Source organism: Glycine soja, chromosome 9 (genome assembly GCF_004193775.1).
Source record: "Glycine soja cultivar W05 chromosome 9, ASM419377v2, whole genome shotgun sequence".
Lineage (NCBI taxonomy): Eukaryota > Viridiplantae > Streptophyta > Magnoliopsida > Fabales > Fabaceae > Glycine > Glycine soja.
In genome coordinates this window covers 44,774,505-44,833,730 of record NC_041010.1, presented here as the reverse complement: position 1 = coordinate 44,833,730, position 59,226 = coordinate 44,774,505, and the positions used below count along the sequence as shown (strand labels likewise).

The 59,226-nt window shown below is 33.0% G+C and overlaps 6 protein-coding genes across 10 annotated transcripts; 2 read left to right on the top strand and 4 right to left on the bottom strand.

Annotated features, from left to right (window-relative positions):
* Nucleotides 1-8,405: 8,405 nt before the first annotated feature.
* Nucleotides 8,406-13,061, bottom strand: LOC114366927 (AP2-like ethylene-responsive transcription factor BBM). Its single transcript, XM_028323965.1, has 9 exons — nucleotides 12,620-13,061; nucleotides 11,809-12,379; nucleotides 11,524-11,606; nucleotides 11,327-11,335; nucleotides 11,112-11,200; nucleotides 10,730-10,803; nucleotides 10,571-10,621; nucleotides 10,085-10,161; nucleotides 8,406-9,677 (listed from the first exon to the last, which is right to left on the bottom strand). The coding sequence occupies exons 1-9, from the start codon at nucleotides 12,861-12,863 to the stop codon at nucleotides 8,752-8,754; spliced, it is 2,124 nt and encodes a 707-aa protein (XP_028179766.1). The 5' UTR covers nucleotides 12,864-13,061; the 3' UTR covers nucleotides 8,406-8,751.
* Nucleotides 13,062-19,363: 6,302 nt separating this feature from the next.
* On the top strand, nucleotides 19,364-24,072 carry LOC114425142 (putative metallophosphoesterase At3g03305). The gene is made up of 4 exons (XM_028391932.1): nucleotides 19,364-19,769; nucleotides 20,760-21,001; nucleotides 21,535-23,079; nucleotides 23,573-24,072. The coding sequence occupies exons 1-4, from the start codon at nucleotides 19,379-19,381 to the stop codon at nucleotides 23,690-23,692; spliced, it is 2,298 nt and encodes a 765-aa protein (XP_028247733.1). The 5' UTR covers nucleotides 19,364-19,378; the 3' UTR covers nucleotides 23,693-24,072.
* Nucleotides 24,073-24,325: 253 nt separating this feature from the next.
* LOC114425409 (chromatin assembly factor 1 subunit FAS1-like) lies at nucleotides 24,326-30,005 on the bottom strand. Of its 2 annotated transcripts, XM_028392328.1 has the most exons (13): nucleotides 29,269-30,005; nucleotides 29,042-29,141; nucleotides 28,348-28,495; nucleotides 28,129-28,258; nucleotides 27,535-27,890; nucleotides 27,137-27,457; nucleotides 26,808-26,889; nucleotides 26,593-26,721; nucleotides 26,100-26,510; nucleotides 25,700-25,837; nucleotides 24,847-24,892; nucleotides 24,680-24,751; nucleotides 24,326-24,551 (listed from the first exon to the last, which is right to left on the bottom strand). In XM_028392328.1, exons 1-13 carry the CDS (start codon nucleotides 29,782-29,784, stop codon nucleotides 24,538-24,540), a joined length of 2,463 nt encoding a protein of 820 aa, XP_028248129.1. In that variant the 5' UTR covers nucleotides 29,785-30,005; the 3' UTR covers nucleotides 24,326-24,537. The 2 variants fall into 2 exon arrangements, with proteins under 2 accessions (XP_028248129.1, XP_028248128.1); XM_028392327.1 differs by having other exon boundaries at nucleotides 24,326-24,751; nucleotides 29,269-30,004.
* A 2,706-nt stretch (nucleotides 30,006-32,711) lies between these two features.
* Nucleotides 32,712-38,589, top strand: LOC114425140 (phosphoglycolate phosphatase 1B, chloroplastic-like). 2 transcript variants are annotated; one of them, XM_028391930.1, is made up of 10 exons: nucleotides 32,712-33,062; nucleotides 34,241-34,308; nucleotides 34,434-34,526; nucleotides 34,625-34,696; nucleotides 35,075-35,146; nucleotides 35,897-35,956; nucleotides 36,043-36,095; nucleotides 36,908-37,005; nucleotides 37,289-37,388; nucleotides 38,196-38,589. In XM_028391930.1, the coding sequence occupies exons 1-10, from the start codon at nucleotides 32,780-32,782 to the stop codon at nucleotides 38,404-38,406; spliced, it is 1,110 nt and encodes a 369-aa protein (XP_028247731.1). In that variant the 5' UTR covers nucleotides 32,712-32,779; the 3' UTR covers nucleotides 38,407-38,589. The 2 variants fall into 2 exon arrangements, with proteins under 2 accessions (XP_028247731.1, XP_028247732.1); XM_028391931.1 differs by lacking the exon at nucleotides 35,897-35,956 and having other exon boundaries at nucleotides 32,715-33,062.
* A 2,661-nt stretch (nucleotides 38,590-41,250) lies between these two features.
* LOC114425839 lies at nucleotides 41,251-42,225 on the bottom strand. Its single transcript, XM_028392803.1, has one exon. It carries the CDS (start codon nucleotides 42,123-42,125, stop codon nucleotides 41,559-41,561), a length of 567 nt encoding a protein of 188 aa, XP_028248604.1. The 5' UTR covers nucleotides 42,126-42,225; the 3' UTR covers nucleotides 41,251-41,558.
* A 1,004-nt stretch (nucleotides 42,226-43,229) lies between these two features.
* LOC114425139 (sister chromatid cohesion 1 protein 4-like) lies at nucleotides 43,230-58,644 on the bottom strand. 3 transcript variants are annotated; one of them, XM_028391928.1, is made up of 15 exons: nucleotides 58,029-58,644; nucleotides 54,736-54,997; nucleotides 54,325-54,422; nucleotides 54,156-54,205; nucleotides 53,540-53,632; nucleotides 52,830-53,324; nucleotides 52,367-52,790; nucleotides 50,019-50,459; nucleotides 49,768-49,918; nucleotides 48,779-48,915; nucleotides 46,964-48,033; nucleotides 45,813-45,840; nucleotides 44,981-45,083; nucleotides 44,309-44,438; nucleotides 43,230-43,769 (listed from the first exon to the last, which is right to left on the bottom strand). In XM_028391928.1, exons 1-15 carry the CDS (start codon nucleotides 58,150-58,152, stop codon nucleotides 43,671-43,673), a joined length of 3,705 nt encoding a protein of 1,234 aa, XP_028247729.1. In that variant the 5' UTR covers nucleotides 58,153-58,644; the 3' UTR covers nucleotides 43,230-43,670. The 3 variants fall into 3 exon arrangements, with proteins under 3 accessions (XP_028247729.1, XP_028247728.1, XP_028247730.1); XM_028391927.1 differs by having other exon boundaries at nucleotides 52,367-53,324; XM_028391929.1 differs by lacking the exon at nucleotides 44,981-45,083 and having other exon boundaries at nucleotides 43,631-43,769; nucleotides 52,367-53,324.
* Nucleotides 58,645-59,226: the final 582 nt, after the last annotated feature.

Sequence of the window (59,226 nt, the reverse complement as noted above, 5' to 3'; positions counted from 1 at the left end):
AAATAACAAGTAAAAAAATAAGATTTTAACTCCATAACAAATAAGATGTGTTCGATTTAACTAAGCAAATAAGCATTCGCCTTCATGATTTATTGATGATTCATCAAATGAAATTACATTCTCGTGATACAAAGTATTCTCAAGTTCATCTATATCAAGTTCATCTATATCAGGATTAGAAAGTGATTCTTCCTCAATTACTTAAAAATCAATATGGTCACTGAATTCATAGTCAATAGGATCATAACATGTCTTCTTGTATCAGGACCTAAAATATAAAATCAAACATCACAAATATAACAAGAAATCAATTATGTTTAAAAGAAAGTAAAAAAATAAATGTTTTGAATTTTGTTTTGTCATAAAAAATTTAAAATACTTATCCTTCAAACACAAGATATAAGTAACATAGACTAGATCATTTAGTCTTTGATGTTCTAGTCTATTTCTTTTCTTGGTATCGATGTGTTCAAAGACACTCCATTTTTTCTCACATCCAAAAGAAGAAGTAGTTTGACTAAGAATATGAATTGTCATCTTTTGCAAAATTGGAGCACTAGTCCCAAACATCCACCATTGATCTAAAAAAATGTATTTAATTATATGACAATAAAACACAAAATATACAAAACCATTTAAGTATAAAAATATAAATTACTAAATTAGTGCTTCTAAAACATTCAAAAATCTAAAATTGTAAATTTTAGTTTCAAGACAATATCTATGACTGATACGAAAGAGATTGAAAATTGCACTGCTTTTTTATTTTGCCATTTTTACTCTATTTTTTTCTTTCTGGGACATAATTCTCTTTTTTCTTGCTAATGGTACTTTGTTGTGTGTGTATACATGCATGTATTAAGAAATTTTATCATCTCTGTTTTCAGCCACTATATTCTTATGTTGATGGAGATGGAACAGTTCCTTCTGAATCTGCCAAGGTACTCGCTGATTTTTCTCTACTCTGTATAACACTTAGCTGTAGCCGTTTTGAAATTTTCACAAACTTCTTTGGGCAGAACTATAATGCCTTCAAGTTAATTATATGCTGGCTTTTGAAGATTGATGCATATGGAAGTAGTTCAAATAGAAAGCCATTTGTTTTAACTATGTGATGCTTTATTAATTATTAATATATAGTTCTAATTTTATCTTCTGATAGCAATTACTTGTTCTGCGATTGTATCATGTAGTCAAAATTGATTATGATAGTTCATTATTAATTTGTGGAGTTCTTTTGTCTCTTCATATTACAGGGTGATGGACTTGAAACTAGTTCTCATCAATGATATTTTTATTATAAAATTTTAAGAAAATGACTGGTGTGAAGAGTAAAAATGGTGGTGCAAGTAGCTGACCCAAGCCTAGGCCACTTTCCCAAACTCAACAGTATAATGTGAGACTAAAAGACAGCAACACCATATCCACTGGACTTAAAGTTCAAGTTCAACTTTCTAGAGCAAATGACCAAAACAATATGAAAATTATAGAGCAAACCAAGTACTAAAGCACTAAAATGATGTAGCATGGTTGGTAGATAACCTACCTTATTTCTTGAGATCGATCCCTTAAATGAATATGAATACCTCGAAAAATTAGTCATTGACTCTCAACCAAAATACTAGGAGTATAAAAAAAAGTACTAAAGGCATTTCAGCCACCTTATACCACCAAATCATTCATAGACTACAAAATTCATTCTATATATCTACCATTACCACTATATCTTTTGGGATGCTCTATTTGTTGTTGCTAATAGGGATCCACGTTGTCCAAATTCTAAGGAAGATTGCCTGAGAAAAAGCTAGCCAGGTAGAAAAATTAGTCATTGACTCTCAACCAAAATACTTAGGAGTATAAAAAAAAAAAAAAAGGAGTACTAAAGGCATTTCAGCCACCTTACACCACTAAATCATTCATAGACCGCAAATTTCATTCTATATATCTACCATTACCACTATATCTTTCGGGATGTTCTACTTGTTGTTACTAATAGGGATCCACGTTGTCCAAATTCTATGAAAGATTGCTTGAGAAAGGTAGCCATGTAGAAAAATTAGTCATTGACTCTCAATCAAAATACTACTATGAGTATAAAAAAAGAGAATATTAAAGGTATTTCAGCCACCTTATACTACCAAATCATTTATAGACTGCAAAATTCATTCTATATATCTACCATTACCACTATATCTTTCCTGATGCTCTATTTGTTTTTGCTAATAGAGATCCACATTGCCCAAATTCCAAGGAAGATTGCTTGAGAAAAACTAGCTAGGTAAATTGCTTGCTATACATATATTCACTTTTGAATAATGTGATCAATAAAAAAAATTGGTATAAAATTAATTAGGAGATTTTAGTGAGTTATAATTAAAATAAATAATAATTAGTTAATCGTTATAAAACGAGTAAATTGTCAAATTAGACTCAAAGAAACAGGTTCGGCATATTTAAATAGTAGTACAAATTACGTTTTGTGTTTTTTATCTGTCAAATTATTCGTCTTAAGTAATGAATTAATTTGACTATATATGTCCGAAGATTTTTTTTTTCTTAAAGAAAATCACTATTTAATAGTTAAAATACACACATATGCTACAACAAAATTATTTAATTTCGGTGAAAATTTTGTAAAGCCTGCTTTAACTTATGTGTAGCATATAATAGATCGGATTGAAGTGATATACCATTAACTTCATTTGAACATGAATAAATATAAGTACTTTAGAAGGCAGAGAGAGGAACAACGCTTTATAGATTCTTTTGTGACAGAAGTAATGTATGCATGCTTGAAGTGGAGTAAAAAGGGCATTGTTGCGTGTTGGTGTTGGTCAATGTGCCTTGATGGATCTTGGGCTAGCTTGTGTATGTACATCTTATTTGGTGCCGAAGGCATACTAGAGTGCAAAAAAAGTGAAACAAAATTGCTCAACCTATTTATTTAGCTGAATTACTTATCTCAAACTTTTTGGGAACTGCAACATTATTTTTTTCCAGCGAGGTTGATTGTGGTATTCTTCAGAGGACAAGGATTAGACAATCTAGAGCTTAATTGGTGATTGGGACATATTGTTGGAAGTGGGAATAGAAAATTGATCAAGCTCAACAAACTATGCATTTATTTAAGCATTCGGTTCATGTGATAGTGATCGAGGTACTCCCATCAATAAGTTTTGGGGTCTTTTTTTTTTTTTTGAGTTTTTTCTTGTCTTAATAAATCATCAATCATATACAACTTGTAGATATTGGCCTGTTATTGGATCGGACGAAAGAGAGGTATATAGAGCTAATACAGCGTTTGGCATCTCTTCTATTTGTTCAAGTGGGTGTATTCTCAAGTACAAAAACAAGTATTTTTTTAAAATAAAATATAAGTTGGAGGAGGTACTTCTAGCAAGAATTTATATTTGAGTCTTGAGACACATGCACCAATTCATATAACAGTTTTCACAATATTATTTTATATGTCTATGTCTTTTATTATGATGTGTAATAAATAATATATATAAGAGAAATAAACATAATAAAATATATTTCTCTTTATATTTGAGTCCTTCAACCGCTCCCCCTTTTGTGTATAATGACAACAACAAGTATTTTGAACATAAGACCCTGCATACTACCAAAACTTCCACCACTAGCTAGCGGGTTCTAATTTCTTGGAAACCGTTGTTAATTAATTTTAATTTTCTTCTTAAAAACTCGATTTGCTTTCACTAAGTATAGCAGTAGAAGACATAAAATTACGAATACTAAAAAGCAAAGTCCTTCAACCGCTCCCCCTTTTCTTCCTTGTGGTTGCTGAATTTTTCCCTTCATATTTGAACAACAATAAACTAGACAATTCAGTAACAAATATATATACTATACTGTAACTTTACAAACACACTCGTGGTTGCTGAATATTGTCTAAGTCTAGTTTATTGTTGTTCAAATAACATTATTAATTTTATAAAGTGCTATCATTTGTCGCACTTCATAAATTTAAACTGATTGTTACAAATGTTAAAAATAAGATTTTGCTCTCTGGCACGTTATTTAACTAAAATTTTGAATATTTTAATTAGTTATATATACAAATATCTACAATTTCTTGCCACATGGTAATTGAATTTATTTATCAATTCAATCATTTTTGCATTATTACTTCAAAAATATGTAGGTTGAGTTTACCATTAGTCTGGTGATCTAGTAAGGTTTATCATAATTTATCCGAAAATAATTATAAGCAGAAGTCAATTATTACTAACCGTAATAAAAAATTAATAAAAATATACTAAATGATTTAATTTGATCATAGAAAATGATTAATTAACTAAGAATAAAATATTTCTTGGTGCATATAAGCAGTAAATTTGAATCTAGCGATAGAAAGATTTTTATCATTCGTAATATTAAGAGTTTTATTAAAAAAAATACTTATTAGGGATGCCTCTATACATTAATACATGCTTAATAATTTATTATTATATAAAGAATGTTAATAGTGCATGGAAGCCTAGCTAGTCAAAGTCAAAAAAGTTTAAATCCCAAACAGTTTCCACAACCACAAAGCTAGGGCATTGGATTTAATAAATTAACATAAACCCCAAGAAAAAGACATGAGTGAGCATTCCTAGAGCTTGTTAGCTTACGATAGTATTCTATTTGAGAAGTTAGACACAGACGCACATGCATGAAGCATGCAATTTTATAATATTGGACTATTCGAACCCAAATCCCATAATCTCTTCTCCACTTCCAACATGAAAAGGGTATTTAATTAAATAAACAACTTAATCAAAGACTTAATAAACTCTTATTAAAAAAAGAATTTGTTTAATTGTTTGCTTGATTGTAAAATTTAATAGAATGAGTTAAAAAAAATTGTAAACTATTCCATAAAGTCTTTCAAACACTCTTATATTACTAAATAGATAAATATAATTCATTCAATAATATATTAAAATGTGTCAAACAGTGTATTACAGAATTAATCAATTAATTAGATATAATTTGAATGAAGATTAACGTTATAGTAACACAATGTTTTTAATTTACTCTTAATAATAATATCAAAATTTTTTTTACGGAAGTCTCATTCAATAACCCAAATTTACATTTTATTTAATGAGACTCATCTATGTTACTTGTTAAATTAATAATAAAAGTGTATTAATAAAAATATTTAAAAAAAGGAGTTAATAAGATTATTTTAGTTACTTTTTAGTAGCAGACAAAAGTTCAAGCTAAAGTTCTAACTATATTGTTTCAATTAATTCAAGTCCAACAAATTATCCCATACCCAAAAAGTAAGAAATATAGCATAAAAAATAGTGGCTTTCAAGTCCTCCAGAGGTCAAATAGGAACCTCCGGGCCCGTAATTTCGTGGCTCCATCATTCACCCACTAAAGCCATGCAGTGGGGTCAAAACCTAAGGATTTAGTCAGCAGGTAATAAAACTTGTAAGGATGATTTAATGACTATTAATAATGAGGAATACTATTTAAATATTTTATTAATATTTTTTTTCTATCGCATCATATCATTTATATACATATATTTTTTAACATATATGGTGTCTATATATATATATATATATACAAAACTTTAGATAACATAGGAATATTTTTGGTATGAACATAATGTCTATAATATAATTATTAAAAAATTAAAATTTATTTAAATATATACCAATATATATAAAGTAGATATAATTTTGTGTAATTATTTTTTGTTTCCATATTTTTTAGATCATTTTATGCTTAATAATATTTAGTAACAATAATTAATCCTCTTTAATCTATATTTTTTTGGAATCCTTCTACGATTTTGTTTTGTCCCTCACTTCTGTTCCAACAAGTTAGTTTCCATCACAACAACACAATATCATGTAGATTAAAATTGACCCACTAATCAAAATTAAGTAACCATTCAATAATCATTCTCCACTATTTCATTGATATCTTCTCTTTCATTTTTATTTATCCAACTATTTGTATGGTATTAATTGTATATGACAAAAATATGGTACAAAGTCCCAAGAAATTAACTTTTATCCTCATTTTATTTATTCCAACTCATTTTAACACATTTTTTTATATTTTATTTTCTTCACTTGTTACTAATTATTGTTTTAATTGATTTAACAGGTAATTTATGGGATAATGCAGTTGGAAATTACTATTGTCAACGGGGAGGCAATTTATTAAAAAAGGGGAAGGAAGAATATTTTTTCAAAATCAAGATTATTGTGATTTTTCTATGACAATTAAATATTCGTCGAGCAGAATTTAAAAATTGTAATTAGAGATTATTATAGTATATTAAATAACATAATAGAAATAATTGTGATTTTTCTATGACAATTAAATATTCGTCAAGCAGAATTTAAAAATTGTAATTAGAGATTATTATAGTATATTAAATAACATAATAGAAATATGGACACAATGACGCGACATCGTCTATATTTCTGATAGTAATAATAAAATTCATATTAATTAATATATCACACATATATTTTATGATAGACAATTTTGTTGAACATAATAACTATCACGGAAAATTATTAAGAGTATAACTTTCTTTCAAGTATTTAATATATTTTCATATGATTCAAAACTCAAATTTAATATTAGTAATATTAAATTCATATTAAACTATTTTAATCAAAGAATTTAACTTAATTGGTTAAATATGATATATAAATTATTATAAACTTTTTAATAATATATTTGATTTTTACTTATAAAAAAATAGCAAACTATTTTCAACTTGAGCATATGTTTAGAAATAGTACTATTTACTATATGCATGAAAAGTTAGTGTAATAAATGGAGAGATAATAAAGCATGGGAACAAAAAGTAAGGGAAAGGATTGCGACCCACTACATGCTACAACACTTTAACAAAGTTCACTTTTCTTGGAAATCTCTTTGATGAAGAGGCAGTGTTTGTGCATGGATAAGGGTGAAAACAATCCTGCAACCAAATAGATGCTCAGAGAGATGATAAAATAAATATTAGGTTTTCTTTCCGAGGAGGCACGGGTACTCCGCTGATTTCTCCGATAAATATCGGTTTACACTCCCATTTGCCCTTCCTTCAATAACCTTCATTGGTTTTCATGCCATTTAGACATATTTCTTTACCCTTTTATTATTTTACTATAACTCTTGTTATTATATTCGTAATAACCATGAGTACGCGAATGAGAAACAAACAAAAGAGTGAAAAGGGGGGAATATATATATATATATATATATATATATATATATATATATATATATATATATATATATATATATTCACTTTGTTTTTTACTCATTGAATGAATCAGTAGACAAAAGATATTGACGACCAGCAAAAGAGTCTGGCTAGCTAGCTAAAACGTAGAATAAACTAAGGTTAAGGAACATTGTTTTTGGAGCATGTCATTTAATTTCTATCTATGGTTTCAATGAGCCATATCACCCTAGCATCCATTTTCGTTCCTAAATCAATTGTTTGTTTTACTAATTTTCAACACTTATTATTAACTTCTAAGAATATATATATATATATATATGTAATTCGTTTAAATAATTTTAAGTTAATAAAATTCTTCCACATCATAATTTGATCGTTGACCACCAACTGAACTGAGCTTTGAGCCTAATTAATTTTCGCCTACGGTTTATGTAACATTTTTGCTTTATGATTTTGTCATGAATTGTTACATCTATCATAATTTTAGAAGTTATCGATCGCATCATTATTTTAAAAAAAATTGTATGGAATATGATTCACAAAATCAGATAAAAACAAAAGAGTAAATTTATTACTTACATATGTAGTTTGAAGAATTTTAGTTTTTAAGTAACCTTGACCTTTATGCTCAGTTGTTAATGTTATTTGCCACTAAATTATATTAGAAAAAAATATTCCTGAGATGATATTGACATTCTATATATTATCAAAATATTTTACTGTATACACTTGGTAACAAAATAACTTTCAAATGAATTTCCAAAGATCGACAAAGTGTAGTAGGTATATATAAAAAATCATCAATGTTACTTTCACTTTATTCTCGTTTCATGATTTTGACATTCCTCTCTTTTCGAATTATAAAACAAAAACATATACATCTCAACAACCATTCGTTATATAAATTTTATCAAATAACATACGTATAGAAGCAATGGATATATATGATATAAGACTTACAAAATTCAAAAATAGTTAAAAGCTAAAATTTAAGAAAAAATTTCGTTCCTGATCCATTTATGTATATCTAGTAAAGGTGCAAAATACTGTGTCTGTAAACGTAAACAAAACTATGTGATCGCAGACCAATCAGGAAATCACTAACACCCATTACCATGCATAATGTATAGAAAGAATTTGGTTAAGAAACTAAAAACAAGTGCCATGCATATACATTGAGGAAAACTCCACCCTTGGTATGATCGTTGTTATTCCAGAATTAAAAAGTCCGCTGATAATAAAAACATCCCAATGATCTGTCCACACATTCTCCAAAGTTAATTCCCAAAATTCACAGCAAATGCTTCTGCCATGACTAAACTTGAGGCTAGATTACTTAGACCCTAGTGAAATAAGGATCCTGCAAGTTAGAGATAGTGAAAGAAATCCTATATATCCTCATCTTCAAAAGTGCACACTATCAAATTAGCAACTTCACAAGAGGAAGAAACAAGTCAGCAATATATGCATCTTCTTCATCACCTTTTTGACTCTTCCTTCTCTCCCTAGTTTTCCACCTATTCATGCAATAAAGAGAAGGGTGTAGTAGCCCCATGGCAGAGAGCCATACTAGTAGTTGATCTGGGTGCATGAGTTGGAATAGCAGTTGGAACCCAAGTATTGCATGCAGACCCTTGATCATATGCACTAGCCTTCACTGTATCAACAGAAGATGATTGCTGTTGAGTAAGATAATACAAGTTCCTTGCATGTGCATGATAAGAATCAGTTGCAGAGCCATACACACTTTCATAACCAAGTGCTTTTATCTCATTATCACCAAAACCATGATTGCTTCTTGGATTTTGATCACCATCACTTGCAACAACAGCAGTAGTAGTTCCCATAGGCATCACATTGTAGCCCCCACCACCTCCATAACCATCATAAACAACCGAGTTAGAAGAAGAGCTATTGTCAATGGAAGCAGAATCCATGCTCAACATAGGGTGCAACCCTGAATTTGTGTGAAAGAAGTTATGTGTTCCATTGTTCCCTAGCTGAAGTTGATGAATATCTGAATAAGACAAAGAGTGAGGGGCATCAGAGTTGTCTTGTTGTTCTTGCTTGCACCAATTAATTCTTTGTCCATAAGGGTAGTGCATGGTGGTGCAAGGTTGAGGTTGGTGGAATGCATGAGCATTGTGCCAGTTATGATGAGTTGCTGTTCCCCCTCCTGCATAGTTGTTATTGATTCCTTGAGTTAGGTGAGAACTCATGATGATACTATGATCTACTTGATCTGCTCTATGACCATTATCCACACTCAGTTCAACCTGCTCCATATCCTTCAAACGCTTTGCAGCACCACCTATTGGCAAAGTGGTGCTCTCAAGTATGCTTTTCACGTCATATCTGCTCATGTCAAAGTTTGTAACAGCACTTAGTCCTCGGAATTTGATTGCTGCTACATCATATGCTTCCGCTGCCTCTTCTTGGGTGCCTGAAAATTAAATGTTAATAAAATAAGTATCCAAAATTAGTTATAATTAAACAAATGCATGCAGTGCATATATGAATTGGTTTCACTAGTGATCAATATAATTGAAATTAATTACTTCTGAGTTATATGTCATTAAGTTTAAATTATAGAAGAAACACATTTAATTTAGGGACCAACTTAACATTCAAAATTCATTTGATGTATTTAAGTTCTTGTTTGCTTTAAAGTATATAACTATGATGATTGTTATACACAATTTAGTGCACGTACAATAACTCAATGAATTGTATAAACTCATGTTTTCATTGAATAGAAAATATTTATCCATGCTAAAATTTGAGGTAAACTGTCATATCTGCTTTAGATATTTTCGGTGCATAGGATTAAATAACTGAATATTAGCTTACTAAAAGTTCCCAAGTAAAGATCCTTGTTGCCAGCAACTCTTCCAATCCTCGCTTGCCACCTTCCATGTTGGTGGTGTCTGCAATCAAATAATTAAAATAACAAATAACTATTTAATATATATGATCAATGTTTTTTTTTTACATCACATCAAACCTTGCCTTTCCCGTCCAATAAATATATTTAACAACAATAAACAATGCTTTATAGTTTAGAGTAAAAATGAGGAATTTTTTATTTTTATATTTTCTTATAAACTTAAATTTTTGGTTATCTATATTTTCGTCTACTAATATTCAAATGATATAGCTAGCTACCACAAAAATAATTTCACTAATAAGTTTTTCTTTTGAAAGAAGCTTCAACGTCAAATTATTTTAAGAACCAATTACTCATTCAAGAATCATTAATTTATATCTAACATGGTATATTCACAAACGATAAACTTTTGTATAGAGACATATTAGCTAAAGTCTAGTCAACTGTACCTCGTCACTCCTCGATAAATGGATGCACCGCGAGAAAACCCACTACTCTTCCTGTGGCATAGTAATTTTATATTATCAATAAGTAATCCATTTTCTAAAAAAAATTAGCAACAAAAAAAACTATTAAATATATAAATTAGTAGTGGCACTTGCAAATACCTTCTCAATGACGCAACGTACTCTTGCCTAGTCATGTGCTTCATTTCTTCCAACTCTTTCTCATAGTGGCTAATCTAAAATGCATTGATTGTTGACGGAGACATAAAGTATTCCATGTCAAAAGACTACATCAAGTGATTACGGATACATATACATACATAGTTTGCATTATAAGACAAATAACAGTTTCTTCTATAAAGAGACACATCCCATCAAATGAGGAAACTTTTTCGTTGTGCAGGGACACAACCATAAGTTGAAGCTTCCCTATTCACCATTGTTGTTTGTTAATAGTGCCAACGCCAACTTTGGCTAGAGGAATTCGTGCAACACGACCCTTAATTTATTTAACATAAACAGGAAAAAAAAAGTGGCAACTTACTGGAAAATTTGTTGTTGTGGTTGTTCCCCAGTATTTTAGTGCTGCCAAATCGTAGGCTCTAGCTGCCTTTTCTTCTTTATCATAACCACCTGCAAGTAGTGACAACAAATGATAACCAAATGTAAACAAATTTTAACGTTCTCTTCTTACTTTTGGCCCAAAAAAAATAATAATACAATTATAATTTAAAAGAATATATATCTTTTTGTACTCACCCAAGTAAACTGCAAGACAATGTACGTTGAAGAAAGACATTACGCCATATAATGAATGTGGAGATGAAGAACGCACAAGTTAATATTATACTACAAATGGATGTTAGTCATAAAAAACGCACACTAAGGGGACAAATGAAGAAAAACATTGGCAAAAAATTAGCCCTAAAATAGAGGAACGTTGTAGATCATCATACCTTGCCTTCCTTTGCGAGTCTGTCCCTCTCTTCTACAACTATTATCCCACAGGTGAGCCTCGTACCTCCCCGTCCACCTATGCCTTCAATTAAGTCAAAAACCCTAATTTCATAATCATTTCACAATTTTTTTTTTAAAAAAAAAAACAACGAGAACTGACTAGAGGAACTTTTTAATTGAGATATGAAGCAGTGGTGAAAGATTTGTGACGGCTCAAATTTATATGCATAAACTAAATAAAAAATATTCATACACATCCTTGTTTAGGGTATAAAATAAAAAACCTTGTTACACCACGGTAGATAGAAGTTCTCTGTCCAAAAGTGTCAATTGACTTTCTGGGTGCAGTTTCAATGGCTCCGGTTTGGGTGGAATCAAGTGCAGCCGAGGTGTTTGGTTGTTTGTTATCAGAAGAACTCTCTCCATTATCCACACTAGCAGTGAGAAGGGGCAGTGATGTGCTTGATTGTGAACCAGTACTCATGGAAAGTGATAGAGTTTGCTGCACACTGCTTCTAATATTGCCACCACTTTCATTGTTGTTGTTGATGTTTTCTGAGTTCGGTGGTTGGTTCCTCAACCATGTCTTTATCATGGATAACCCTATGGAGTTACTGTTGTTGTTATTGTTACTGCCACCACCACTACCACCACCACCAGCCGATACTGGCTGAGCAGGAAACATGTAATCTGTAGAGGCTGAGTTACCACCGTAGGTTTGCTCATGTTCGCCAAATGAGTGTCCACCGAGGAAGTTTTCAAGCTTTGGCTGTTGCTGTTGGTTTTGGTTCATGTTTTGTTTATTGCACGAAGTTCCCAATAGCAAATTTTGGCTGTTGTAGTTCTCCTTCCAATCTGAGAAATAAAAAAAAAAATAAAGAGAAAAAAAGGTTAAAATTAATGAGAAACGAATATCTATGAAATATTTCTCCATAGGACTAACAAAAAATAAATCCAGGTAAAAAAATGAAGAAGCCTGAAACATAGTTTCCTTTGTTTTCTCTTCATTTAGTTTGTGATTAGTGATGAGGGTGCACTCGAGGAAACTCTAAGAAAAAAAAAATGTTACAAACTTGTGGGGAAAGAAGTGAAAACCTTGAGTGGTGTTAATACTATTGTTTCTGTGAAATGCTTCGTATATGCCATAAGAAGGAAGGTTAAGTAAATGAGGAGTTGAGTCAGAAGTGAGATCAAAGCAGCCTCCTGCTACATCAGTGCTTGAGATTGATCCATCAGGGTTGAAGCTAAAACGAGAAGGTGTCGTTTGAGAGTGATCTTGACTAGAAGGGTGTTCTTCGTGAGGAGAGAGAGAAAAACCTAACAAATTCATAGACCCCATGATATTGAAGAATATTACACAGAGAGCACAAAGCCCTCAAGGTAATCTAATCTTCAGGAGTAGATAGATATATAAAGGGTGAAAATAGCAGTTTGTGCATGAAGGAGAAGAAGAAGAAGAAGCATATAGTACTAGTTTATATGAGGAGGTTTGAAAGAAAAGAAGAAGGAGGAGGAGGAGAAGGGTCAAATTCTTGAAGAGCTCAAAAAATTGAAAAAAAAACATTTATAGCATAGAGATGAGAGAACATTTATAGTATACTTTAAGTTACTATATTTTGAGTTATTTTCTCTTTCTTCTGGCTGATATGCACGTACACACCACACACGCGCACACAATAGAAATGGGACGCGTCTTATACATTCTAGGGCACTTGAAATCTTTGAATCAGAAAAAAAAAATTACTTCAAGGGCTAATGAAAAGATCCACACACGGGGACCATTTCGTAATTAATGTGGTAGTCCAAACACACTAGTACTACTAGTTGCTCGCGGTATTGAAAAATATAATGCGCCCTTGTGATACGGTGTTACGATTCACTCTAAGAGCTTTTTCTGAACAGTTGTGACTTGTGACACAAAATCACTAATGTGCTGATTGATGCATCACTGCCTTCATGTTTCATGGAAAATAAATTCTGATGTGATATGTGATACATTACTTTTTTTTCATAAAGTATAAAGTTAGATATTATGAACTATGATTTTCTTTTTTGTTAAAACTTTATTTTTTTATAAAAGTGGTTGAATGAGAGGAATCTCAATTAATAGTACTATGGAATAAGATGTTAATGACACATTGTAATCGCTAATAGAGATTCATTAATTAAGAAGATTAAGAAGATGCTAATGACACATTGTAAACGAAAAGATGCTTAGTTTTTGTGTCCATTGTAAGAAGAGATTTTATGAATCTGTATACTTCAAGAATAAGTAATTAAGAAATCAATAATTAATTTTATTTCATTAACCAATATATTAAGAGTATATTAATAATATTAAATATTATATTTTGTATAAAAAAGCTGCATTCTTAATTTCTTAATTATTATTTCAAGGATAATGATTAGAAAGTTCATATAGTTAAAATAAAATTACTGATTAAGTTATATTTGACATTTTCACAGTAGGTGCACTATTTTTTATGATTAGATTTCGCAGTATTCTAAATATATATTTATTTTTATCGAAGATTTAGCTACCAGATATTCATATTATGCATAAACACGTGTGGACATGAATGACAATCTTGTGCATAATTTGATATGTAGTTTTAAAATTACATTTTTGTACGGATACTGATCTAATTATTATCTATGAAATCTACCGTATGAATGAGTTATGTTTAGAATCTAATGTGTATATTAAAAAAAAAAACAACTATGTATAATAATGTTCTTTATATTTTCACCAAAGAAAATAATGTTCGTTATGTATAACGTGTAAGAAAATAAAATGAAAGTCACGTGAACAGCAATAAATTAATCCAGTGTAAGATTTTCAAGGGTTTTTCGGCCAAACTACTAAAAACATGTTAGCTAGGTTTGAAATGTTATTTTGTGAGAGAGTAGAATAAGATTAGTTAAAGAAGTTGGGTCAAAATATTGGTGAAGCACACATGAAATCATTAGCCATAGCCCATAAACCAAATCTTGAATCATCCCCTAAAATATTTGTGTTCGCCAATCTTTAATTTGGACTTGAAATGATCTTGATTTATAGTAGTATTTTGCTATGGTTAATTTGCACACATTGATCACAATGATTCAACAAAGTCCAGAATACTTCCAAGCTCCATCCATTTTTTTTTTTCTCTTTCTTGGCTGTAAACACCTGTAGGGGGAAGTTGAAATAATAATAATTTCTGACAAATTAGCGTGACAAAAAACAACACCCAGCCCCTCGCCACACCCATTTATTCATGCCCACTTGGACATTAGTCACCTCATGTCAGACCCTATTATCACCATCAGAAGTCAGAACCTTAACTTGCTTTTCAAATTAGGTAAAATAGCACTAGTACATGTACAGTGTAAATAATTTTATCTTTATCATTCAACTATATAATAAATTTATTATTTTTACAATAAGTATTTTAAAAACCATCTTAACAACATTAATTTCTAATTAATAATTATTTTTTTTAATTTTTACCATACATAAAAATGAATTCTTTGAAATTTCTTTGTAATGAGTTTTTGGTCTCTTTCTCTTTGTATATATATATGCACGAACAAACACCCATATATCCCATAACTTTCTCACATTCGGTCCATAATATATGACACATTATTTAAATATTATCTATTGGTCCTAATCATCAATCTGCTCCCCCGCTACAAACGGAACTGTCTCTCTCTTTTGGTACTTTTCTCTGAGTGAGTAGTAAGATACTCTCTCTTCTCTGAACAAAGCCACAAACAATAATTCATGCATGACAGACAACCTTTTTTTTACTATTTTTTTATTAAATACTAGCTTATATGGTTCTTGTTCAAGTCGAGCTACTTACTAGTAATAGGATACTACTATGTTTAATCACTAACAATTTATATAATATATATATATACCATTAGCATAAATTAATAGGGCAAAAGGAAATTAGCTAGCTAGCAAAATTATTGTTGCACCTTGTGCCCCTATGCGAGGACAACAACCCTTGTCTTGCGGGTTATATATTTCATTCACAAAAGTTTGTGAAGAGACAAATTGGAGGAAAATCTAACTCCCAAGCTTCCAATGTGGAATTTCACAGATACAGTGTACTAAATTATTAGTATTATGCACACACGGTGCATTGATGTTAATTTAAATATTTTTTTGTTTAGCGAATTTGATTTTAAGTATGAAAATGTTGAACTAATATAGTAAGTCATAATTATCCGCGCCAGAATTGGCAAATTAATGCAAGTAGGAGTAGTATTTTTTTTCATTCATATACATACATTAATTAATTTTGCTTGTTTTCAAGTTGAAATTAATTGGGTCATACATTTACATGGTGAAGTAGAAGTGTGTTGTTGACAAAGTTAAAATGTGGAGATGAAGAAAAAAGAGTAGAGAGAAGTAGACATGAGTCATGAGTGATAACAAAAGAATAATTTAGTATGGGAGGGTTGGGGGGTGATGACAGATAAAGATTGATCTCGAAGGGTGCAATTCCATACTGTAAGTTTGACCGCCAAGAAAGGAATCAAAGACGGTAAAACACATGGCTTAACCACCTTTACTTCAATTTTTTTAAAAAAATAAAGTGTTGGTTATTATTATTAAATTAAAACTTGTTGCCGGTGCCATCCCCTCTTGCCACCTTAAAAACATGACTAATAAATGTTACTACATTGGTATTATAAATGGGTAAATACAAGTAATTTGTGTTAATATTGATTAAGAAATTCAAACAGTGGGTTAACAAATGTTACATTAAAAGTCACAAAATACATTAATAGTTTTTTATTATTTATTTTTTACTTTTTAATCAGTATTTTAAAGATGTTTAACATTTTGTATATTTATTTAATAGTAACAATATAGGAGTATTTAAAAAAAATGAAAAAGTTTTAGCATGATTTCTTAATATAGGACTACATTCCTATACATATTTTATGATGATGATTGTTATTATTAGATTAAGTGCATAAAGAACTCGAGTCGTGTCTTGGGATTTAGCAGAGAAAACTAGCTTGAAAAGGTAGAAACTCGAGTTATTCTTTAGCATGTCCAAATTGTGAAGTAAATTGAATATGGTATTTCACATCTACTACTCGACAACAAGCCCTCGAAATTTGACAGAGAAAGCTACTTTTGACCTACATGTAGTGTCAAGACCTATATATAGTGGGCCGTAAAATAAATTTGATGAGATGACTTCCGTTTACTAGCTAGTTAAAATGTATTTATTTATTTATTTTATTGAAGTTTTGAAGCTTATAAAAAAATAATACCGTTTGAAACCTTAAGATATGTATCAAACTTTATTTTATTAAATATTTATTATTGTTCATTTATAAGTAATATTATTCTAAGAATATTCTCATAAATCACAATATTTTGCTTGACATGCTAATATACGTAGTGCACAACCTTGAAGTGAGTTGTAACTTATGTATCAACCTAACTCAAATATAAAATATAAAATGATTAGGTGGGGGTAAAATTAAAAGATGTATCAAAAGACAACTCAACCTAACTGAACTATTTTTCTATTTTAATATGCATGAGTTGATGTGAGTGAATACGGTGGGTTTTTTTTTTTATTAGTAACAATGTGATTGTATTTATATATGATAATTGAAAATATAATTTGGTATTTATTGATTAATTTTTTTTATCATATTTTCACCTTATTTATAAAATTATCAATCCAACGATTAAATTCATTCGTGTAAAACTTTATATATCGTAAACTAATTCATTGGTCATGTCTACTCATTTTAACAACTATGTAATTAAGTTCAACATTCCTAAATAATCCTTTTTTTTCCCGGAGTTTATTAGGATATATGTGTACTTATTTCCTCTTCCGGTTTACGTTCGTATTCATTTTATTAATGCAGCCAAACCAACACTTTCTTTTAAGAATAAAAGGTTATATATCGACATAATAATTTTTTTTTACATAATCATCAAATCACAATACATAGTAATAAGTTTGTTGATTGTTAAAATAATTATTTAAATTAATTCAAATGGTACTTTGTAATTAAATAACGGTGTAAAACTATTTTATATTATTAATCTATACATATTAAACTTTTCTTTTAAACCGTCAAAACAATATTCTTTTTTTCTAAAATTCCGTCAAAACAACATGTTTTAAAAAAAAGAATATGTTTAAATAATTAAAAAAAATTATTTGATTTTCTTCGAAGAGAGAATTTGAACTCAAATAAGGCAGAAAGGCTCTGTTGGAGGACCCGGAAGTTAAGACTCAACCAGTCCAAATAAAACCATATTTGATGGGTTAGACCCAATTTTCTGATTAGGTATATTTAACTGGGCCTAAGATCAAGTCCTATATAATATAATAGTGCAATATGTGGTAAAATTATCTTGTTTTATTTATATATTTCAAATGAATTTCATGTAGAATTGACATTTACTTAATTTACATATTTCAAGAGAATTTTAAAAGAAACTATTATTTTTCTTGTAGGTTTCAATAAGTGTTGAAAGAAAACTTTTTTATTATGTACCCAAAAAAAGAAAGAAAACATTTTTATTCATTTACTTAAAACTTAGTTTAATTACTTAAATTTGATGAAAGTTATACATACATAAATTTGAAATGAAATTAGAGTCCAAATGAGTTGGTTTGGTGATGAAGGATTTATATATGAATACGACGGTATGGTGGTAACGGTTGATGATAATATGATAATAAGAAGGTCATGATAACAAATGTGGCGGGATTGACGACACTGATTTTGGTCGTTGATGATAATGATGATGACAACGATGATTATGTTAGTGATAACATCAATGTTAATTATGATGGTAAGAACAATCATAATAACAATGAGTTAATTAAAATATTTTAGAGAGTGATAATTGAGATTTTTATATATTTATTTATTGTTTGGTTAATACTTTATATATTTGATGATATATTAAATTTTAATTTGAAACTTTAAATATTTTAATCTCAATCATTTATTATTTTTAATCTTGATCTGATTGTGATTAATTGTTCTCATATTTTTATACAATATAGTATTTTCATAAAAGTCTTGTTCATTCATATATATAAAAGATTATAGGTTTTAATTTTATTGTGATCATTATACAAATAAAAATAAATCTCTTAGTCAATCTTATTTTTTCATTGATAAAATTTTTATTTTAGAAAAAATGGCTAGCATTCCTCTTAATGTAAAATCACTTAAAAAGACAGCTGGGGCCGCAACTGTTTATTGGGTATGAACATTACCATTATTAAAAGGCTTGCTATTATCTAATTAGATCATTTTATCTCGTGTTATTTAACTGATAATTGAATTAAATTCTTGCCACTTATATGGGGTAAAAAGATCTTATATGGTTGTTTAGCCAAAATTTATTGAATAGTCTTTACTAAGCACAGGTGGTGCCCGAGTAAAGACTGTAAAGATCATATATGTATCTTTGTTGGAATATGTTTATAAAAATCCTCTAAAAAAAATGATTTTACCAAAAAAAGTATTTATAAAAATGGGACAGGATAATTTAATACTAGGTGTTAAAATTTTGTATTTATATCACTAATTAACTTAAAAACTTTTTTTTTATTAAAATTTGAAATTAATCAATTCAATCGTTGAATTGAAAAATTGTATTAAATAAATTAAATTTATAAAGGTTCATGTAAATAAAAAAATCCCATCGCAATATGTTATTTTAGTAGATAATATACTATTTAAATCGTGGTGCATGCCTCAAATGAACAAATCAACATAATACACACTAAAACAAAATGAAAAGTACACATGTATTTTTAATAATTAAATGAGTAATTAAATCTAATTTAACTTTAAGGAATGAGATTATTAATTAATAGAAATAATCTGAGTGGAAGGAAGGAACGAGATGATTTCAGTGTCCATGACGCAGAAAAAGCAGCACTCCAATCCTGTGCGCTGAATTTGACCAATTCAAAGATGAATCTGCGAACCCAAAATCACCGTGGAAGGAGCACCAGGCTTCTTCTTCTTCTTCTTCTGATTCTGTATGGCATTTGCGTAGCCGAAAGCAATGAAGGAGTCGAACACGTCAGAGGAGGCCCCGATTCTGTGGTTTGGGTGGTTCAGCTTTCCGATCTTCATTTCAGCGTTCACCATCCAAACAGAGCCCTCGATTTCGCTAAACTCGTGGGCCCCGCTCTTTCCGTCATCAACCCCTCCCTCGTCCTCATCACTGGCGACCTCACAGGTTCCCCCTATCTTCCATCACTCTCACTACCCATCTTTCAGGTTTCAATTTTTAAGCTGATTATGTTTCTGGGATCTCAAATAATAATGTTGAGGATTTGTTACAAGAATTTAATTAGACTGCATTTTCGTGGTCCTCTAATCATATTGTATTGCCCTACTAAGATTATTGACTTTTTGCAATCACTATTTTAAAGAGGAGTGCTAATAATACTAGTACCCTTGTACTAGTACTAGTTAAAAAATTATTGGAAACTACAAAATTATAGGTGAGAATTGAGATTGATTAAATAAGAAGTGGGACACACAAAAATTTGTGATTTCTATTGAATTACAGCCAGTACTAGAGAGTGTGGTCAAAAGAATATGTTAGAGATTGCTATGTTACTAACATTTTGCTTTCTTTAAAAGTTAGAATGAATTGTCAGTGAGTTATATATTGTAATTCCCTCGACACTATCTTCAATTCTCTCGGTAAAAAAGAGAGTAAAAGTTACTTTTTAAGGTTTTTTACATTATCATTCATCAGATTATAGTTTAACGTGAATGATAAGATTGTTTACTTTTATAATAATTATTTTAAAAGTCATACCTGTTATATAGCCTGTCAGGATTTCTGGTTAGTTGACACGGGAAAAATCTTTACATTGATATTACATCAAAATTAAACTCTAAAAATTATACTACATCGGGTCCTTTATATAAGAAACAAAAGGTATACTCATTGGTTAGAAAAATTATCTTTTGAGAAGAAAAAAAACACCACTTAAATCATTTAAGGTTATGGGTAGTTTTGGAATAAAATTAAAATATATGGCATTATTAATTTAAATTGACCAATTTAACCACTTTTGTTGGTCTTATGACTTGTGTATTTGTTTCTTATATATAGGACTGGAATTAGTATTTAGAGGTGATTTCTAATAGTTGACAATTGACCGTGTATAAAAATTAAACTCTTTGTTCTAATGTTGTGGATGTTATGTACTAGATGGTAAAAGCAAGGATTTGCTGACAATGAAGCAGAATGAGGATGAATGGGTGGAATACCGGACTGTACTGGACACTGTTATTAAGAGAAGTAGACTCCATAAGAGCTTGTTTTTTGACCTCAGAGGCAACCATGACAGTTTTGGTGTACCGGTTGTTGGTGGTTCCTTTGATTTCTTTTCTAAATACAGCATCAATGGGCAGTTAGGAAGAAATGGGAGTATCAATAGTGTCACCCTTGAGGTCAGTGTCACCCATTCATTTACTGTTATTTAAATGGATCATTTAACAGACTCCATTTGCGTCATGGAAGTGAGGCTTGTAACCATTGATAAGAAATTAACTGTTGAAACCATGATGAAAATACACACACATGTGATGAATTATAAAGTTGTTAAAATCTAGTTCCTTGATTTTTCTCAAGATGTTATAACTGTTTACTTTACCTTTAAATTGAAGCTTTACTTTAGGGGAGATAAACTCTAAGAGACTAAATATCAAAATTAATTGAACTTGCCAAAGCGTTATTTTTGTCCTCTGTCATTTTGTGGATTAACTATTGAACCATTTTTGTTGGTCAAGATATTCTTCAGTTCTGAATAATAATGCTGGAAAATCAGAGTTTGGAAAAATATGCATTTATATGTTTGGACTAGACTAAAGAATTGAGAATTTGAGAGCTCTCTAACAGTAGGCTTGATTTTTAATTACTATATTGCTTGATGCTATGATGCTCTTCCTTACTCATTTTTACATACTTGCATTCTATCACACAGACTCAAGACCGGAAACATCTCTTTGTTGGGTTTGATAGCACAATGTTAACTGGCTTACGAGGTCCAACTAATCTTTTTGGGCATCCCACTGATCAATTACTAAAAGATCTAGACTTGGAACTCTCAAAGTGGGATTCTCAGTCAGAAAAACCAGTTACCAAAATTTCCTTTGGGCATTTTCCACTTTCATTTTCTGCACCCTCAAGTTCTGGAAGGACCTTGGAAGATGTTTTCCTAAAGCATTCCATATCAGCTTACCTGTGTGGGCATCTCCATACTAAATTTGGTATGAACTTAAAGCGGCACCATCAGTGGCAGAAACTTTGTCAGTTTAATATACACCAGAGTGCTTTTGAAAGTACTGTAAATTGTTCGTTGGGAGCCCCACCAATTCAAGAGTTTTGGGAGTGGGAGATGGGCGATTGGAGAAAGAGTAGAGCCTTTCGTATTTTAGCCATTGATAGAGGTCATGTTTCATATGTTGATGTTGATTTCAAATCTGGGACCAAACGTGCAATTATATTGCCCACTTTTCCATTAGACTCTCGCTTCATGTTAACATCTTCATGCCGTCACAACTATGAATGTCAATCTGTGTCCCCTTCATCTTATGAAACAATTCGAGCTCTGGTATTTTCTGTTTCTCCAATTGTATCAGTTGTAGCTAGGGTCTATGATTCACGATCTGGAAACCTTGATTTAGTTGTAGAAACACATATGATCAAGCATGCTGGTGATAACTCCAGGGGGGACCTCTATGTTGCTCCATGGAATTACAGAGCATTTGAGGATGCTTCTCCTGATAGATTTTGGCTTCAAATTGAAGCAAATGACATCGCAGGCAGATCAACTTTGACTGAATTGATGCCATTTTCTATCAATGGTCATAACCTCAAGCTTTCTTGGAGCTGGAAAGAGTTTTTGGTCATGGGATGTCAATGGGCTTCCCTTTATTACCCATTATTTTGGTCTGCTCTTTACTTTTTGTTCATATTCCTTCTTCTTCCAAAAGCTCTCCTTGTTTTTCCAAAGAAGATATACACTTACAAGAATTTCATTGCCAATAAAGGCTTAGTAAATGGTGTATTATGGTTTCTCCAGGAGCTCTGCAGGATCCCCAAATTATGGTTTGGTTGGCTAGGATACCTATTTTATCTTACATTGTTTCCCTGGTTTATGGGGCAAGTTTTTACTGAAGGGAAAAATATGGTATACATGACCTATATGGGTTGGGCCATAGAGACTTCTAATGGAAAGGGGGAGGTTGAGTATGTTGGGTCTCCAGATATTATGGTGGTGGTTCTTCCCCATCTATTATTTGTGGTTTTGCCTGCAATTTTGGTCACTGGAGCTCTGACGGCTGAAAGAGCAATTTGCCGGGAACATATGTTAGCAATTTTGGTAAAGAAAAAAGATGATCTTCGTATAGACTCTAGAAAATCTGTATGGAATGGCAGCATGGTATCTAATGTTCATCTTAGCAAGCGATGGATTCGGAAGCTTCTTTTTGTGGTGTGCTTGGCAATATGTTGGAAACATTTTATGGTAAGGCATTAAACTAATACTGTACTTTGCAGTGCGGTCCATGCAAGCAAAAGTGTAGAAAAATAGTATACATCGATTATAGTAGAGGGAGGAGCCCAAACGATAGTTAATAAAGGATGTAGTGCGTTAACCAAATCAAAGAAGGTTGGTTTAATAACAATTTTATGTTTCTCTCTTTTTGGTGGTGGTGGGAGGGGGGATGAGAAAAAATATAGATACATTACCTTAGTGGTTTTAGAGTTTTAGTACTATTCTCTGATAAAAAAAAAAAATTAAAAGTTAAACCTTAATAACCTACACAATAAAGGTCAATACTCAATATTAAAGATTGGTACTAGTTACTAAGATAAAACTCTGATTTTAACTAGAAAGTACTACACCTAACTTTTGTCCTCTTACTAATTCCAGGCATTTTTTGGTTGTCCTTACTTTTTCCTTTTTTTTTCCTTCTTGTTTTGTTCATTTTGTCATTTACTTTACTATTCCGTTACAGAATTGCAGAACTCTTCTAAAAGCTTACGAGATGAACCCAGTACTCCATCTCCTAGGCTATGGTATTTCAATTCCCTTGTTGCTGGCATATGCAATCAGCAAAACCAGAAGTGCTGAATGAAATTTGTTCCAAAGGTTCACATGTACCTAGTCTCCCTGTTTTGAATGCAACCAAAGGATACACTTGTGGTTGTGTGATCGGTGTTAAAATTCGTTTAAGCTAGCCGGATTCAACAAATATTGAAGACCCATCAAGTGGCAAGAGAATGCTGCTTGTTTTCAATTCTCATCAATCCCGAAGATATTTGTGTTGTCTGTATTCTTTAAGCTTGCAGGGGCAAGAAAAGAGTATATTAGTTTTTTCACTTATGTCCTAATCTAAGTGTTATATTAGTTTTTTTTAATGTAATATTAATAATAGTGTCAGCTTTGTAAAATTACTTGTCATTTCTCTAATTATTTCTTTGATCTATAAAAATATTCATAAGTCATCTTGTATCACTAAACTTGGTCAAACACAAAGTTACTTTTAATGAATTTGAATTATAATATCTTATAATAATTTGAAATGTCTCAACTCTAAAACATTTTTTAAGAAAAAAGTATAATTGCTTTAACAATAATAATAATAATAAGTCTTTTTAATTTAATAAATATTTATAATGATAATTCTACAGATTTACTCCATATATTTAAAGTTTTAATAAATCCAAATAAATGATCCTCACAATTTTAAAGTGAGTAAGGACAAAAGTAATCACGCAAAGAGGCTTAATTAAAGACTAAAAGAAAATGGGGTGCAAATAGTATTCTCTTTTTACAATCAGTTAACATAAACTTTTATCAAGCCCAAACTAGCAAAACAAAAGTTAAGGGAGCATTGACAATAACAATGGCAATCAGGAACTTGCCTACAGTGGTCAACGAGCATCAAGTGCAACCCACTATCTCCAACTTTAACAGAGTCTATACTAAGAAATCTGAAAATAGCAAAATGCCACTGGGCAATAAGATGTCAGACATTATATATCATATGAACTTTGCGGTCGTTCATCAATGGCAAAAGATGATTTGAGGGGCAGTGGTGAAGTTTCACCAGGTTTCGCACCTTCTCCAGTTGGCGGCAAGCACCTTTTTGAAAAAAATGCAGCAATGCTCTTTGGTCCCACGCTACTTTTTTCTGTCAGTTCAATCAGATATATAGTTTAGAAATTGAAACAAACATTAAGACTTTGGGTGAAGTGCTTGGGACAGTCAAGACTCAAGATAGCATACCAGGTTTAACTGCCAAGCCAAGCTTATCCAGAACTTCTTTCTTCACCTGGATAAAATGAGATAAAAAAATTCAGCATAGTAGATACACACTTAGACTCGATCAGAGAGCAGTATATATAATTCCCAGACAGTCAATACAGCATTGGTTTTTAGCACGTGATGAACAAATTCAACATTTACAGGTCAGCATCTAAATGATCAAGAAAATTTTATAAAAAAGACCATGACTAAAGGTTTGAAACATTCATCCAAGTCCAAGCTGACATCAGCACTTGAAGGCACATCGGTGAAAAACCAGTTCATTCATAACATGTTCTTAAAGTCCAGGATAAAAATAATGGTAAAGGATCCCCATTGACTTTATGAATAATTTCTGGACCAGAGAGGAGAACCAGCTTGAAAGATTTGGTAGGAATTAATCAACCCTTTATCAAATTATGATAGTCACCACATGGCTTTGGTTCATCTCAACTCTATGAATCCAATGTAAAAGCAATTGATAAGTTGAAACATGGCATTTCCACTCCACATATTGAACCACCCAAGTTCATTGTGGGTCAAATGTATGTAGGTGATTACTCGTGACTGCTATCCACCTTGGGGACCCAACAGGGTTAAGTGCATGGAAATTCCTAACAGCATCAAGGGTTTCTGGGGGAAGAAATGATATTTATACAACACACCTAGGATCACAACTGTAAAAAGTTTAAATGATATCAGTTGTGCTTGATTCATACACCTACACAGTTGTGAGGTGGTTAATATATATGCACTTGCAAATTGTACTTAAATCGTTAATTTAATGGCTTTCACTATAAAACCTAGCAGCAATTTCTAGATCACCCATACTAACCTGCAAACGGTTATCAACATAGTCAGATACTTCACGCACTTTATTCTTCAGTAAGGACTTAGATACAGAAGGGAACTTCTGTTGCAAAGACACCAAAACTTTATTCATACCCTGAGAACAACTTTGAATAGTAGTCACCTGAAAAGTTAATAAAATCTTTGTAAGGTGATAAAACTTGCATGATACACCAAAAAAAATAAGCCACATATTAAAAAGAGAGAAAATCAAAAGGGCAGCTTTCCCAAATCAACCTGCACCTGGTAGGGTCAGCTCAAATGACATTTTGATTAATTGATCCTCAACCAACTTGACTTTAAACTTTTGACTACTTTATGTCTAACAAACTACACACACATCTGGATAGATACTTGATAATTAGCAACTCAAATGCATAACTTACAATTATGGGTAGGTCTGAGTCAGGTATGACAGCTACACCAGATATTAGACTAGCAACACCTTTACCAGTAGAGAGGCAGACTTCTTGGTCCTCGTCTTGCATTTTGTCCTCAGATATTTCTATACATGAGATGCCAGGAATTACGTACATACTCAAGACTTGCAAACACATCTGCTCCAGCTTAGGAGTACCACTAATATTGTGGTCAGACGAAAGGTCCTTGTCATTAATCAAATTTGATATAATCAAGGGTTGATTTTTCCGAAGAGCATGCTCTGTCAAATTATTTAGATATTTCTGCTGCCGAAGTAAAGCACAAAACTCCTCGATCTCAATGTCATTCTTACAGCTAGGGGAGCTATCAGCCCCCTCAATGTCATCATCTATTTGCATTCTGTCCACTTGTGCACCCTACATATAAATAAAAGACATTCTCAAACAGATGCCAATTACTGTTTTAGGTGATGCCAGAAAAAAAACATCAAGCCTTTACCTCATCCTCGGAGAGATATCCATCAGGTACAAAGAACCCATCTTCACTTTCTTCATCAGACTTTGTACATTCCTCTTGACATTCCTCTTCATCTTTATCACAATCAGAAAGACTTTCACCAGGTTCCTCCTAAAAAGGACAGAATGTTGTTAATAGAGATGGATGGCCTTCATTGTATTTGTATATTAATTCAATTAAACACAAATTCAATGCACCTCTTCCCATTCCTCATCACTGCTGACTTCATAATCCAGACTTGGATCCTTCCTTAAAGGATGGCGTGCTCCAACAACATGACTAGAAATACATATTTTAATAACATAAGCAATTCAACTATTGATATTTTCAAAATACTGATATGCATAACATACAAAAGCAAAATTACTATTGAGACTATCTCTAACATAATAATTAATAGGCATTTAATTATATCAACAAATGAGCCTGACAGTAGTGATTGTCTGCAAAATTAGAATTTAGAAGAAACTCAGTATCAAACAGTTGAATTAAAAGTCAAAATAAAAAAACCATACAATAATCTAACCTTTTTGTGGGCCAAACACCATAAAAGGCAGGTCTGTGAGATTTATCAAACTGCAATAATTGTCTACCCCGACTGTACTTCTTGGTATCAGGAGGAGAACTATCTTCATTCATTGGGCATGAACTGATATCAGAACTACATTCTCCCAATCTGTTGACATGTTTCTCCATGTCCAACTCAACATCATGAACTGCAGTTTTAATAGCACTCAGCTTAAGTTCCTTAAAAACTTTAGTCCGAGGTTTCTGACGTAAGCCCCATCTCTGTTTTCTGTTCAAGCGAATTAATTGTCCTAAAGAGCGCCATGAAGAAAAGTGTGTCCTGAAAAGTGATACATTTTTAGTAAGATTTGAAAATAGAGCTACTAGTATAAAAAAGAACAGTAAAAAGATGCTTACTTGCGAATATCTTCTAGCATAACATCACTACTTGATGCAAGAGTACAATCCATTGAAAGTGTAGCTGACTCAAACAAACTTTTATTCTTGCATCTTAACAAATCAGATGCAGTTGATTTAGTTGAAACTTTGTCCTTCTCAGATGGAGAGGGACTGTTTTTACTTCTTTTCAGAAAGCGCTCCATAATTGAAGCTTGCTTTTGTAAACTACGCTTCTTTTTTAATTCAGCTTCTGCTTTCTCTTTACGCCGTTGATCCTTTTCTGCCTCATCTACCTGTTTCTTTTGCTGTTTCTTCTTTTCAGAAGCTTTCTCATCATTTCTTGCCTCATCTTGTGACAATTTTAAATTTGATTCCTAAAACAATCAGGCAGTTAAGGGAAAAAATCTAATAATCAAAAGATAAATCTATCTTCAATTTTTCATCAGATGAATTAAGTTGGAAAATTAAATTAAACTATATATATACAAACTACTGTAATATTCAATTTGAACATATGTAAAACATGATTGCACTGCCAGTGAGGACAACAACAAGGAAGAAGCAACTTCAGCTATAAAGAACACATAACTGGATCAAAACAGCAGCCCTTACATTGAGCAGTGTTTCTCTTTGCAGTTCATTGTGCATGCTTTCTTTCTCTTTCTCTTTCTCAGCCTCTTTTCTATTTCTCTCCAACTGCTTAATTAGCAATTTATTTTCTTGGCTTGCTCTTTTCTTGTCCCTACAATTATATTTTAGGAAAACAAATCAACACACAAATTTATATATTTGTGACAACAATCAAAACATGTCAGGACTGTGTTTAAGTACATGTCTTCACTGTTTTTCTGCAACAAGCCATCCACTAACAAGCGGATATCTGCCTCAGGAAAAGCTTTATTGACCTTTGCTGATGCCTTAATTAAGCCATCATTGTAATCTGGTTGACTCTCTTGCTTTTTCAGAGCTGCTATCATTTCTGAAAAGCAAACCAATTTTATCAAAAAACTCATTAAACAAGCAAACAACCCCATCCCCTAAACATGATCAATTTTTAAGGGCCAAATACAATGAAACACTACAATAAATGTCAATTATGGCAAACATTGGTATAGTATCAGCCATGTAACCTTTGTTGGCATCATATTAAAACAAGAACTTCGATTCAATTATAAACCTTTTTTGCAAATAAAATAATTACATAAATATATAATTATAACATTTAATTGGTTGCCAAGTGAATAACAAAGTAAATAACTCAATTCTTGAGATGATTAGCGTGAGCCAAACTATATACATTTACAATTTACATGACACCCAGGCTTCATATAAGAACTACCTTGCCCTCTTTATTTCAAGAAGAGTATAATGTACTAACTTGGATGTTCGGGAAGGCAATGTATATGGATAAGCAATAACAAACCAACACATACTACAATGATGCAGAAATTAGAAACACATATTGATACACAATCTCGGTTGAATTACAAACAAAACTAGCTACATGAGTGACAGAACACAATACCAGAGACAGCCATAATCCTCTCATGGATCCTTCTCCGGCAAGTGCGTCGAACACCAAGCTCTCCTCGAACAGATTTTGGCATCAATTTCAAATCCCTAGTCTGCATCACCAACATAGCAGGTCCATCAATAATAAACAAAAGCTCCCAATCTATATTAGAATAACAATTCCTAACGCGAAAATTAATGTACCAACATAATTCAACAAAAACAACAATCCACAATCACCTCCCAGCACCAGAGACACGACTCGGCATGGTCCTCCAATACATCAGCATCAGCATTGGACACGCCGTAGGTCACTCTCTGTCCCACAAACAACACGCTACTCTTCACCGTCGCGTAGGTCACAGGCTCCGCCAGCACGATTGCGCCGTTACTTACTTCTCCGTTCAACTTGTCGTTAATTTCGTCCACGAGCTTCGACAGCGGAAGGTCGCTCTCCTCCATCAGCGCCGCGACGACGACGTTTCGTGAACCACCGCACAGGCTCAGCTCGACGCGCACTTTCTGAGCCATGGCTTCTTTGTAGTAGCGGAACAGCGCGTCGAGTTCCTTCTCGAGGGTTTCGATGTGCGCTTGCTTCTCCTCGGCGCTCTTTAGGCTTTGCAGCACCGACGGAACCTTCTTGCGCTTTCGCGTGGTGGTTTTGGCGCGATTCGATTTCGAATCTTGAGGAGAAATAGTAGTAGGAGTAGGAGAGTTTTCGGCGTCGACGTCGATTATCTCCGTAGGCGCTGCCATTTCCACCTCTCGCGCGTTTGGAAAACGGAGAAAGGAACTGCGAATGTGAGATCTGAGAAGAAGATGACGGAATCTACGAACCCTAATTACTCCGGTGTGGTGGGTGGGTGGAAGACGAAATGGCAGTGTTTGGAATATAAACAACGATAAAAGGGGAGGAAATTTTTCGAGTTTGGCGCCAACGTCGCGTTTTTGGCTCCAGTTTTGCAGATGTAGTTTTCGGCATCCCAAAGTACCAAAAAGCTGCATCAAATTGTAATTTTGGTGCATGTTAATTCCTAATTTGTAATTTTAATTTTTTTTTATTTTTAATTTTATTTCCTACATTTTATAAAAATTATAATTTTAGTTTAATTTTTAATTTTACATATATTTTTTATATATTTTAGTCTAATTTTTAATTTTATATATATTTATTTCATTTCTATATTTCATTAATTAAAATAAATATGTTAGATTTATAATTCAATTTAATCAAAACAAAAGAGAAAACGTATGCAGATTTAAGAATTTTTTCAAAATTGTAATTTTTCTAAATGTGAGAATTAAAATCACAAAAAAATATTAAAGTTGTGAATAAAAAATTTAAAAAAACCCAAAATTGTAATTTAACCTATTATAAACAAAGATATTGTGGTGTAGTTTTCAGTTTTGCCCTTTGTGCCCTAAAAAAAAGTTCCGTCCTTTGTTTCACTCAAATAATTAAAAAAAAAAACATAACCAATTACATTAATACTATTGTGGGAAAAAAATTGGATACTCAAAAGATTTATATATATATATATATATATGTATGCATGCGTGTGCAAAAAAATGAAGTTGAATGTTAAAAATGAAATATGAAGGAGAGGAATAAAAAAGTTTAATAGGTCCGATCTAAAAAAAAATTATAATAAAAATTGGGTGTAAATAACATGAAATTCTAGCTAGTGAAAAAAGAGAGGAGCTATATTCTTATTTTTACACACAATGTGTTATTAATAATATAAGTTGATGATAAGTTAGGATGAGAGACATTGATAAGTTTTCCATATAATTTTAAAAATCAACTCGAGCTATCTAGTTGAATAAAAAACTAGTGATTCGGTCAATTCAAACCTCTTGTTAGATTGGACATGTAATTGATCCAATTGGTTTAGTGGTTAAATTGGTAAATTAGTCTGGTTGAACTAATGAAGCAATTTGGTTGAACCTATATTAAGTATTTTTAAAATTTATTTTTTTAAATATAAAAAATGACACACTCAATTATTAAATTAAGGACCTGAATAATGTTTAATTGATCAACTTACTACTGGTACATCATGATTAATTATTAAATTTATGACATAATTAAGACTGTTATCAAGTTCATTGACGATGATTAATGATTGCTTACCTTCTCACGAATGTGCCCACCTCGTTAATTTGATTCCATAGACATTCATCTTGGAGGCATATCTTTAGGGAGGCCAACCAAGTGGATGATGTTTTTGCGAAACATGGGCTTGGGTTGGAAAGAGTATCTTTGTCAGTTCTTGCTTTTGCTTCCTTGCATGTGCTTGCTTGCAAATGTTTCTTTGATTTGTTTTTTTTTTTTTCAATGCCAGAGATCATGAGTGTCCCATGATCCATTGGGTTAGAAATTAATTTCACTCGCGATGCGTTATTATTGCTGGTCCAAGAGAATTCTATACACTATGAGAATGGAACACAAATTCTCACATTTCTTCTATTTGTTTCCTTTATAGATTCTAATTTAGTTTGTCAAACAAATAATATATCTATACTTTGTCACTTACTGGTTCACGCATCACAACTACTAACTTACTAGTTTCACAAATAATCCATCAACTTAATACCTCAACTAGATCCACGATCAGTTCATTTTTCTAAACATTGATCTCCCACTGTATGAATTTTTTTAACCGTTAGATCAATTAGTATTAAAATTAATGATTTATTTTTTTCCTTTTTTTTTTCTCTCACTTTCCCTCTACTAAGAAGAGACACAAAAACTAAAACGAGGGTTAAAGATGGAGTGGTGGTTTGTTGCAATGAGAGTGCGTAGGGTAATGGATGAGGGGTATGTAAAGGCGAGGATCGGGGCCAATGAGGCGAAAGGAATGATATTGGTTGACGAGGCCTTCAACATTGATGATAGTCTCACATATTATGGATCCAAGAAGTGGGGAAGAAAGGGAAATAAATGGGTGAAGTATGAAATAGAGGAAAAAAAATAAAAAATATCAATATCTGATGTAAAAAAAATAATCTAATATAATGGTTTGGAATAGGTGTCTCCGAATGGAGACTTACCTGCATCTTCACCCTAACCTCTTCATTATGTTGATTTGGTTGTGTAAGCATGAATGTGATAATCGATTTACTTTGATATGAAAGAAATGTGATAACCATTTTGATACTGGAAGTATACTTTTGAATATGATAGACCCTTTTTATTGTTGATTACATTAGAAATCGAAAGTAATAATAAATTTTTTTAGTCATATATTATATAATTGATGTGTAATTTTATAATTGGTTTTTGCATCTTAATGTATGGGAAATCAATTTCAAACAGTGATAACCAAATTTTTTATTATGTGAGCTTGTGTCATTTATTAGTCTTAAGAATACAAATCCTCAAAAGTAAAATGGTACATACGCGCATACAAATTGGCTGATCATGCTTGCAATTTGGATGGGGAAGATCTAATTATAGAGCAACAATGGTCATTTTTAAACTAATATTTTTTTTTTCTCAAAAATTTATTCAAAATTACGAGGATGGGTTATTTTTTATTTTCTCCCGAATAAATATATGTTAAATAATGACATCCATACAAAATTCAGGTTGGGCATGAGATTATGATCCAAAAGTGTCCACTCAAACCTATGGCTCCTATTCAACCAAATAACCACTCCCCCCTTCGTAGTAGTGGGTGCACCCATCCACGCACCACAAAATTAATAACCCAAAAAATACAAAAACAACTTTGCAATTTCGTAGGAGATGCTCAGGAGCAGCACGCTAACACAGAGTGTTACAGTCACCTGTGTTCGTCACAGTCACAGACAATGGTTCCAATCAATTCCCGTAAATTATAGATTCTTTGACGCTGCTCGGAACTCTCTATCATCACCCAACTCCGCGATCTTCAAATGGAAAAGAAAGGCCAATTATAACCGTCATAGTTCTGGAATGGGGACCTTCACCACTCGCGCGTTGGCGCAGCCGCTTCAGAACGCCGACGAACTCATCGACTCCGTCGAGACATTTATCTTCGATTGTGACGGTATGTAACTCCAATCTCCCAACTAAAACTGTAAAACATTTCTTCATTTCGTTTTTTTTTTTTTTGGAAGAGGTTCTTTTTTATAACTAAAGAGTTTTACATTATCGCTTAATTAGAAATTAGTTTAGAATTTAGATATTACTTTTAAAGTATTTTCTACAAAAAAATGTTTACTCTGTCAACCGATCAGACTTGAAAAAGTTGTCATGTCACAGAATTATTTCAGCTTAACTTAAATAGTGAATTCAAATTGAAGTGATTTGATTGAAACAAGATTATCTTTAATAAAAAATACATACTGAAAAAAAAAACTTACTTTATGATTCTTAATATATGATAAATGAAAGTATATGAAAGAATTATATGTTAAATGAAACCTGCACCATCCATTTCGCCAGCGAAACCTGCACCCGTGCAGTCTGCCACCTGTTTCGCCAGTGGTAATGGCGAAACCTGCACCACTTGTCTCGCGTCCCAAGGCTGTTTCGCCGGTCTGCATGGCGAGTCATGTGTTTCACCAGTTTGCATGGCGGAATACTTGTAAGAAAAGATCCCTTAAGAATAAGCTTCGAAACATACCCATTTAAGAAATAAGTTTGTAAAAGTAACCTCTGTGGTCAATTTGCCCAATGCTGCGCTTTCCATAAGCGTTGTTTAGAATACTAAAACGTGTGTTACATGACGAGTAAATTGCATTCTTATTTAGAATTAAGAGACAAAATTAAACTTTTTATTAATAAAATAACCAAATTGAACGATTTAAATAAATAAAAAAAGACTAAAAGAATAAATTAGCCTTTAATAATTCAGCTTGTCTGGGTGTCACGTTAATAGATATTGTACTGAGCATTTGTTTACTGAGATTGTATATATATTACCAATTGATTTTTTGTAAATAGAGTCTGAGTACTTTATTTTATTGGTTTAATCAAACCAATCATAAATTATTCATAATTTCGAGTAATAACTCGCAATAGTGACCAGAGCAATTGATGGAAAAAAATTGGTGATAGTTGAATTTTTGTGAGGTCCATCAGGGGAAAATTACAATATCAATGACTCTTGCTTCTTTTTCTGTTTTTCTTTATTTACTCCCTTGGTTTCTTTTCAATTGATATTGACATAATAGTACCTTCTTACTAGAGTTTCCTTTTCCATTAAAACTTACTAATTTGCAGGAGTTATATGGAAAGGTGATAAATTAATAGACGGAGTGCCTGAAACGCTTGACATGCTTCGGTCAAAGGTTCGTGTACTAATGTAGGCACTAGGCCATTACTTGCAAGTGTCAATATTAACTAGACTTCAATTTGTTATTGTTCTTTTTAAGCAAAAAGTCTGAGATTCGGGTCTCTTGATAAATTTCTTCAGGGCAAAAGATTAGTTTTTGTCACCAATAACTCAACAAAGTCTAGGAAGCAATATGGAAAGAAGTTTGAAACACTTGGCCTGAATGTCAGCGAGGTTAGTCCAGATTTGTTGTTCCATCACTGTATGTTTGCACTGAATTCGTTTAGTGAATAATAATGAATTCCTATTCTTTAACTCCTGTGTTATTTCAGGAGGAGATTTTCGCATCATCCTTTGCAGCTGCTGCATATCTGAAGTCCATTGATTTCCCAAAAGATAAAAAGGTAACATATATCATCTTTTGCTTTGTAGTATAATCCAGACTAATATTAAGTATTTAATCAATCAAGTTAGGAGCTCTTGTAACAGATGGGTAATTGCAATACTTAACTCAATGCTTGCAATACTGAACTTAATATCATCTTACTATAACCTAAGATGGGTAACATATATAACATAAAGTTTGTCTTATAGTAATTGCAATACTGAACTTAACGCTTGCATGATTTATGTAATTGTGTGTATATTTCTTGAGCAGTAATTTATAACATTATCATTTGAATTATGTTACGCTTGAATGCTATATCTTTCACAATGTTGACTATTTCTCGGACCAGTGTATAAAGTCGAAAGTAAAAGATTGATCTATGAGCATGATTTAGGTTTATGTCATCGGAGAAGATGGCATCTTGAAGGAGCTTGAGCTTGCTGGATACCAGTACCTTGGTGGGCCGGTATGTATTGTGTTGTGTATGCAAAATCTTTACTGCCTGCTCTTTTATATACTTTTTTTAAAAAATTTGATCACATGGCACCGTGTAATATCATTCGATTCTTTCTTGTTTTTCAACTCAGTTTAACTGATAATGCATATACATCAGATTTGAATGATAACACATGGCGTATAATAGTCTCATCATCAGATGAATGAGTGAATGAGTTTTGGAGTAAGAGTAGCAGAAGCAGGACGCTTTAAGTCTAACCAAACTAGTAGATGATGAACATACTTCTTTTACGTGCTTCCAAGGGAAAAGGAGAAGATAATAATATAGTAATTTATCACAGAAAAAAGATTATCCAGACAGATTAACTTTTTTTCATATTATAATATGCAACAATAAAATGTTAGATATAAAATTATTCATGAGTGTTAAAGGAGTTGGTCATTGATAAGCGGTAAAGGAGTCAAAGGACATTTACCCATGCATGCCTGAGAGGACATTTCCTAAGAATGAGAGACAGTACTTTAAAGCTGAATTTAGTACATGTTGCTTGTATTATGGCTTAGGTAAAAGATTCTTGTGGCTCAAACATTTCTTATTCTAATGAAGAAGGATGATCTAATTGCATTGAGGTTTTGACTTTTGATGCATCGGTTTGTGATTTGAACATTTTCCTTATGTCAAGTTTAAGTCTTTATTACTATGGAATTATTCTTATGTATGATTATCTATTCCTTTTCTATATGTATGTTCTTTCATTAGGAAGATGGTGGGAAAAAAATAGAACTGAAGCCAGGATTTTTGATGGAGCATGATGAAGATGTATGCATTTCCTGCTTTTCTTGATAATTGACAATTTTTTTGTATAATATTATTGCCAGTTCCTAAAAAAATGTGTGTATTATTAGGTTGGAGCAGTTGTTGTTGGGTTTGATCGCTACTTCAACTACTATAAAATCCAGTAAGATTTCGAACACTGACACTGAAACATTCTACGGACATGTGTATGCACCCAAGTTAGAGACATATCAGCCTTTTGATTGAAAAATAAGAGGTCTTGTTTTGGATTGATATTTTTTTTATATTTTTATTCTTCGTATCCCATTGCCCAGAGGCTCTTCGCTATGCGAAGGTATGGGGGAGGGATAATGTACGCAGCCTTACCCTTGCATATGCAAAGAGGCTGTTTCCGGATTCGAACCCATGACCAACAAGTCACCAAGGCACAATTTTACCGCTGCACCAGGGCTCGCCCTCGATATTTTTTTTATAATGTTTCTATTTTTTTTCTGTTTTCTTTATGAAGTGTTTCTGTGATTCAGATTCAAAGCAAAAGCCAGTTTGTTTTTATTCTTTCAAATTTGTACTTGTACATGCAGAAGATATATATTTTTTTGTTGTTGTCTATATCTGGCTTTTATGAGCATGTAATATTTTACTAAATTACCTGATGTTATATGCATTTTAATTTTTAAAATACAATAATGTTTGTCTCGCACCCCTTTATTGAGTCTAAGATGAGTAGAAGGAAGAAAAAGATAGAATGAAAAGAAAAAAGGAAGAGAGAATAAGTGACAGATGATGTTCTCACTTGGAAAAAGAATAAAGATAGGAATGAAGAGACGATACAAAAGGAATATAAGAGAAAGGGGTGTGAAACATCAAAGCCCTTTAGCATATGACAAAGATGGCAATTCTATTTCGAAGTTATGCTGAGGTGAATAGAAACTCTTCATGGGTTGTTAAATATTATTTTTTCCTTCGTGATGAAAGGTATGGGACACTCTGTATACGTGAAAACCCTGGATGTCTTTTCATTGCTACAAACCGAGATGCTGTTACTCATCTCACAGATGCTCAAGAATGGGCAGGTTTGTCCTTCTTCCCTCTCGTACTATTGATTTTATTTACTACTTTGTACATAATAATCTATAATCTACTTGTTCAAACTTTCTTTATCATGCTACAATTATAGAGTTAGAGTAGATTGCATTTCAACCAAAGGAGCAGTTCCTACTTCCTAGCAGTCTCACAAACTAGAAAACAGTTCAACACAATCAATACGCAGTTACTTGTTATTATCCCAATAATTAATTATTCTTAAAAATTGTATCCAAATAGTTAAAGCTGCTATAATTTGTACTTGAATTTCAGGTGGGGGCTCAATGGTTGGCGCTCTCAGTGGATCTACTCAACGTGAGCCATTAGTTGTTGGAAAACCCTCAACGTTTATGATGGATTACTTGGCAAACAAGTAAAGCTTTCTTTGACCTCATTCCTTATTCTTAGTTCATGATAGATAAATTATCTATGGCATAAATAATCTGGCCTGAGTGAATGACTTTGTGTTGCATAATGTTTATGCATTGTCTTGCTATGATAAGACATGTTAAGTCTAGACCCAAGTCTTGATCTAGTTAATACTTTATTGCACCAAATCATCATTTCTCCATTTTCTATCCCTAAATCATCTTTGTTGCTGTAATGGCACATTTTTCCTGCTTTTAAAGTAGTGACAATAAAGAAAGAAATGTTCATGCCTGAGGAGGTTGAAGTGGAGATTTCTATTGGGCAAGGTTCCATCACAGATTATTATATCACAGATTCTTAGGCACAGATGAAATGTTAGTTTCATAGTTTTCAATGTGCGAGGACCCCCATTGAGGTGGGTACTGGGAGAAGTCCACAGGTGCCCCATGGGTAGGGGTAGGGGAAACACAGATAGAAAAGGGGCAAAGCACATTTGCATGTATTTTTCAATGTAATTTGGCATGCAAACATTATATGTGCATGTTTGTTCATATACACATGTGCACACCTTATAAGATTCATTAATTAATTTACAGTATAAATAAATCGGTTTGTTAAGGACAATGATTAAGAAATTAAAAGTAGAAAGTTTTTATTAAAAAGTGTTACATTTAATGTCACAGATGCACCTCTTGATTTTTAATATAACCTTTTTATTTAAAACAGTGAATAGTAAAATTGTAAACGAAATTAGCAAAATATTTTGATCTAAAATTTCCCTTAACTCTGTTGTAATTTCATTGAACCACAGATTTGGCATTTCGAAGTCACAGATATGTATGGTTGGGGACAGATTAGACACTGATATCTTGTTTGGACAAAATGGTGGTTGCAAAACTCTTCTTGTGCTCTCAGGGGTCACCACACTGGCCATGCTTCAGAGCCCTAACAACTCCATACAGCCAGACTTTTATACCAATAAAATTTCAGATTTTCTTTCCCTGAAAGCTGCAGCTGTATGACTATAATATTTATACATTATCCCCACACGATGGTGGGAAAAGCCATGTATTTAAGAAGTAAGTTGAATTTTATCCATTCCTTGTTTATATATATTAATCAATATTAGTCCCTGAGAGGACTAAAAATAGGCAACAAAATGACAAATTCAATTTTTGGATAATTGAACTTCTATTTTACTTTAATAGATTTTTTGAAGAGTACAAAAGTCAAAAAGTTTAAACCTTAGGGTTTTTAAAGTTAAACAGGTTCAAAAAACAATACTACCAGATTTGATAAATAGTTATTCCATTTTCTTGTTTATGATGGACTCGTACGTCTCACAATTTTTTATGATGGGAGGGATAAGACTTTGTTGATTTGTGCCTTCTGGTCCGCAGTGGGATGAATTGGGAATATGATGTTAAACTTTATCCTCAACATTCCATTCTTTGTTGGATCTTCCCAGAAAGGCATTCCAAGTGTTGGAAAGACCTGCTCGTAATCAGGACGAATAACTTCGTTGATATACAATGCAATGATCCACGATCCAGTGACGTGAGATACAATAACATAACGGCCATCAAGAGAAATTTCTTGGACGACAATTAGATCATTTCCATCACGAATGAAGACACTGTGCGGTTCTTCACAATGATGAGAACAAGTGGCTGTTTGTAGTTGTTCCCACCTTTCTCTTGGAAGACGAACTTCATACCTTTCTTCCATCCAGGCTTCACATTAATTCTCAGCGTCTCCTCCACCTGCATACTTTTGTTGAAACCATCCAATCCAAGTGGTTTTGTTTTGAGGTGAGGTTTGCATACATAGGTCACAAGTTCAAGTTACAACAACAAATTTCTGATGTATAAAGCATATAATGTATAAAAAATATCCATGTAACTAGGATAGATGGTTCTTAAAGAATAAGAAATGATATAAACAACACATGCAATACAAGTTCAGTGTACTAACTAATGGAGCATTCTACAAGAGGCAGTAGTCCATAATTAATTAGACATCTTGCATAGATGTTAAATATTTATCAGCCTCATATAGCTCAAGAGCTGTTAAATTTTCCTGATCAGTGAAATCTTTTTTTCGAATTTGATCCCGGTAGAATGTATTTGGAGTTTACTGGCGGCAGTATAGACATTCATTCCTATAACAAGATCTCTGACTTTGGTCGAGATGATACACAATCAGGAAAAAACTTGATGCCTATTGGAGCATGAGTTACTAGGTTAGTTCTGAAGATTTTCCAGTCAAAAACGTTTAAAAGATTAGTCATAATAAAATAATTACATTAGACTCAGCCCCTGGGTGGGTTACTACGCTGTTCACCATTGCAGTGTAAAACAAGACAACTTCAGAAGGGCATTTCTACAATGCCATAGTTCTCAACAAGCATGCTGATTTTTCATGCAAAGCACTCTCCATGTAAGCAAAACAATTTCATGATTAATTGAATCAAAATTATTAAACAGTACGTAATCCATATCCACACAAGTTAATTTTTACTCTTTACTTTTTCATTCGAACCCAACAATCTCAGTACCAAACCGAAATCAAAACCATTTTTAATAGCACTTCCTACCACTAAGCACAACATATATTAGCATTAGCATTAGAAACAAACAGGAATAATGATGCAGCTGGTAATTGCAGCAACAAACAAACAACTCACCCTTTGGCATCAGCAATTTCTCTAGTGATCTTAATGTTCTTGGTTTTCCCTGTATATAACTCCTCCAGAGTGCAGGAAAACTTGTACTCAGTTCCTCTTCCCATGTCATCGTCAGCACTAAATGTCACCTCATGAGTACCCTTCTTCGGATCCTCTTCTCCAAAATGATCGTAGTCATAGATAGCTCTCTCCCGAGGATCACTCAAAACCTAGTAGGGTTGGGTTTGAATAAAAATTGAGAAAAAAAAATGATTTTTTTAATCCAGTGTTAAAAAGGTGGAGTTTTAGTGATACCCTTTTACGAGAAAATAACAATAACCTCGCAAGCTTGCCGTCAATTTGTTATTCGTTTCGTTCAGAGGTTGCTTGTATTGCACTCAAGCTTATCAGACTCAAGTATCTATTTATAAATAATAATAAAATATTTATAAATAATGCATGAATTAAATATTTCAATAATAATATTATTAAGGATTTGATGTTATTAAAAGTAAAAATTCTTTTATTTAAGAATAACACATCAATTAAAAATACCTAAAGCAACAAAAAAAAACACACAGTTATAAATTGAGAGTTTATTGAGTTTGCATAAACTCTACCTAATCCCTAATCTATCTAAAATCTACTTAAAAAAAGAAAATTTACACACTAAAAATACTTAACTTTTTTAAATTGTAAACAAACCTTAATAGTGCGGGCTCGATTACAACGATTATATAATAATAATTAAAGTAATTATAACAATAATATATTTTTATTCAATCAATAATTAAATTTTATGGAATGTATAACTTATCCAAACATGTCCTTGATAAGCTTTGATGCATGCAGTTTTTAGGCTTGCTAAGGACAAATGTTTGCACTGCAGCTTGGATGGTTTAGGTAAAAAAAAGTCAATTTAATTAAAATCAATTTTGATTGATTTGGAAAAAAACACTAGGGATACTTTTTATTTTAGGGGAGCCGATTCTTCCTTTAAAGTAAAAGGTGTCCACCTCCTCCTAAAAGGAAACTGGATCTCCCTGGATTTTGTAAAAGGTGTTTCTGTGACACAAAATTAAAGAAGAAAGATAAAACTTCAAAACGTTTATGATCACTCAATCAAATTAGGATTCAAACTTTTACGTCCCAACAATAAAACTCAAAATATTAAAATCCTCGTTCTCAATCAAGCCAGATATAAAGTTACTCAAAACTGATACCATTATATAGAACTGAACTTCTTGCTTAACAAGAAGGAGATGATATGTGAAGTAATAATAATCCAACAACAAATAAGATGAATCTAAAGAATAACTACACACACACAACTAATTACATAATGATGATAGCCAACACAAACACACACATATATCTCTATCAGGAGAAAAAAGCATCCAATTCTCCAACGAATCAACATATTTGAAAGATTATCATCAAAACAGCTGCAACAACTTCAAAAGGAATATGTCATTGTTATTCTTGTGTTTCTTCTTGTCATCACAAGAATCAAACTTGAAAAGGCCAAGGCCAATCCTTCAAGTCCTCATCCTGCTGCACCTTCCCACTCCTCACAGGCACAACAGCCCCACTATTCCCCTCAACACAAGCATAATACTTCAAGAAAAATGCAAGTGTCAAAACCACCCACTCCAAGCAAAAGATCAAAATGGTGAGTCCACCAGCCAATTTGAGAATCACAGCACCATCCTCCTCCCTAACATAAGACTTCAATTGACCCAGAAAATCGCCGGTCCTCGTAAACACCAACACCGAAACAGAACCCTGAAAGATAGCCGTTAGAACAGTGGCCACCATGTGTGCAGAGTACCACCTGTTAGTCCCCACGGCGGCGCACCCGGAGACCGCGCCCGCAATCGTAAAGACCTGAAGAAGGATGAAGAAGAAGCCGCAGAGAGAGGGAATGAGGCGCAGAGAGAGGGTGAGGAAGATGCAGCTAGAAGCTGCACCCAAGAGAATGTAGTTGCAGAAAAGGAACACCTTGTGGGTGTTGTAGTGGCGTGGAGTGATGGAGGAATTGTGGTTTCCTCCCATTGTGATTGTGGCCATGCCCATTTGAGTTTTTGGATAAAAGATTGAAACTTTGGAGCAGAGAAATGAAGTTGAGGTGTTTGAGATTGTGATCGTAAATTGGGTTTATGATGTGAGAGCGGTGCTTGCTATTATAGGTGTTTTGGGGGTTCCTATGTAACATAACGGTCATATTTTTTTTTTTTTGACATCATTTGTTTGGGTCGGTGGAATATGACCGTTGGGGGAAAGTGGATCCAGCCAGCTGTGTTAACGTTACTTTTTTCCAACGCCTATTTGTTCTTTCAATTTTTTGTGCCTTCTTGGTTGGCATTTTCGGTTTCCTTTTAAATAAAATTGTGTCAAAGTTTCTTGTTTTTATTTTGGATTATTAGTAGCTTTTTTTTATAAAAAAAAGAACAAAAATGTTTTATGTCTGTATTAATACAAACTATTCTTGTTTGAAGTCTCTAACATCTCATCTGGAAACACATAATTAAGTGGTGGCAAATATTGCATGAATGAAAAATAAAATAAAAAACATAAACTGTTATATTTTGCAGAAATATAAAACTGAAACCTCCATTTTCGTAAGAACATAAAACATTATTGTTAATGACGAATTTAAGGTGGAGACTAAAATAAGTGACGAAGAGCATTAAACAAAAAAAAATTGTCAAGTTTATAGTAATTTGGACTTCAACAAAGGCATTTTGAAAAAGTAATAAAATAGTTTTTTAGTTCTATTTCATGTAAAACACTCAAATAATCATTTTACCTTTTCATAATTTTAATAAAAAAATCATTTAGTAACAAAACACAAAGGTACTAAGCTTCTTTTGGAGGCATGTTAATTTTGATGTATGCTTCTACACCTTGAATTATTTCTTCCCTTTTCTGTACAGGGAAATTTCCAATAGAAAAAAATAATTAAAGTTATCAATCCTGAAAATATTATAACTCAATTTATTCCTTATAATTTTTTTGGGACTAAAACCATGCGATATTTGTTAAAAAATTTTAAGCTAAAACTAAACAATCTTTTAGAGATTAAAACAAAAAGCCATAATATTTTCAAGAACCAATAATTTAACCAAAAAGATAAAAGAATTTTACGATTAGAAGTGGACTTTGGTATGGAAAACTACATACTCTTGAAAGGATAAATGCAGTTAGATACTATACAAATAAAAGTACAGAAATGATGTACCTTGTCCACTGACAGTTAAATTACAAGGTGCTTTCTGTTACATAAATATGATGCCTAGAGAAAGCAGAATGTCATTCTTACTAGGAGGGATGCGTTTAAACGACATACAAATTAGCCTCTGCAACTTACAGATTGTGACATTTTACAAAAATATATACATTAAGACCCAGAATAATCAATAGGATGATTATTATACAAGTGCCACTTCAAAAACTAAAACTGAACAGCTAAACCCTATCTCCAAAAAATTATAAATGAAAAGCCATATATGGCTAGAATCGGGGAGAAATGTTGAAAATATTATCCCAACCCTGCAGATACCAGCCAAACTACCACCGAATGGATCTTTACAACTATATCTGTCATTCCTACATGAGGTTTCAGAAATCTGACTGCATAAGCTTCATTCGAGGTTTTATGCTGACATTTGCAAAGGGTTTTGTCTGTTCTACATGGACATAATCCCTGGTCTTGAGAACCTGCAATCATGGTTGAAATTAAATATGAACCAATGCAAAAGTTGCCAAGTAAGCCTTTGAAGAATTCAAACAAAGCATATTAAGAAACACATCCAAGCAATGAGAGCACTAGAAAAATCTCACACAATAAAAGTGACCTGTGACCCTCCAAGCAAATACTTATTCAACTAAGAACTAGCATTAAAGCTAAATCAATAGAACATGTTTAATGACCAAGATTTAGAATTTTTGACACTGATCTCAGCACATTTGGTGTTCAGCTCAACGTTATTTTAAGGGTATTGACTCCTACTTGCAGAGAGATTGGGTGACTCCTAGATTATTAGTTTTTATCTTTGATTCACTTTTCCCACTATCGGTTTTGGGTGCTTTCAAAAGATGCTGTCCTTGGCCCATTGTTAATAGTTTCTTTCTCTTCTCTAATAAAAATATTTCAATTATTATAATCCTAAACATGAAAATGTTAAATTAATGCCACAAGATCATTAGACTATAAATATAGAATAAATGTATATGTAAAATGATTCTCAACAGCATACCAGAGTTTCAAAAAACATCCGAGATGCTTCCTTCCGTGTTTTACCAACTAATAAATTGTCAAGATGCAGCTCCTTCCTTCCATGTAGATCTTCCTTATCAAACACAGTCTGCAGATACTTGGCAACAGCCCTGTGGATAAATGCCATTGGTTAGCTATTGAAATATAATATGCATGAAACCATGAATCACTGCATAAAAATCTTACCAAACTCAAATGAATTTAAACAAAATTGATATACACAGGATCATCTGCACACAACCACAAATTCTGGGCTTCTTTCAAGTGAAAGAGACCTTTTAATTGCAGATGCAGTGATTTGTCCATATCTTCTAGGGATTCCGTCCCATCTAAGGAAATGGCTGGGGGGGATTTTAAAAGAAAGGAAAGTATTTGAACTGTAATAAGTGTACGAGAGAACTCATGTACCACCCACCCATAGGCACAGCAAAATTAATGATTACAAAACAACAATGAGGAAAAAATAGTTCAATTACTTTCTATGCAAAGAAAGGAAAGTATTTGAACTGTACTAAGTGTACGAGAGAACTCATGTACCACCCACCCATCGGCACAGCAAAATTAATGATTACAAAACAACAATAAGGAAAAAATAGTTCAATTACTTTCTATGCAGAGAAAGGTTAGTTACTAGAGTTTTGCACAAACAAACCTGGTCCTGGAAGACCATCCACTATTTTCAAGGTTAGTTCCTTCAGCACATGATTGATAATCATCATCATCAATTATCTCATCATCACCAACATTCAAAAACACTGGGAGTATACATAGAGAATAAATTAATGCAAATCAAAGAAACATAAGAAATAGCAGTAAGAAAAGCTTCAATCTCCTGTTTCACCAAGGCCTAAACTTGTCAGACATTAATATTTATTTGCATATTCCCAACTAATTGAAAAGGCTGGAACCAGTGTCCACTAACAATAAACTACACAGAATAACTTCTGTTATAAGATTCATGAAGGAAGTGTTGAGGAAAGGAAGTCGACATCTAAAATGGAGACTTTTTTTTTTTTGATCGGCAAAGATCGATATATATATATATATATATATATATATATATATATTAAAAGAAGTACCAGAGGTACTATTACGAAGTTGGGCTCCATATAAATGGTTCCTGAAAGCAGACAGCAAAAGTCTGATTTGGAACCAAATTATGGAAAAAATACATGTGTTTTAATATAAACTGTAAACCCTACTACTGCAAAAAACCTTGTCGTAAGTTACTCGACCACTGATTAAAATGCAATGAAAAGTCCTTCTCCAATTAATTAGATGGAAGAAGGCTACTTGATAGACAACTATATATACTCTCCTCCTACAATAAATACAGCTTTTCTACGATTCCAAGAAAAGGAAATGGAGAGCCTTTTAACTGTGGTAATGCTCAAGTGGTTAGTCTTTGATAGATCAATTCCATATGGCTATAAATATTAAGGCACTTTCATAAAATAAACAATGAAGAGCATTTAGAAGCAAACCTGTGTCATTAGCAATCATGTCATTTTCCTGCACCATGTAGCCATAGAACTCAATTAGGCAAGAGAATAAAATAGTAAAGAAATATCACATAAACATCATCTTAATTAAAACTACCTAGCCAAAGGCAAGTAACGCATCACATTTTGCTTCAAAATCAAATTTCATAAATACTTAGCATACAGTCATTGCAATGCAGAACCACAATAACAGATATTTAAACCACTTCAGTAGAAAGAGAACATGAACAAGCACAATAAAAAAAAAGTTTATATGTATAAATCAAGAATAACGTCAAAGGTGCAGTTTAAGGCAATGTCAATGAGAAGTGGCAAAGTGCTAGAAGTTAGGGAACTTGCTGGTAGAATGGAGGGCTTTTCGAGCAAGATGAGACACTCACCACTACTGCCTTAATGATAAAAGTGGTGGGCAGAATTGTTGCAATGTTAAAAAATACAAAAATACAGGCTATAACTAGCATCACTATTTTTCTGAACCTTAGGAGCCCATGGGTTACCTTACTGCACCATATCTCTTTGGTACCAATTTTATTTTTAGGGCTGATACAAATGTAAGACTTGAGTAGTTAATTTATATGGAATTAATGAAAAAAAATCCTACATGCTTCTAATTGCGTTTATAGTAAACAATACTTCAATAACATACTGTATGTTAGGGTACAACATATGTTGAACATGATCAGCTACAAGAAACAACACTAAAAATATTGCATGATAAGCATGACCTGCTTCAGGAAATAACACTTAAAATATGGTATGATACAAAACAACAAATTAGTGACAAGACAGAAAAGGATTGACAACCACAACACACTAGTCCAAGCAAATTAGCTTTAATTGTTGTGAGAACTAAGAAAGTGCAAAGAATGATGTATGAAGAACACCACTTTCAAAATTCAATTTCGACTCCTTCTTAAAATCCAAAATTCATTACCAAATTATTTTCAACCATGTCCAGAATTACAGTTTCAATTAAAAAAAATCTTGAAATAAAAACAGATTTCTGCCTATAATATTTTTTTGTCAGGTATATCAGATATGCTAAATGAGGCTAGTAAAAGAAAAAGAGACAAATCCAACAGATAAAATATATGAAAAGAGACATCTAACTTGAGGCAAACTGGAGAACTTACATCATTCTGATCCACAAAAGGACTCCTAATTTCAGGGCACAATGTAATTTGTAGTCCAGCTTCCTGACAGACTGGGATTTCTGCATCTTTCAATGAACTCTCTTTTTCATCTAAACCAAGTGCTTCAGATTGTAAACAATCTACTTTAGCATTTTCAATAAATATGCAGTCAGACCTTGCATCCTTGCCATCACACTCCATGCCAGAAGCAACAATTTGATCCTCATTTAACTGCCCTAGCAAGTTGTTTCTATTTTCCTCTAATGGTAGGTCACCATTAAAGGAAGCTTGAATATCAGTAAATTCATCAGTTTCTTTAGAACCAATAGCCAAGGATGCATATAAATCATTGGCTTCCAAGCCATCTGTTTGAACTTGTGTTCCAGTTTCCATGCTACATTCAATAGCACCTACTCCATTTTTATCACTTTGATCCTCCACAAAGTCATCCTCTAGAATAGGGATTGTATTCAAATTCTCAGCATTTGGAATGCTCAATATATTTGTGTGGATAGAATCAACAAGATCATTGGTTTTATCCACGCGAGACAGTGATGCGGCAAAATCATTTTTGAAGACTTCAGTTAAGGATGAAGATTCATGCCCAGGGCCAACAGAGCAATTCCCTGCTTCAGAAACTTCAATATTTGCTCTGACATTGTTCAATTCAACATTTTGAGAACTGTCAAGCTCCTCCACATGAGAAATAATATCCATGTGCCCATGAGCATCAATATCACGAGATCCCAAGTTAACCTCAGACTGATGACTCTCAGACAAAACAGGTACCTCAGTAGGTTGCACTTCTGCATCTTCTTGGGGTTGGACTGCCATAGGTTCATTATTACCCTCCACTACTTCTGTAGGTTGTACTTCTGCATTTTCTTGGAGTTGGACTGCCATAGGTTCATTATTACCCTCCACTCCATCAATTTCAGTATCTGTTCTAGAATAGGACTCTTGATCATTTGTTTTTTCTACGGAAGAACTATCTAAACCATAATCAAAAACCTTGATTCCAGTCAGATCAAATGTCTCATTTCGCAGAATAGTCAAATCAGTAGACAAATCTGGAAGAAATGTCAGAATTGACATAAGATAATGTTACATGGAAATTTCAGAAAAGATTATGATGAGGCTCTATGTGAAATTAATGTAAATGAAAATAGTTTAATCTGAATAATGATGGCCACATGCTCTCATGAAAATAGATTTTTGAAAAGCAATTGACAACAATTGAAAATGAACTGATATGACCATCCCATAGATGCAGAAACAACATTTAGTAGATCACTTTAGTCTGCCCAAAACATAAAAGGTGAACTTGTCAAATACATCAACAATAGTTCTTAATTAATATCCAACGCTTAAAATATTAGAGGTGAAACAAAATACATTAGAAGCCTCACTAATGGAGGAAAGTGTCCTCATTAGAAGAACAGTTGATTTGATCCAATGTATGATCATACAAGTATTCCTTATCCTCATTTTAAAATTAATGTACCACGAAAAAAGTTGCATTGCAAAACATAAAATGTACATAGAATGTGTTTGGTCTGTTTTATGTTATCATTTTCAGTTGATATGTTTTCACCAGAAGTAACAAAAATACAACCGCACCCTATTTTCATTTGTTTTCTGTTTTCAGGATTTTGTGAAGGAAATAGTAAAAACATAAATGAAAATTATTAGTGATGGACATAATCACATTGTTCCAGAGATTTTAACTTGCTTAAGAAGGAGGTGAGAGAGATTAGAGCAAATACTCCAAATAATCCACAGCACAACATAAACATAGCCAAACACACAACTCACCCGTAAATATTGGTTCATGGAAAATTTCATCCTCCAAAAATTGTCTTTGAATCATTAAAATCTCATGACGAGTGCAAGGAGCTTTTTTGCGTATGCGACGAATGTCTTCCGTATTTGTCAACTGTTGGCGTATTGTACTTCAGAAGAAAAAAGGAGATAGCATTAGTATTCTGGTAACCAAAAGGAGAGTGGTATGCTAAATAAGGCAAAAAAAAACAGAAGTGGCTTGATAAATTTGAAATAAAATGAAATGTGATTAAAGAATGGAAGTAGAAAATTTGGGTATATTACAAGTTACAACTATTGCCAGTCAATTTATGCAGCATATCAGTTCTCAAGTTATCCTTTAGTAAATAAAAGTTAGTATATGCCTAGCACAGGGGACAAACAAGGAGTGATTAATTAGGGACCATGACAAAGGGTACAATAAGTGGAAAAAGTAGAGTTCTAAACAAATGGGTCTGATATGCCAGGTAACTGGATAACCATCCAATATTGATCTCCGCTATTTTTAACATACTATACATCATATATTAAAAGATACAAAAAAAAAACTTCAGCAGATCTGAAAGTTTCTCTCATCTTCCAACTGTGCTGAGTGGTTTTAACTTTTTAGTTACCTTTAATAAAACAAAATCAATTGTTCAGTCAGGCTCACCTTGGCAATTAATAGAGAAAAAAGAATACTCTTATAAATTGGGTTAGGACCTAACTCAACCCCACAAAACAAGCTTGTAAGGTGAAGGTTGCCCCCCACTTATATACTTTATTTTGATCATATCACTAGTTGATGTGGGATCTCCAACAGGTAAGAAGATCAATTATCAGAAATAGTAAAAAGAAGGGAAAAGGATAGATCTCTCATATCTGAAAGATTAGAAAAAACAGTGACAAGCAATATTATGTTTTTACACTCTATTTAAATCAATATATAAAATAAAGTGGATAGATATGTACAAATGAAAGGATGGAACATTGTAAAAACATACTCGCCATGCAAGACCATCATATCATCCATATGCACCTTCCTCTTTAAGGCACTAGTACGTGGTGCAGAAGCAGAACGAACACACTTCATTGATGCTATTTCAGGGGCTGCAGGACTGGGTTTCATTTTCAAGACTGAAGATTTTCTACCAACTGGACCAACAACAAATTTTTTCAGCCTTAACCTCATTCTCAAGGAAAGTAAACTGTAACCAAATATATAGCAAAAAGCATTAATAGTCCACTGTTATACCTAATATGGATGACAATAGATCATCATCATCAGGAACAGACTCAGCAGTTCTCTTGGATTGAGCTCCCCCGTAAGATTCAATTAAATCCATACTCTGCACTGTAAGAGTACTTTCTGTGTAGCTACGTTTTTTACCAGAGATGCATTTTACTCCTGCCGCACCTGTATGGCCTTCAGTTGCACCCTGATTGTCAGGAGTAGATGCCATCAGCAAATGATTTGCTTCACCATCATGCTGGTAAGCTGAGAGCAACTTTTCAGGCTCTGGCATGTCAGCAGCAGCAGATTTGTTTATACTTTCTACTTTGTCACTAAATATCTGACTCTCAAGTTGCATATCTGTTTTCCCCGAATCAGGCGTTTCTTTAAATACAGATGGCTCTATAGTCCCTTGGTAACTTAAAGCAGGATTTGAAACATCAGTTACATGACATTTTTCACCTGTAAAAGTATAAGCAACAGATTACTAAAAAAATGGACCTAGCATGTTTAATAATGTCCATCAACAAGATTATACAATTAAATGGAGTAACTTGACAACAAAACAGAATCAACTGAAATTACAAAAAGAGGGTACTATCACTATAACGTTAATTACCCATGCAGAAAAGAAAAAGAATTTTCAAATGAGAAACATAGGTCAAAATGTAAAAGTCAACGCAACATCATGGTGACAATGAGTTCTGAATCTTGTTCACATTTTATTTTGCATTGCCCACCAGCATCTTTGGAATAACTTGTTCAATGTTTTTGGTGAACACTGGTTTGTCCCACGGACCTTTAGAAGACCCGGCATGTTCAGAGGATTTGGTAATAGGAAAGATGCCAAAAGGCTTTGGGGGTGTTCTCAGGCTGCAGTTCCTTGGTGTATTTAGTCGGAAAGAAATGCTAAAATCTGTATTTAGAAAACCCTGCTATTCCTTTTCTGTTTTAATAAATTCTTTTCTTATCCAAAGGAAAAAAAACACAAAACTGTATTATAAATTTATAGTAACAAACAATGTTGTCAAGATCGAGATCCAGCTTAGGATTTGGAGGGGGTCGCAAGATCTTAAAACATAGGATCGTAATGTAAAATTATATATTTATACATACATACATACATACATATATACACACACAAATAGAAGATATGGAAAAAGAAATCAATGAATGACAACAATAAAGCAAACTTAAATTTGAAATTTAATAACCAAGTCAATAACAAGAGAGTAAAACAGAGCACACAGTCACGGTCACAGCAGACAGAGAGGGTCAAGAATGAGAGATACTGAACGCACCACAGGCACAGCAGCAAACAATCACAACAAAGAGGGTCACGTCGAACTAAGAGACAAGAGGGATAGAGAGACAGAGAAGGTAGGCAGTGTTCGTCAAGGTCTGAAATGGGGGAGAAGCAGAAAGTATCAATTTAGGGCACAAAAAATGGGTTAAAAAACATTTGGACCAAACCAGATTTTGCAAGCCGACCCAAAAAAACCAAGATTAGAAGAAAAAAAGTTTGATTTCACACCAACCCTACTATAATCTTACTCCGATCCCACAGCTCCACGATTTTACTCACAATCCAGCTCAAAAGCAGGCAGCAAGATCATGAAACTGTGCGAGTTCACAATTTCATTGTCATCTTGACAACACTGATAACAGAAATACTTGTAATGTACTCATTCCACTTCAACGGTTACAGCAGAGTAAATGAAGAAAGAGAAAAGTGAATAATTAAATTCAGTGTTTTGAATAACGGATAGTGACGCATGGCAGCTGGCCCCAAAAATGCTATAGTGGGATAGCCGCTATTCTGAAATTTTTAATATAGTTTATATAATGTATACTATATACTATATACATATAATTAATAAAAATTAAAAAAAAAATGAGGCAGGGAATGAAATTATACAGAGAAAACAGAGGTAGAGAAAGTGAGAAACCAGTCGCCGGAGAAGAGAAACAAGTTGTCAAAGTGCTGAATTGAGAGAAATGAGGTCGAGAGATGTCATACATGGAAGTAAGGGTTGGGTTGAGGGAGAAAGTGAGAAGCAGCAGCTTTTTGAATGATTTTATAAGCAAAATTTTGTTTTGGAAAGTGAAATTCCAAAAATAGCCTCCACCAAACACGCTTAACATTAGTGTTTAGAGGGCTTTTTATGGAATCAAGAGATAGTGCTGCCATCCAGTCCATTACACCCACTATTTTGCCCCCGACAGACACTACACTGAACTAATCCGCTAAAGTGGCCCTGTAGCAGTTAGGGACCACTCTGTTACGCTAAACTGCTATAACAGGTCTATAGTCCACTATTTAAGACCAGGACTAAATATAAATCATGAGATTAATTTTTCTATAATACCTTCAATAAATGACCGAGAAGGCTGGCCAAGATGGGAGGTGCATGGCTGAAGGATTGATTCAGCGGGCTGCACAGCTTCAAGAGATACATGGTTTAAAGTCTCTGCTTCCTTCAGTTCTTGAGAGGCCTGAGCTTCCTCATCAACAACTTCAGGTCTACCAGGTGATCGTAGAGGACTAATAACATTGGATACTCGAGCATCGTCAAATGGACAGAATTGCCCCTCACTCTTGGAAATTTCAATGCCATTCAGAACTTCATGCTTTGATAATGTGTTACCATCCTCCAAACGACCATCAAATCCTGGACCCCAAGATCCATCCATGTTAGACAACGGTTTACATGAGAGGTCCTCTTGATCAGAAGTAACATGAGAACAACCAGAAGAAGCAACATTTTCATTGTTCATCAAAGGAGCAGAAACAACACAATTTGTAATAGTTTGATCCAAAGCAGCAGAAACTGGGTCATTGTTCATCAAAACTCCATCTTGTAAGTCCTCCTTCTCAGCTACATCAGAAGCATTGATCATCCCACCTTCACATTCTGTGTAGTCTTTATTGGAAGAGTCCACCAAGGGTAACAAAGTTAAGCAATGATCATTAGGTATCAAATTTTCTTGATCCTTCATCACAACCTGACATGCTAAATGCTCCTGCTCCTCTTTTTTGCTATTCATTTCAACCAGATCGCAGGCATTATCTTCATGATGCAAATCAAAAGAAATATGATTCCCATTATTTTGCAAGGAGCAATTAATTACATCATTCTCCCTTTGGTGATCCGACGATTCTTTCGGTGCGGCCTCCAATGATATTAAATCTGCTGAATTATGATAATCAACTTCATTATTGCCCTGATCCATCTGAGTTCCAAATAAATTTGGCTCTTCCAGTCCAGGGGTTGATGGACCTTCAGCATATTCACTGAGTTCAGCAGCAGTGGGTAAATCATCAATCTGTTCAAAATAAATCAGAAAACTGTTTAAAACCAGCAGAAACTACAATCCGTAGTTAACAGAACTGTTTTCATTTCATCCACTTTCCAACAAAGAAAAGAGAGGAAAATGAAGCATACAACAAGGAATAAAATCAAAGATTGATAGACGTGCAAATATTTTAAAATATCAAGTCAATCTTGCCTCCACTGTCTTTCATCTTAAGTTTTGCTTACCTCCTGTTTCTTTTCATCATTTTGATGAGACATTTGAATATTAGCACCAAAGCCATCATGCTCCGAAGTAGCAGCTTTGTCATTTAACAAAACCTGATTTTATCAAATCAAATTAAAATCTCCAGAAGTAAAATAAGAAAAATGTATCTACAATTCTACAAGTCAATTTAAAATCAATTATTTTCCACAGTAATACACAGCAATATACTTTGCTTACAGACGTACGTGTCAAGTCAAATCAAGCATAACAGTGCTCCAATAACCACCAAAGGTTCATACCTATACTCATCAAAAGATGGTAGACAACAGCAAAACATTCCTATTCCTGACAGAGATAAATGAACAACACAGATCTACAAATGTAATGATGCAAATGACAAGCATCAAATTAATATCAGGCATACCAAGCCTGTAAATCTCAGATGAATATATCACTCTAGTATATTACGACCAATGTGGCACATCTTACATCTATGCTTCCTAGTTATAACCAGCACAACAAACCATAATATCCAAATCAGTATGCCAGAGCATTAAAACCACATAGATCACATTTCATCAATCAGCTCTATGCATAGAATGCTGTGGAAAATCAAAAAATAAAAAGACAAATTACCTCATCAAGGTCTAACCCAATTTGAGAAGCATCACCATCACCAAAGCGCTCTGCAAGACATGTTTTCCATTAAAATTACTTAGCACAGATCTCTCCATAGCATATTTAAAATTCACTATCAAGAAATCAGTACAAAGAGAAACAGAAAGAGACAAAAAGGTATACTAACCATCCAAGCCAAACTGTGAAGTAGTGTAAATCACACCCTCCATAGAATCTTGCAGTGTAATCTGCTCCCTAGTACTGACATGGTGATCAACATAGTTACTGCAAGTTCACAACATATAAATTCTTCCGTTAATAAACCAATATACCTATCTTCACCATCTTACATAAAATCACCATTTAGAATATAGAGCAATTCTGAAAAAGCACAGCCAAATAAAATATCAGCCACTTAAAAATTCTGTCATTATTATAAAATTTGTATCAGTCATCTAAAAGAACATTAGATAAAATCAGACAGATGGTGTTAAATGAAATGAAGCAAATTGAATTATATAAAAACCAACTTAAGTAAAAATGTCACTGCAGTAAGCAATAGCTAAAGCTACAAATAATCATATAATTAGGAACTAACCCTTGAAGAATGTCATTATCTGGTAGCTCAAAATCATCAAGATCAAAAGTCTCAGGTAAGGTGATGGAATGGTAAGGTGCAGTGGACTCTTCAGGTGGCAAATCAACTGCTGTGGAACGAAAAGCTTGCTTAATCTTAAGCAAGGCTTCACTGCAGTCATCAAAAAGGTAATTCACCTTCCTAGAATATATCCTCACCACACCAAGTAGAAGATGGCTGGACAAACGGAGTGCGATTGGTATTTCAGGAAAAAGAATGGAATCTGCACATTCATACAATTGACTAAATAAGTATGAGATGACAAAATATGATCAAAATTAGATACAACAAATGCAGCACGTTCACATACAACCTACGAAGGAATATTACTTTCCCTTTTCATGTGTCATAACAAAATTTAATCAATCACAACTATTTCATGCAAGTATAGGATAATCCTCACTCACTCCCCATATATAGCTATAACTAATCCTCCTCTCGAATTATCCAAAGTTCCCAACCATGGTTAACTCCTTCTCTTAAGACTGATATATTATTACTATTATTTTGCCTAAAAGAATAATTTCATTGAGATGTTGAAGAGAAGAAAAGCACAACGAACATAGAAGATCAATAGACTAACAATATGACAAAAAATTAGGGGACCACAAAAGGCTCTTGTTCAGAAACAGTTGCTCACACTTGTTTTACACTGCCCTACAGATAGATTCATCCGGAATATAATATTTTAAGGATTAGCTGACAGCTGGGTCCCTTTTACTCTAGATCAATTTCTTACAATCAACATCAGGAATTTCATTTGGACTGAGGAGGGGAAGAAACTATGGTAGTGAGCAATCTGCACGGTTCTTTGGAATATTTTCTTTGAAAAAAATGTCTGTATATTACGAAATCCATTTGGCCAACAAACAAATTTGTTGTGGGACTAGATGGTCTTTTCTGCCTCTCTTTTGAGCACAGCTTATGGTCTCTTTCAGTGGGTGTCTGTAGCAGATAAGCAAATGCATTGGAAAGCCCAATGATAGTACATGTTTGTTTATCTGTATTTTGTTTCTCTTTTGAGCCCTCACATAACAAGGTTTTCCAATCTTCTTGTTACGTTATACCTTTAGCTATCTATCTATCAAATGCCAAATGAGAACAGTTTTTATTTTAAGAATGTCAGAACTGTAAATCTTAAACATACAAATATATATGGATGGTCAAGATTAAAAGATAGTAATTACATGACCATTTAAAGAAGTTGTGTACATTTATATTTAAATCTTGACTATTCAAATAAGATCCAATGATCTATTTTCATATTCTCACTTGAGTAACTTCCTATATTTATGAAAATATTATTATCCTCTAGGTTTAGTTTCCCTATTTCTTCAGTATATCTAAGGATTGATTACCTTATTTCCGAATTAAATTTATTTTACTGATTAGTTAGGATTGTGATTAGTATAATTAAGGGTTAGTGCTTTAGTTTTTATGAGCACATCAATACATTAAAATACATCTGAGTTAGTGTGTTTCATTATATTTTATTTCATTCCTCCCTTTATATCTAAAACTAATTTCAACACAATAAATGTGTTTTTAGACCCTATATTTTGTAAATAATGGTAAAGGTCCCTGTACTTCGATATTGACAAATTTGACCCTCAAACTTTAAAAACATGTGGATTTGGCCACTAATTGATTATTTATGGAAATGAAAAAGCCCAAAATAAGGACTCCGTAGTGACTAAATGGAAGGTGCAGCATCCATGATTTTAGGAGAATAATAACCAAGAGGCATACATCAAACCACTCTAGCTGGGTCTTCTTCCAAAATTCCCCTAATTGGTTTCCCAATTCCATAGAGAATGGTATATCTCAGAGTATTTATAGCATGGAAATAAGGATTTAAAGAGAAACAATCCATAAGAACAATTCAAACACTTAAAGCAATAACTAAATCAAATGCAGACAACTATCATGGTCACAAAATGGCATTAATAATGGTAGACAGTCCTCATGCTAGCCTAATAGGATCAGTAAGTCCTCAGCACAGCCCCACAAGGTATGCTCCTTTGTCAGTAAGTCAAGTCACCCTCTTCTAAGAGTGTTCTTTCTAGCCAGTCACCTTATACTATGCCTTTTGTAGTGTTTTCTAATTTCAAGTACATAAAAGGGCCCTTTGGAAGAGCTTATAGGGAGCTCATTTGAGCTTATGAAAATAACTTATGACTCTCATAAGTTCTTTTCAGCTTATTTCTATAAGCTTCATGGTGTAGCTTATCAAAATAGGCTCCTTTTAGCTTATTCCAAAAAGTTTCACAGGCAAATTTACAGCATAAGACCTTATGTGATAAGGGCCTATTGAACAAACACTTGTTTATCCAAATGCACCCATAGTCCCTTAGGCATAATTTATTAAGCTTCCATTAGAAATTTGCATATTGCCAGGTTTCTAATTCTAACCCATCCTTAGTTTTGTTCTATATTCTGCCATCCCATTCATCATCTAATTTGGTCTCAGAACTATGTTTTTTATTCCTCTACATCACATAGAATATAATATTTAGAATCCCTAGGAAAAACATGCTAAATAATCCTTACATATTTTTCCCCTCAAAAGAACATAAGGCACTCTCTTAAGCTTGAACAAACTCAACAGAGAAAACAAAAGAACCTTCTAGTTTTTCTGCAAATAAACAGCAGAACCCAACAAAAGTTTCTATGAGCAAAGCACCACAAGGATGACAAGAGAAGAAAAACTCTAGCAACAAGAAACATACAAAAAAATAAATCTTCAGAGAACACTTCAACCTCTTAAGACCAATAACTACACAAAAGCACTAACCAAATCACTACCCTCCTTGCCACTCTCAAATCCCACTAATGTCGTTACGTGTTAACCCTGAGCATAATTACAAGTTTAAGCAGTAGCTCTTGGTTTAGTTAGCCTATTGGTACAAACCCAACAAAGCTCACACTGCCACCACTGACCACACTAGCTCTTTCAATTTCCACAATTAATGGAGAAAGTTTTCACATTCCAGAAAGCCCGTAGCTGCATAATTTTCTTAACTGTAACTAATAACTAACTATCCACAAAACTAAACCCACTATGATTTAAAAATTAAAATTAACCACACAAGGCAATTAAATCAGGAAACAACAAAACAAACTGTTACATCCTCATTAAAACAAACCCTCCCAAAACATTAATTGCAATCATAAATTCCACTGCTAACTAACAAAACACAAATCTCCACGCATTAAAAATCCAAATTAAAGAGCAGGGAACAAAGCAAACGCACCTACGGAGACGCCAATGTCGGTATCCGCCACCTGGTTCTTGCGGAGCTTCCTCTCCAAATGCGCAGCTATCCATATAGTCCCAAGTGGCCCTTTCTTGGCCAAAATAAACTGAGAGTAAAACATCCCTCTTCACTTCGCAAATTCCCCACTCCAAAAACAACAGCAACAACAACAACACCGCTCCTAAGAACCTAAATCCCCATCACAAAGCCAAATCCAAAACCGAATTGTGGAAACCCTAATTGCACCTCCTCGGTCAACAAACGCAACACGACTCCTCCAACAATCGCGTGGGAAACGAAAGCAAGCAATGAGTCCGCGTCGGGAAACGAAACGAAGCTAAAACTCACCAAAACGGCGTCGTTCGATCGGGAAAACGCGGAGTGAGAGAAAGATCGAGCATAGCTTCGAAGTGGAAAAGAAAACCCTAGGTGGTGAGTGAGTGAATAAGATGGGCCTGACAGCGTGAGAAGAAAGAAACAAGGTGGGGATTGAAATTCTAATTTTTGAAATTGAGATTTGAACAGAGAAGAGAGCGATTTTCTGTGCAGCAGAAAACCAGATTTGGTTCGGGTTTAATTTTCTAAATATAATGGTAGGTTAATAAATAAATATAAATTGTATGCTATGGTCATAAGGTGAAACTAGCATAATTAAATCAAAGTATAGAATTATTATTTTAGATGTTGTGGTGTCCATGTGCTATTGGTCAAACGTTGAGGCCAAGACAAATCTGCACGTTTGCTACACTTTCGTTAATCAGCTAGTGCTTTTTCTTTTCTTTTGCTTTTGTTTGATTGCACAAATTATTGGTGTTTCTGCCTTTGGTAGTATAATGTTTTTTTTCCCTTGAGATGGGAGGTAATTGGCTTTATCTTTTGAAATTGTTGGTAATTGTTTTATGAGAAGGGATCAAAGTTATACAATAAGTAACTTTTTCAGGATTGTACTCTATCATTATTATTCATTTTAGTGTAATTTGATTTTTTTTTTTGAAAAAATAATTTTTTTCTACAAATTGTAAATTGTAAAATTATTGAGATTTGTTTATAATTATTAAAATACATATATGTGTAAGTCATAAGACTAATTTATGTATTTGTATAAAATCTTATTATGTTCATAGTGGGAGAAAAAATCTATTTAATAGAAAAACTCATTCAACTTTTTTTATAAAATTCTCTTGAACACCACTTA

Excerpts from the sequence above, each read along its gene's own strand:
- LOC114366927 (XM_028323965.1), bottom strand. The coding sequence starts at position 12,863 with ATGGGGTCTATGAATTTGTTAGGTTTTTCTCTCTCTCCTCACGAAGAA. Across the intron at positions 11,607-11,808 it reads ATCTACCGTGGTGTAACAAG|GCATAGGTGGACGGGGAGGT; the intron begins GTTTTTTATTTT and ends ACTTAATTGAAG. Across the intron at positions 10,622-10,729 it reads TACGTTGCGTCATTGAGAAG|GAAGAGTAGTGGGTTTTCTC; the intron begins GTATTTGCAAGT and ends ACTATGCCACAG.
- LOC114425140 (XM_028391930.1), top strand. The coding sequence starts at position 32,780 with ATGCTCAGGAGCAGCACGCTAACACAGAGTGTTACAGTCACCTGTGTT. Across the intron at positions 33,063-34,240 it reads ATTTATCTTCGATTGTGACG|GAGTTATATGGAAAGGTGAT; the intron begins GTATGTAACTCC and ends ACTAATTTGCAG. Across the intron at positions 34,527-34,624 it reads TTGGCCTGAATGTCAGCGAG|GAGGAGATTTTCGCATCATC; the intron begins GTTAGTCCAGAT and ends GTGTTATTTCAG.
- LOC114425139 (XM_028391927.1), bottom strand. The coding sequence starts at position 58,152 with ATGTTTTACTCTCAGTTTATTTTGGCCAAGAAAGGGCCACTTGGGACT. Across the intron at positions 54,423-54,735 it reads GATAATGACATTCTTCAAGG|TAACTATGTTGATCACCATG; the intron begins GTTAGTTCCTAA and ends GTGAACTTGCAG. Across the intron at positions 50,460-52,366 it reads TTCTCGGTCATTTATTGAAG|GTGAAAAATGTCATGTAACT; the intron begins GTATTATAGAAA and ends ATACTTTTACAG.
- LOC114425839 (XM_028392803.1), bottom strand. The coding sequence starts at position 42,125 with ATGGGCATGGCCACAATCACAATGGGAGGAAACCACAATTCCTCCATC.
- LOC114425409 (XM_028392327.1), bottom strand. The coding sequence starts at position 29,784 with ATGGCAGCGCCTACGGAGATAATCGACGTCGACGCCGAAAACTCTCCT. Across the intron at positions 27,891-28,128 it reads AAAGAGAAACACTGCTCAAT|GAATCAAATTTAAAATTGTC; the intron begins GTAAGGGCTGCT and ends TGATTGTTTTAG. Across the intron at positions 26,890-27,136 it reads GGTGTTTGGCCCACAAAAAG|TCATGTTGTTGGAGCACGCC; the intron begins GTTAGATTATTG and ends ATGTATTTCTAG.
- LOC114425142 (XM_028391932.1), top strand. The coding sequence starts at position 19,379 with ATGAGATTATTAATTAATAGAAATAATCTGAGTGGAAGGAAGGAACGA. Across the intron at positions 19,770-20,759 it reads CATCACTGGCGACCTCACAG|ATGGTAAAAGCAAGGATTTG; the intron begins GTTCCCCCTATC and ends GTTATGTACTAG. Across the intron at positions 23,080-23,572 it reads TATGTTGGAAACATTTTATG|AATTGCAGAACTCTTCTAAA; the intron begins GTAAGGCATTAA and ends ATTCCGTTACAG.